This window comes from Pseudophryne corroboree, chromosome 8, assembly GCF_028390025.1.
Source record: "Pseudophryne corroboree isolate aPseCor3 chromosome 8, aPseCor3.hap2, whole genome shotgun sequence".
Lineage (NCBI taxonomy): Eukaryota > Metazoa > Chordata > Amphibia > Anura > Myobatrachidae > Pseudophryne > Pseudophryne corroboree.
Genome location: NC_086451.1, coordinates 142,088,644 through 142,160,732, shown reverse-complemented (window position 1 = coordinate 142,160,732; position 72,089 = coordinate 142,088,644).

Genomic DNA, 72,089 nt, shown 5'->3' with positions numbered 1-72,089 from the left:
TAACCCGAGGTTACAGTTGATGTAGCTGGTAGATCACTACCTTTCCTTGTAGATATAGGGGCGGCAAGGTCAGTGTTAAATTCAACGGTAGGTATGAAAACAACGGGTAAAACAATTTCAGCAATGGGGTAACAGGAGTAGTGCAACACTTCCCTTTATGTAAACCAGCGGAGATTACGATAGGGCCTTTGCAAACCAAGCATTCCTTTTTGCTAGCTGCATCGGCTCTGACTAATCTACTTGGCAGAGATTTATTGTGTAAGATGAGGTGTGTCATATATTGTACTCCTGAGGGTGTCTTCTTAGATATACCCGAGAATCACGTTCAGGAAGTGCAGGATATGTTAGACACCCCATAAAGGTTAATGTCACACTCTGCTGTTATAGACAGGTGTCCATCCAAGGTAGAGGAAATGATCTCCCAGATACCGGAATCCTTCTGGACCAAAGATGGACAAGACACTGGATTGATGGCAAATGTAGCTCCTGTAGTAGTGCAAGTAAAAAATAGTAGGATAGCTCCAAAAATCCCACAGTATCCTCTGAAGCCAGAGGTGGAATTAGGAGTGTACCCAGTCATAGAGCGCTTGCTACAACAGGGCATCCTAGTTAGGATGTCCAGCACTGCCAATAGTCCCATCTTCCCTGTGAAAAAGAGTGGGGGGAGGGGTTACAGGCTAGTGCAGGATCTAAGGGGGATAAACAAGATAGTTGAGAGCCAATTCCCCGTAGTGCCAAATCCAGCTGTCATCCTCATGCAAATTCCCCCTACTGCAAAGTTTTTCACTGTCATTGACCTCTGTTCTGCTTTCTTTTCGGTCCCTCTGCACCCTGGCAGCCAATATTTGTTTGCATTTACATACAGGGGAGTACAGTACACCTGGACTCGCTTACCCCAAGGTTTCATTGACAGCCCAAGTATTTTCTTCCAGGCTTTGCATGACTGTTTACAATCCTTTCAACCTGAGAGCGGATCAGTATTAATACAGTATGTAGATTACTTAATGCTGTGTTCTGATTCACTCGAATCGTCCTTGAAAGACACGAAACAGCTTCTGTTTCACCATTCTAATACGGGACACAAGGTTTCAAAGGATAAGTTACAGTTGTGCCAGACCAAGGTGAAATATTTGGGACATTGCTTAACACAAGGACTGAGACACCTCACCGCTGATAGAATACAAGCGATTCGCGACATGACTCTGCCACAAACCCAGCAACAGATCCGAACTTTCCTAGGAATGTGTGGGTACTGCCGAAACTGGATCCCAGGGTTCTCCATACTGGCTTTACCTTTGCAAGAGATAGTCTCTTCAAACAAACCAGATCGGATTTCACACACAGATGAGTCCGAACTGGCATTTGAGAGACTCAAACAGTGCCTATCACAGGCACCTGCATTAGGTATGCCAGATTATGGGAAACCCTTTGAATACAGAGAGTGCTGGGTGTGCGGCAGGTGTTTTAACACAGAGACATGGTGATGCCAGCAGGCCGGTAGTTTACTACAGCGCACAGCTAGACACCATAGCACGGTCTCTCCCCACATGCTTGCGAAGTGTTGCAGCGATAGCATTGCTAGTGAGTAAAAGTGAAGATGTAGTGTTGGGACACAACCTGACCATTTATACACCTCATGCAGTATCAGCCTTACTGAACTCTGCCCAAACCAGACATGTCTCATCAGCACGGTTTACAAGGTTGGAATTAGCACTAATGGCCCCTGTAAACATCACCATAAAGAGATGCAGCGCACTAAATCCTGCAATGTATCTCCCAGGAATGCCTGGACAGGCACAAAGGGTGGAGGATTAGAGTGATGGTGGAGGAGGATTTAGTACAGACACTGACACACATGATTGTATGGAATATCTGAACCAAACTTTCACTGCAAGACCTGACATTAGTGACAACCCACTGGAAGGCGTAGATTTTACTTTTTACACTGACGGTAGTTGCCACAGACAGACCGACTCGGGAGACTTGTGTACTGGATACGCAGTCGTAGATGACAGAGGTATCATAGAAGCTGAACCCCTGGGCCCACCACACTCAGCACAAGTGTGAATTGGCTAAGGGTAAGTCAGCCAATATTTATACAGATTCTAGGTATGCCTTTGGAGTAGTGCATGATTTGGGGGCCCTATGGCGCCTCAGAAATTTCATGACGGCAGCTGGCACACCTGTAGCGCATGCATCCCATATCAAAAGACTTCTAACAGCGATACAGGAACCTGACAGAGTGGCTGTTATCAAGTGCAAAGCCCACACTTACAGTCAAGACCCAGTGTCACTTGGTAACAGCCGGGCAGACGAAGCTGCTAAATCAGCAGCCAACACTCCCAGACAGACAGACATCACACAACTGATGGTATTCAATACCGTCAACACACAAAAATTAAGTGAAATGTAAAAGGCAGTCTGGAGGTCAAAAGGATATGGCCAGGAGTCCTCAGGACTCTGGACAGATAAACAGGGTAAGCCAGTAGCCCCCAGAGCATATCTTCCAAGCTTAGCTGAGGCGGCACACGGTCTGACTCATCTGGGCAAAGAGGGTATGTGTAAGCTGGTGAGAGCCTACTAATGTGCGCCAGGATTCTCTTCTCATGCGGGTAAGAGAGCAACGACATATCTTATCTGCTTGAGGAAGAATATTGGAAAGTCAATACCAACAGAACCATCCCATATCCCGCCAACAGACGTCCCTTTTCAGGTAATACAAATTGATTTCATACAGTTGCCACCCTGCAGAAATTTAAAGTATGTGTTAGTTTGTATTGACGTGTTTTCAAATTGGGTAGAAGCATTCCCCGCTGCCACAAATACTGCTACGTTTACTGCAAAGAAAATTGTGCAGGAATTTGTGTGCAGATATGGTATCCCTAGGATAATTGAAAGTGATAGGGGTACCCATTTCACAGGTGAAGTCTTTCAGGTAATGTGCAAACTGATGGGAATTAATAGTAAGCTGCATACTCCGTGCCGCCCACAGGCGAGTGCGAAAGTGGAAAGAGTAAACAGCACTATTAAGAACAAGCTGAGCAAAGTGATGGCTGAAACTGGATTGTTGTGGCCAGAAGCTTTGCCACTTGTATTGTACAGCATCAGAACCACTCCCAGGTCCCCCCTTAACCTATCACCCTTTGAGATTCTTTTTGGTCGACAACCTCATGTAATGATTGACCCCCAGGATGATTTGAAATGCAAAAATGAAGTAACTGTAAAATATTTGGTTAAGATGAGCAAGTAGTTGAGGAATCAAAACAGAAACTTAAAGCTGGTGATTCCTGACCTACCAGACAGTAATTGTCATGACATTGTACCTGGGGATTATGTAATGATTTGAAATTTTCTACGCTCAGGTTGCCTGATTGAACGGTGGGAAGGACCGTACCAAGTCTTACTGACCAGCACGACAGCATTAAAGGTTGCAGAGAGAGAGACTTGGGTCCACTCGTCCCACTGTAAGAAGGTCGCTGACCCAGAGAAAGCCCGTGACAAAGAGCAGAGTGTAGAGGAAATCGTATCACTGAAGTGCCTGTTCCGGGAAGGTTGAGAGGCAGGACTGTTGTCACGGCACCCGAGCACAGAGAACTACAAGACCAGAGGCGGTTGTCGCACAAAATTTCTTTTTCCCTTTTATTATTTTCTCCATCTCCCATTACCCTCCTTTCCACCAATTCCTTGCTCCTTTTCTCTCCCCTTAGCAAAATGGACTTACCCCAAGAGACTGCATTCCGGGTTTTCCTGTTGACCCTGTGGTTGACCAGAGCAATCTGTTTCGGTGAGAGTACCAGAGAGGTCGAGAAAGGATCTGGAATGGGTTAGGATGGCAAGGACGGATTTGTAGAATTCCAAGAGCAACACATCCACCGAGCAAAGGCGAGTATCAGAAAACGATCTAGTAGCCAAGAAACTAGGAGACACTGTGAAGGGTTATTGGCTGAGGAAAATTGTATCTGTAGAAATTGTGAAAACATAGTTGAGGACGGGTGCATCCAGAGATGTCAGTCCAGCCTTAATATCAACATGGACCGTCATCCATTGAGTGACTATCACTCATTAGTAGGTAAGGTTTTAAACCAAACAGAATGGTGGGTGTGCTCACAAGTACCTCAAGGTCAGAGCAAGTCAGGACTAGTACCGTATCCATTAACAATAGATGAGGTACTTGAACTAAGGGGTGGGAGACCGGTGGACAAGAAATTTAATATTTCTAGGCCCCCTAGTCTGAAGCTCCACCAATAGTATGTGGATAGATCCTTAGTATGTTTCAACATTTCCAATCCCCGAAAGCCGGGAAATTGGGAAGTGACATGGAATAACCAAACCATGGCATTTTCACACAGAGCCGACAGAATGCCCGTAGACTCAGAACTTATACGCCAAATAGCCAACAGTGGGAGGTATTTTCGGTATAGGTATACTCTAGGAAGTAGGACCATGCGGGTTGGAGAAGTATCATCAGGGTACTGTGCGCATATCATACAGCCTGATAAATGTACTGAACAGATGAGAGAGTTAAGGATAGGATTTTTCACTTGGAAGGTTTGCAATATGGTAATGTCATATTCTGTCCCATATGTTCTCCCCGATGATGCATATTTCATATGCGGGTGGAAGGCGTATAAGTGGCTTGCCCCAAACTCAGAGGGATTGTGTTACATTGGAAGAGTGTTGCCAGAAGTTATGACCATAACCCATAATAAGATGAAAGACGTTCACCGCAATGCTCAAGCTCCTTACACTCACACTCACTATGAACACATCGTTAAGAGACACCTTATAGATAGGACAGAGCACGCAGCCTCTGATTTGATCCACGAATCCACCAGGATTCAATTCCTACTCACGTTAGACATCACCCGTACCGCCAGAGGAATTATAAATTATAGGTATATTCATGCGCTAGCGAACCTGATAGATAATATCACCGAGATGTATGATGACACCTTCAGGTATACAGGGAGGGAATTGCAAGCTTACAAAACGGAACTGATCCAGCACAGGATGGTTCTCAATTATTTCACAGCGGTGACAGGAGGATACTGTGTGACCTTAGCAACTCAGTATGGTGTAAAGTGCTGCACGTACATTACAAACAGCACTGATGACCCAACCGAGGTCATAGATCAAAAGATGGACAATATCTTGCAGTTGATATGGGAGTTCCGAAGGAGACACAACCTTACCCTTACTGCTGTGAGTAATGAACTGACCGGCTGGGTCTCATGGTTGAACCCACGCAATTGGTTCTCAGGTTTAGGAGAATGGGCTCAAAGTGTTATCGTGAGTGTAGGAAAGTTTCTCCTTTGTATTCTGGGAGTGGTCATAATGATTGGTTTGATATTCAGGTGTGTTCGAATTTTAGTGCGGTGCAAGCGCGGTACCAAAGTAATGAGTTTGAGGAGCAGGGCATTGTTACAACAACTGATTTAATTTATGACCCATCAATAGAGACAATGTTGTGATAAAACGTGATTCCACGGTCCGTTTCTTTCACCCGTTTCTCCTTTGTTTTCCCTCAAGCAAAAATACATCCAATCGGAAGAAACTTTGATGAACTATACATCCATTCGGTAAAGACTTTGATGGACAAATGTTATGTGATTGTATTTGTGATACGTGTCTCATCTTCATCTCTACAACCTTTAGGTAGTGACACACATAGTCGACAGGTGATATATATATACACATATTAGCATTCACATGTATTCCCCCTTCATGTATCATCAACTAAATGTGCACCCCATTTGTTGGAACAAGAAGCCGAAAAGAGCTCGGTAGTGTTTGTTGGCCCACTTACAGACCCTTAATACGGGATAAGAAGGATTTAATGTATAGTTCGCAATACCTTGAAGCTTATCTAGAACATGTACGGCACGATGATACATGCCCCTCAGACATGGATTTCATACATACATGCTGTTACTATCCCACTATGTCATACATTTCTCGCCTACTCCTCTCCTCCTACCATCCAATTATTTTATAGATATTGTATTATATATTTTTCTGTTTAATGTTTAGATAGTGGCAGTTATTATTGACTGCCAAAGGGTGGACTGTCAAAGTCGAAAAATATTGTAATGCATATGCCTTGTACTAACCCCATGCACATGCCCGCTGCTCGTGCACTCAGTCCGCCGTGCGTGCACATATCCGCAATTTGCGTAGGATCGCTCCGGTGATCATGCGCGTGATATGGGTATTTATGGCAGAGTTTGTGAGCGCGTAGAGGGTTATTAGAACATTACATATTTAACCCAAATAGTGCATTTTGTATCCATAGTTCCCTTTCACCATGTCAGCGAGTATTAATAGTTTAAACAATTCCTGGACAGAGGGATTCGCCTTTGCATGATAGGAAGGGTCAAGTAAAGGTTGGAAGGTGATGTCTAGTATCCAGCTGTAGGGTATTTTGAGGGTAACATTCCGGTGTTAGTTAGAGAAAGTTTGCATGTTCCAGCGTATAGTTATGTGCAGAGGATACCACCCACAAGAGCAGTTGGGGAAAGACATCGCCCACCTATTCAAATCCACCTATGACCTCTTCTGTAATGTAGAGACACATCCCTGTGTCCAATGGACAATGAGATTACAGTGACCATTGTATTGTGTATGCATGTTGTGTATAAAAAGACCATTGTTGCCTGGCCGGTCAGAAGACTCTGAACGCTATCTGTATGACCAGCGGAGGACCGAGCCGGGTTGCGCTTGCGAACATTCTCACATATGTACATTCTCTGTAGCCATTATTCTGTTTAGATTTATCTTGTTAGCCTGTAGTGTATGATTTGTATTGTTTTACCTTTTGGAATTAATCCACTGAGGCCTTAGAACCCTGTGGTTGCAACTACAAATCAGTGTGGTGTCTTCACTTCCCTGCAAGGGGTTTAAAGTGTATTTATCTGTATAAGGTGTATAGGTATTGATAAGGTGTACGCACTGCAGGTACTTTATACCTTCAGCACTACTTAAGGTTTAAGGTATAACATTGTTGCAGTACTTTGTTGTTAATGGTTTAAAGTGTGATCATATTATTACATTGTATCATTAACAAGGTTTAAAGGTTATCAATTGTGTGTGTACTCCGTACACTCAGCGCGGCATGTGTACGCCAAGTGCGTACCAACGTGCAGGACTCTGTACGCAAATAGCGTACAAAGTGTGTAGCACGTGCATTCAGTCTAGCGCCCATAGTGGCTCAACGGTAAAAGTGTATTTAGAGGTATAGCTTTGCGGTCTACGATAATACCGACATTATCAGGCACTATATGTCAAAAGTACACTGATTGCATATCTGTACCCTTGGACAATTTTTGATCATTACAAATGGTGCTACAAGTATTAATTTTCAGTACTCTTTTACTGTCTGAATTCCTTGGGTATTTGTAATAATATTGGAGGACCTTAATATCAGTATATGAATCACCGTTTGTTCATTAATTATTTCTTCTGTGAATTGTCTGTTAATTTAATAGGATCGTGCTTATAGGCAGATACAACCCTTTTCATATATGCATACTTTTAATGTATTAATTAAAATTAAATTTTTAAACAAAAGACTGATCTAAAAATGAGTGTCCCCACACAGAGGTTTTCTTCTTTGTCCCCTACTCCTTGTTAGGGACAACCTTTTGCTCCAGGAATCTATGACCTGCAAACTCTCTTTGTTCTAGGGAATAGGATTGCCACCTAGCAACAACTCCCACCCTACCCACCCTGTACCTTGCTAGGTCTGTTGGTTGTAATCTCTAACAACAGTCATTAATTATGCCTGTTTTCTCTTTGGATTTCAGGTGCTCCAAAAGGTCCGAAGAAACAGCCGCACATGCAGCAACCTAAAGAACAAAAATAGCCTTACAAATATCTTTAATGGGCTCTGCAAGTTTGCAGTAGTTTTGTTTATATGCTAATTTCAAAGCAGCATAACAGTTCTTTCTTTGGCCATCGCCAGTTGTTTTTTCTTATCATCTGTATTACTGTTGAAAAGTTTCTAGTAAACACATTTCGTTTCTGCATCTACATCGTCTCCCGTGTCCTTCGTTACTAGGTTACAGGAGCTAAGGGGATCTTACCCTTAGAAAATGTACTCTCTTGTTCTAGTTGGGATTGCCATCTGTAAGTTTCCGTAAAATCTAAATTCTGGGGGCGGGGACTAGCACCTTATAGGGTGCACGTGAACGTGCCCAGCATGCATGCACATGCCCGGCGGTGTGCGCGCGCTCCCGTGATGCGTGCCATGCTCACAAACAGGTCCCTGCGCGACTGCTACCCACAGCTCTGTCCCTGCTCTCCCCAGGCTGTGGGAAGGTAAGTGAAAGTTTTCTTTCACTATACCTTCCCGGCGATTCATCATGGAGGCTTGCACCTAACCCACCAGCTGTTGCTAGGTGGCAATCCTATTCCCTAGAACAAAGAGAGTTTGCAGGTCATAGATTCCTGCAAACTAGTGTTTCTCTTTCCTTTCTTAATTCCTCTTTCTCCTTGTGTGTTCTCCCCCTTCCCAATACCTTATTACCACCACTTATCTCTTAGCCTCCTCCCTTAATCCCTATATTGAGTGCAACACCTTTCCTGAGACCAAGTGACCAGACTATTCTGGGCATTTGGGACACCAGCAGTACTGAATTGGATGAGAACTGGTTGACTCACTACTGGGGTCTGCCCAGGATGCTTCCAATAATTATAGGTTTTAGTACTCCAGGAAACCAATTTCTATGTTCTTCTGTTGGAAGCACAATATTTCTATTGCATAATTGATATATTGACATGCATGCTTTCATTTTCTTGTGCACCATTCTAGTATATTGTTAGCTTCACTACCTGCTGTGAGCTTAATTGATAATCTAGTAGGTTTATACCTTATTATCTAATCACTTTACTTTTCAGTTATTGGTTTTATCTTATCTCAATCCAGAATCTGTATTGTCATTGTACTAGCCCCGATATGAACTTATCTGATCTGTTGTAACTTTCCTACATTTAGAGCCCATTAAGGAGTATTATTAATTTTGAAGGCAAATATTTTACTATCTAATTACTTTACTGCTCAGTCATTGGTCTTATTTTACTGTGCTCCAGCAAGAGTCTATATTGTCATAACACTAGCCCTGCTGTGAGATTATTTGACCTGTTGTATATTATCTGTACGTAGAGATACAATATCTTACTAATAATAGAGGTCTATATTGTCTTAACCAAGAACTTTACAGCTCGGATATTATTATTTTTTTTAAATGTATTTTTATTTTTTTAAAGATCCGATTAGAGTCTGCATTGTCATTACACTAGCGCTGCTAGAAGCTTATTTGATCTGTTGTAACTTTTCTATACTTAGAGCTTCCTAAGAGGTACTACTACTCTTTCACAGTTATACCTTATTAGCCAATTACTTTTCTGCTCAGGTTTTGATTTAATTTTATGGGGCTCCATTGAGAATCGGTGTTGCCCTGACACTAGCTGAGCGTGAAAGTATAAATATTATTGTGCCAGAAACAATAGCAGTTTTCTTACCTATACATATCCAACTGAGGTCTCTATGGGGCAACAAGGCTACCACCTAGGGGGAATATTTCATATTCATTATCTGTGTTTGTGGGGGGTTTTAAATATAAATCCTACAGCAATTACCATAACCTTTATTCATTGGTAATCAGTAGTGTATTGTGGCTACTTAGTGGGCACACATACTGCCACAACTTCTCTACTATATTGGATTAGGTTATACAAGGTTGTCATTATTCACTGGCAACACTTCCCATATAACTTTATTTGTTTTGCCAATTTATTGTACACACTCCTCAGGTCTACCTGGTGAGTACAGCTAACATTCCGAAGTATCTGTTATTTTTTCTGTGAAATGCAGTGAGAGTTATTGAATTCCTCAAAATGAGGGAGTAACTTTTTTCGTATTTCTTAGTTTGTCGTTGTATAGTCATACTAGGGTGAAAACTCGCTACAACTTGAGTGCTCTCTCCTAATTGGTACTACTACAAGAACTGCCCATTAAACATAGTGGGCCCTTAGGGCATGGAGAAATTTTTAGACAAATCAGCTCAGCCTACACGTCCACCTTCCACCAATATGGTTAGGAATAAGGCTAATGCGAATAAGAACTCTTCAGCTTCTACCCCCAGTGGCTCAGATGATTCCATTGGCTTGTCTAATTCCCCCACATTGACAGTGATACCAGTAGAGGCATTGCCTTTGGTAGCAATGGCAAAACAAATTACCAACAGCATGAAGCCTCTAATAGATAAACGCTTGGATGATATGAATACAAAATTAGATGCCACTTTGGCTAAGATTGATGCACATTTTACATGTCTCACTACTCTAGAACAGTGCACTAGTGATGTGGAAGATAGACTGCAAGAAGTACAGCATCCCATGATGCTCTCATCCAAACAATGCAAGATAAAATCGACGACCTGGATAATTGCCATACACCGAGTGGTCTCCACTTCGTTGGTATTCCAGAGTCTATTACGGGTGCCCAACTACAAGATTTCCTGAGTGTTGACCTCCCTGCAGCTTTGGGTATCATGGGGGAGTTTGCCAATCCACAGATTGAGAGAGCACACAGACTAGGACCAGATAACCGTCTGGGAAAGAATAGGTCTAGGCCAGTAATTGCAAAGTTCTTAGACTTTAGGGCAAGGGAGAAAATCCTTTACAACTATCGTAGAGTACAGTCTTTTTCTGTAAGGGACCATAGAGTACTTATATTCCAGGATTTTTCAGCCGCAGTTTCACAAAAACGTAGGGCATTTTCAGAGATATGTCGTTATCTAAACAACAACAACCGTCATTTTGATCTTTTATACCCGGCCAAACTAAGGGTCTTTGAAAATGGGCAATCCATTGTATTTGATGACAAAGCACTGGCTAAGCAGCAACTAATGGGTGCTGGTTCACCGTTACAATCACCCCCGCAAAACTAACTTTACACTATGTGAATAATAGAACACCTTGCTCTTGGTGTCATGATACTTGACACTTGACCGTTAGAGTAATATAAGTGGTATCCCTGGGTCTCCATAGAGTATTGGCCTTGTGACTGTCTCTAACTGGGAACATTTTCACACTTCATTGCTTTCACTCTAGTGTGTAAATGGAATGGCAGGCCCTTGGGGTAATATCAAGGATTGAAAATATTTTAGGACTATTTACAGTGGGCAATGGTGTTTTAAACTTACTGTCAAATTAATTCTATATAATATACCCTCATAATTTTGAGGATTAGATTCCTTTGTAGGGTTTTTGTTAAATGGTGTGTATCCTTTTAATTAAAAACATGCCTTTAGTTGCTTGATGGGATGTAAAATTTGAAAATGGTGTTTGAAGCTTCATATGTTGTATTTTTATTGTATGTGTTCCTTCCTGGTCTCCTTTCTCCACACCCGGGGAGGGGGTGTTGACTTTTCTTTTTGGCAGTACTGTTTTTGCCTTCCCTCTGGTTGCTGGGACAGAGGGTGGTGAATACTACATCATTTTTTTCCTTGCTGTTTGTCTGGATAGAGCTGGCATAGGATAGACAGTGCTACTGACAATATGAGCTCCATTGATTCTACCCATCAAAGGTTTAAAATGGTTTCCTGGAACATGGGGGCCTCAATACTCCTATTAAGAGGAAACGGGTGCTTAATCATCTAAAGAGATTTCGACCGGATATTCTGATGCTACAAGAAACTCATTGGGAAGCTGGTGGGGACTCCTCCCTTAGGGCCCCATGGTTGGCTGACTCTATATCTTCCAAATTTCACAGGAAAGCAAGAGGGGTATCAATCCTCTTTCATAGAGATCTTAACTATTCTGTAATCAATGCTGTCATCGATCCCAATGGTCGCTATGTCATATTGGATGTTTCTATTTGTGGATCTGATTATAGATTAGTTAATCCTTATGCCCCTAATGCAGGGGTGGGGAACCTTTTTTCTACCAAGGGACATTTGGATATTGATAAAAACCTTCGGGGGCCATACAAAAATTATCAACTTAAAAATTACATGGCCCCCATTAGAAATTATCCCTAGTAGCACCGCTTACACACACATTAAAAGAAAAAACACAATACTCACCAGCCATGCTCCTGCTTCCAAATCCTTGCCCTCTGCCTGGCTACCCGCTCCTCAGAACTATGGGAGAGACGTCATGACATCTCTCCCATAGCACCGCACAGGCACACACGCACACTGCCAGAGCCAGAAGTCAGAGCTCAGGATTGAGCTGCTGAGGGGAAGAAGCCGGGCGCCCTCTAGTAACAAAATCTCAGCGGGCGCTTGGCATCTCCCTTAATTAGGTGAGCCTGGGAGGGCTGGATCAAGTGACTTTGTGGGCCTTATATGGCCCACGGGCCTGAGGTTCCCCACCCCTGCCCTAATGTCTCCACATCAGAGTTTGTTAATGAAATTACCCATCTTTTAGCCCAACGGGTTAATGCAAACTTAATAGTCGGGGGAGATTTTAATGCTGTTGGGGATCCTCACCTTGATAAATGTCCCTCTCCTCAATATACTCATTCCTCCTCTTGGAAAGCACTGCAGTCTCTTAAATCTAACCTCCAGCTAACGATTGTTTGGCGACTGTTAAACCCCACTGACAAATAATTTACCTTTTTTTCTGCAGTTCATTACTCCTGGTCCCGGATTGATAATATTTTAGTGGGAGAAAAAAACTGACATACAGATGTAGCCACCTTTATCTTGACCGATTCTCCGCCAAGACGGATGTTTAGTCATGCTAAGGCGATAGCTGAGTTTAATCACAGGCAGGCACGTTGAGGCGATTCTAGATACTCAGCATGCATTACACATCTCCACCACTGGGTGGCTAATGCTCCACTAATCCAGTACTTTCTATCGTACAGTATAGTGGCGGATTGATCTACAGCTCTGGCAATTGGTCAGTGACGACTGTAATGTTAATACTGGAGGCGTAACGGGAGGCTTTGGAAAAAGATGGTGACCTACACTGTGCTTTAAAAATACATGTACAGTACATGAGCGTCTGAGTTCCCTAAGGCATAATGGGAATGGTGGGCTAGCGAGAGGCGGTGGAAAATACTGTGCTTTACAAATGCGAGCGTCTGAGTCCCCTAAGGCATTAACCAACACCAATGGGGAGGGGGCCGGGCGCTGTTTGCTGTACTTTTACACATGAAATTGGGTATCTCTCATGAGGCATCGTGGGCTAGCGATGAAGGCTCCCACCTCCCACGCTGGGGGTCCAGGGTTCGAGACCTGATGTGCCTTTTTTTTTATTGTAATAATATACTGTATTATTTTATTTTCATTGTAAGACAGTCAATGGAAAGGTGCACACAAGTTACATATAAATCAGAGTACATCTGCTGGAGCGATTCTTTACGCTAAATGCAACTACACAGCGGCAATGAGTAGAAATGAGTGTATTCTGATGCAACAAATTGAGCAAAACAGTACAGTAGATCTTCTGCATTTGTGTATTGCACAGGACCTGAATTCCCTCCCTGTCTACTGCATGATCTGTGCAGGCTCCCAGGGGCGAAGGGCGATGGGGGTAGGGGGAGACGATGGAAAATACAGTGCCTTTGAAATGCAATTATATGAGCGTCCGAGTCCCCTACGGCATAAACCAACACCAATGGGAAGGAAGTGACAACCTTTTTTTTTTATGTGTTCCCGTGACATTCACTTTAATATTTTTTTTTCTCTCTAATACATCCAATTGAAGGATGCACACAAGTTTCACATAAATCAGAGTAGATCTGCAGGAGCTATTCTTTATGCTAAATGCATCTACACAGCGGTAATGAGTAGAAATGAGTGTATTCTGAGTGAGCAAAACAGTACTGTAGATCTTCAGCGTTTGTGTATTGCACAGGACCTGAATTCCCTCCCTGTCCACTGCATGATCTGTGCAAGCTCCCAGGGGGGAAGGGCGATGGGCTAGCAGGAGGCGGTGGAAAATACTGTGCTTTACAAATGCGAGCGTCTGAGTCCCCTAAGGCATAAACTAACACCAATGGGAAAGAAGTGCCAACTTTTTTTTTAATAAGTTCCCATGAACAAGCACAAACAGCTAATTAGTACCCTAATAGAACATACTGTACAGAGATACTAAGTACGGTGATTTGGCATCCAGGAACTTACTGAGGAGCTTTTATCTCTCTCCATTATACATAGAAAGATTAAACTTGCCGCTGTACGTTACAAGCTGTTCATGCTAATTAGTACCCTAATAGAACATACTGTACAGAGATACTAAGGATGGTAATTTGGCACCCCGGAATTTAGGGAGAAGCTTTTATCTCTCCATTATACTTAGAAAGATTACAATGGAGAGAGATTATAGCTCCTCCCTAAATTCGTGGATGACAAATCACTGTCCTTAGTATCTGTGTACAGTATGTTCTACTAGTGTACTAATTAGCATGAACAGCTTATAACGTACAGTAGCAAGTGTAATTTTCTTATATAATGGAGAGAGATAAAAACTTCTCCCTATGTTCCTGGATGTCAAATTACCATGCTTAGCATTTCTGTACAGTATTTCCTATCTAGCCAGAAACCCTGCATCCTGTGCAAGCTAGGCAGACAACTGGAGGGGACCCAAAACACGGTTGCTTCCTGTTTCCCTTTCCAGTGTCACATAAACTAGTGGTTGGTCTGCCCCGAAAGCCAAGAGTCTCCTCTTTTGTATTGTACCAGTCCTGAGTCTCTGGGACACCCAGAACCAAAGATATCAGTACACAAAGTGGACCCATTTTCTCATAGACTATAATGGGCCCGTTAAATCAGACCCACCATGGGTTCCGACGCTTGCCATAAGCCTTGTGGGGGTCACAGAAACTTGGGGTTGGTACCCTCCGGTAGCTAATTGTCTCCCCTTCGATACCAACCTAGCGATGAAGGCTCCCACCTCCCATGCTGAGAGTCCCAAAGTGCCAACCTTTTTTTAAGTGTTCCCGTGACATTCACTTTATAATTTTTTTTTCTTTGTTATACATTCAATGAAAGGGTGCACACAGGTTTCACATAAATCAAAGTAAATCTGCAGCAGCGATTCATTCTGCTATATACAAATACACAGGGGTAATAAGTATAAATTAGTATATTCCGACGCAAATAACTGAGCAACACAGTACTGTAGATCGTCGGCATTTGTGTATTGTACCTGACCTGAACTCCCTCCCTGTCCACTGCATGACCTGTGCAGGCTCCCAGGGGGGAAGCGCGATGGGGGTATGGAGAGGCGGTTGAAAATACTGTGCTCTTGAAATACTAGTATTAGCGTCCGAGTCCCCTAAGGCATAAACCAACACCAATGGGAAGGAAGTGCCAACCTTTTTTTTAATGTGCTACTGTAACATTCACTTTATTATTATTTTTTGCTTTGTTATACATTCAATGGAAGGGTGCACACAGGTTTCACATAAATCAGAGTGGGCGGGGGATTTTCCTACATACAGTAGTATACTTTTGCACATGTCTTGTAACCTGATCGGAACTCCCTCCCTGTCTACTGCATGCACTTTGCAGGCTTCCAGGGGGGAAGGGTGATGGGCTAGCGGGAGGCGGTGGAATATACTGTGCATTTGAAATGCAAGTACTGTATGAGTCCGAGTCCCCAGTATGTTCTTCTAGTGTACTAATTAGCATGAACAGCTTGTAAAGTACAGTGGCAAGTTTAATCTTTCTATGTATAATGGACAGATCAAAGCTCCTCAGTAAGTTCCTGGATGCCAAGTCACCGTCCTTAGTGTCTCTGTACAGTATGTTCTACTAGTGTACTAATTAGCACGAACAGCTTTTAACTGGATGCCAAATCACCGTACTTAGTATCTCTGTACAGTATGTTCTATTAGGGTACTAATTAGCAAGAACAGCTTGTAAAGTACAGTGGCAAGTTTAATCTTTCTATGTATAATGGAGAGAGATAAAAGCTCCTCAGTAAGTTCCTGGATGCCAACTCACCGTCCTTAGTATCTCTGTATAGTATTTTCTATTAGGGTACTAATTAGCACAAACAGCTAATTAGTACCCTAATAGAACATACTGTACAGACATACTAAGTACGGTGATTTGGCATCCAGGAACTTAGGGAGGAGCTATTATCTCTCTCCATTATACATAGAAAGAATAAACTTGCCGCTGTACGTTACAAGCTGTTCGTGCTAATTAGTAGCCTAATAGAACATACTGTACAGAGATACTAAGAACGGTGATTTGACATACGGTAAAAAAGCTGTTGATGCTAATTAGTACACTAGTAGAACATACTGTACAGAGATACTAAGGATAGTGATTTGGCATCTAGGAATTTACAGAGGAGCTTTTATCTCTCTCAATTATACATAGAAATATTAAACTTGCCACTGTACGTTACAAGCTGTTCGTGCTAATTAGTACACTAGTAAACTATAGAGTACAGAGATACTAAGGATGGTAATTTGGCATCCAGGAAGTTAGGGAGGAGCTTTTATATCTCTCCATTATACTTAGAAAGATTACAGTGGATAGAGATTAAAGCTCCTCCTTAACTTCGTGGATGCCAAATCACTGTCCTTAGTATCTCTGTACAGTATGTTATATTAGTGCACAAATTAGCATGAACAGGTTGTAACGTACAGTGGCAAGTTTAATCTTTCTATGTATAATGGAGAGATAAAAGCTCCTCTGTAAGTTACTAGATGCCAAATCACCATCCGTAGTATCTCTGTACAGTATGTTCTACTAGTGTACTAATTAGCACGAACAGCTTGTAACGTACAGTGTCAAGTTTAATCTTTCTTTGTATAATATAGAGAGATAAAAGCTCCTCCCTAAGTTCCTGGTTGCCAAATCACCGTCCTTAGTATCTCTGCATAGTATTTTCTATTAGGGTACTAATTAGCACAACCAGAAAAACAACAATGTTATCATATGCAATGTCATTTTTTAGCTTCTGTAGTCATATTTTGCAAGCTAAACACTACAATACTCTTGTACAGATGAAGCAAGGATAAAACATCAACTCTTGTGCTGAAATGGTTGCTGTAATAAGTTGCATTGCAGATGTGACTTGAACCCACAAGCCCTGATTTAGGAGGCCAGTGTCTTATCCATTAGTCCACTGGGGCATAATGATGTCCTGTTTTGAGACTGAAAGGTTTTTATTAGTCAATGATTTATTGTTGAGAAAAAATGAAGCAGTTTACTGTGTTCCTTGCATTACCAAGTCCAGCAAGAAATGTGCTGGTACTATCCAGAGCAGTCAGTATGGATTATCATGCAATATTGCAGAAAATCAAGTTGATGCAACTGCTTTACAAACAGTATGTTAATCTTTTCCATTGCTGTTTTTTGGATGACTGAAGGAACATTTGCAGTGCATTTGAACTAAAGCAGATGTGTGCCAACAAATTAAATTCACAGTCATGTTTGTGTTTTTTCTTATTTTCCTCCATCCTTTGTAATTTATTAAATGTTCAGGTAGCAGATTATAATCAATGACTGAGGACATAAGAAAAAGAAAAAAAAACAGTAAACAAAACTGATCCATGTGAAGCTTGAACTCACAACCCGAGCATTGCTCAACAAATACTGTTATTATAAGTACCACACACTGACCAATTGCACAACTGGAGTACTTACCAACATAAATTGGTTGTGGTAGATGTGTATTTTATTCAATACAATCCGTTCAGTCATAAGAATTGAAAAAGAAAACATTTCTGGTAATGAATGATGAGCAACAAAGGACCATGCATGCTAGATAACACTTGACTTAACTGTCCATGGTGATAGAAAAGGTTTAGAAAAACAAAACAACAATGTTATCATATTAAATGTCATTTTTTAGCTTCTTTAGTCATATTTTGCAAGCTAAACATTACAATACTCTTGTAAAGATGAAGCAAGGATAAAACATCACCTCTAGTGATGAAATGGTTGCTGTAATGATTTGCAATCCAGATGTGACTTGAACCCACAAGCCCTGGTTTAGGAGGCCAGTGTCTTATCCATTAGTCCACTGGGGCATAATGATGTCCTGTTTCGAGACTGAAAGGTTTTTATTAGTCAATGATTTATTATTGAGAAAAAAATGAAGCAGTTTACTGTGTTCCTTGCATTACCAAGTCCAGCAAGAAATGTGCTGGTACTATCCAGAGCAGTCAGTATGGATTATCATGCAATATTGCAGAAAATCAAGTTGATGCAACTGCTTTACCAACAGTATGTTAATCTTTTCCATTGCTGTTTTGTTGGCTGACTGAAGGAACATATGCAGTGCATTTGAACCAAAGCAGACATTTGCCGACGACTTAAATTCACAGTCATGTTTGTGTTTTTTCTATCTTTCTTCCATCCTATGTAACATCATATTAAATATTCAGGTAGCAGATTATAATCAATGACTGATGATATAAAAAAGAAAAAAACAATAAGCAAAGTTGCTGTAGGTGAGGCTTGAACTCACAATGCTTAACAGATACTGTTTAATAAGCACCATGTGCTGACCATTTGCGCCACTGTAGTACTTACCAACCCAAGTTGGTTGTGGTAGATGTGGATTTTATTTAATACAATCCTCTCAGTCATAAGAATTGAAAAAAATAAATCATTTCTGGTGATGAATGATGAGCAACAAAGGACCATGCATGCCAGATAGCACTTGAATAAACTGTCCATGGTGATAGAAAAGTTTTAGAAAAACAAAACAACAATGTTATCATGTTCAATGTCATTTTGTAGCTTCTGTAGTCATATTTTGCAAGTTAAACACTACAATAATCTTGTACAGATGAAGCAAGGATAAAACATCAACTCTTGTGCTGAAATGGTTGCTGTAATAACTTGCATTGCAGATGGGGCTTGAACCCACAATCCTTGATTAGGAGGGCAGTGTCTTATCCATTAGGCCACTGGGGCATAATGATATCCTGTTTTGAGACTGAAAGGTTTTTATTAGTCAATTATAAATTGTTGAGAAAAAATGAAGCAGTTTACTGTGTTCCTTGCATTACCAAGTCCAGCAAGAAATGTGCTGGTACTATCCAGAGCAGTCAGTATGGATTATCATGCAATATTGCAGAAAATCAAGTTGATGCAACTGCTTTACCAACAGTATGTTAATCTTTTCCATTGCTGTTTTTTGGATGACTGAAGGAACATATGCAGTGCATTTGAACTAAAGCAGATGTGTGCCAACAAATTAAATTCACGTTTGTGTTTTTTCTTATTTTCCTCCATCCTTTGTAATTTATTAAATGTTCAGGTAGCAGATTATAATCAATGACTGAGGACATAAGAAAAAGAAAAAAAACAGTAAACAAAACTGATCCATGTGAAGCTTGAACTCACAACCCGAGCATTGCTCAACCAATACTGTTTTATAAGTACCACACACTGACAAATTGCACAACTGGAGTACTTACCAACATAAATTGGTTGTGGTAGATGTGTATTTTATTCAATACAATCCGTTCAGTCATAAGAATTGAAAAAGAAAACATTTCTGGTAATGAATGATGAGCAACAAAGGAACATGCATGCCAGATGGCACTTGAATAAACTGTATAAAGTGTTAGAAAAGTTTTAGAAAAACAAAACAATGTTATCATATTAGATGTCATTTTTTAGCTTCTTTAGTCATATTTTGCAAGCTAAACACGACAATACTCTTGTAAAGATGAAGCAAGGATAAAACATCACCTCTAGTGATGAAATGGTTGCTGTAATGATTTGCAATCCAGATGTGACTTGAACCCACAAGCCCTGATTTAGGAGGCCAGTGTCTTATCCATTAATCTACTGGGGCATAATGATGTCTTGTTTTGAGACTGAAAGGTTTTTGTTAGTCAATGATTTATTGTTGAGAAAAAAATAAAGCAGTTTACTGTGTTCCTTGCATTACCAAGTCCAGCAAGAAATGTGCTGGTACTATCCAGAGCAGTCAGTATGGATTATCATGCAATATTGCAGAAAATCAAGTTGATGCAACTGCTTTACCAACAGTATGTTAATCTTTTCCATTGCTGTTTTTTGGATGACTGAAGGAACATATGCAGTGCATTTGAACTAAAGCAGATGTGTGCCAACAAATTAAATTCACGTTTGTGTTTTTTCTTATTTTCCTCCATCCTTTGTAATTTATTAAATGTTCAGGTAGCAGATTATAATCAATGACTGAGGACATAAGAAAAAGAAAAAAAACAGTAAACAAAACTGATCCATGTGAAGCTTGAACTCACAACCCCAGCATTGCTCAACCAATACTGTTTTATAAGTACCACACACTGACAAATTGCACAACTGGAGTACTTACCAACATAAATTGGTTGTGGTAGATGTGTATTTTATTCAATACAATCCGTTCAGTCATAAGAATTGAAAAAGAAAACATTTCTGGTAATGAATGATGAGCAACAAAGGAACATGCATGCCAGATGGCACTTGAATAAACTGTATACAGTGTTAGAAAAGTTTTAGAAAAACAAAACAATGTTATCATATTAGATGTCATTTTTTAGCTTCTTTAGTCATATTTTGCAAGCTAAACACGACAATACTCTTGTAAAGATGAAGCAAGGATAAAACATCACCTCTAGTGATGAAATGGTTGCTGTAATGATTTGCAATCCAGATGTGACTTGAACCCACAAGCCCTGATTTAGAAGGCCAGTGTCTTATCCATTAATCTACTGGGGCATAATGATGTCTTGTTTTGAGACTGAAAGGTTTTTGTTAGTCAATGATTTATTGTTGAGAAAAAAATAAAGCAGTTTACTGTGTTCCTTGCATTACCAAGTCCAGCAAGAAATGTGCTGGTACTATCCAGAGCAGTCAGTATGGATTATCATGCAATATTGCAGAAAATCAAGTTGATGCAACTGCTTTACCAACAGTATGTTAATCTTTTCCATTTCTGTTTTTTGGATGACTGAAGGAACATTTGCAGTGCATTTGAACTAAAGCAGATGTGTGCCAACAAATTAAATTCACAGTCATGTTTGTGTTTTTTCTTATTTTCCTCCATCCTTTGTAATTTATTAAATGTTCAGGTAGCAGATTATAATCAATGACTGAGGACATAAGAAAAATAAAAAAAACAGTAAACAAAACTGATCCATGTGAAGCTTGAACTCACAACCCGAGCATTGCTCAACAAATACTGTTATTATAAGTACCACACACTGACCAATTGCACAACTGGAGTACTTACCAACATAAATTGATTGTGGTAGATGTGGATTTTATTCAATACAATCCGTTCAGTCATAAGAATTGAAAAATAAAACATTTCTGGTAATGAATGATGAGCAACAAAGGACCATGCATGCTAGATAACACTTGACTTAACTGTCCATGGTGATAGAAAAGGTTTAGAAAAACAAAACAACAATGTTATCATATTAAATGTCATTTTTTAGCTTCTTTAGTCATATTTTGCAAGCTAAACATTACAATACTCTTGTAAAGATGAAGCAAGGATAAAACATCACCTCTAGTGATGAAATGGTTGCTGTAATGATTTGCAATCCAGATATGACTTGAACCCACAAGCCCTGGTTTAGGAGGCCAGTGTCTTATCCTTAAGTCCACTGGGGCATAATGATGTCCTGTTTTGAGACTGAAAGGTTTTTATTAGTCAATGATTTATTGTTGAGAAAAAAATGAAGCAGTTTACTGTGTTCCTTGCATTACCAAGTCCAGCAAGAAATGTGCTGGTACTATCCAGAGCAGTCAGTATGGATTACCATGCAATATTGCAGAAAATCAAGTTGATGCAACTGCTTTACCAACAGTATGTTAATCTTTTCCATTGCTGTTTTTTGGATGACTGAAGGAACATATGCAGTGCATTTGAACTAAAGCAGATGTGTGCCAACAAATTAAATTCACGTTTGTGTTTTTTCTTATTTTCCTCCATCCTTTGTAATTTATTAAATGTTCAGGTAGCAGATTATAATCAATGACTGAGGACATAAGAAAAAGAAAAAAAACAGTAAACAAAACTGATCCATGTGAAGCTTGAACTCACAACCCCAGCATTGCTCAACCAATACTGTTTTATAAGTACCACACACTGACAAATTGCACAACTGGAGTACTTACCAACATAAATTGGTTGTGGTAGATGTGTATTTTATTCAATACAATCCGTTCAGTCATAAGAATTGAAAAAGAAAACATTTCTGGTAATGAATGATGAGCAACAAAGGAACATGCATGCCAGATGGCACTTGAATAAACTGTATACAGTGTTAGAAAAGTTTTAGAAAAACAAAACAATGTTATCATATTAGATGTCATTTTTTAGCTTCTTTAGTCATATTTTGCAAGCTAAACACGACAATACTCTTGTAAAGATGAAGCAAGGATAAAACATCACCTCTAGTGATGAAATGGTTGCTGTAATGATTTGCAATCCAGATGTGACTTGAACCCACAAGCCCTGATTTAGGAGGCCAGTGTCTTATCCATTAATCTACTGGGGCATAATGATGTCTTGTTTTGAGACTGAAAGGTTTTTGTTAGTCAATGATTTATTGTTGAGAAAAAAATAAAGCAGTTTACTGTGTTCCTTGCATTACCAAGTCCAGCAAGAAATGTGCTGGTACTATCCAGAGCAGTCAGTATGGATTATCATGCAATATTGCAGAAAATCAAGTTGATGCAACTGCTTTACCAACAGTATGTTAATCTTTTCCATTGCTGTTTTTTGGATGACTGAAGGAACATATGCAGTGCATTTGAACTAAAGCAGATGTGTGCCAACAAATTAAATTCACGTTTGTGTTTTTTCTTTTTTCCTCCATCCTTTGTAATTTATTAAATGTTCAGGTAGCAGATTATAATCAATGACTGAGGACATAAGAAAAAGAAAAAAAACAGTAAACAAAACTGATCCATGTGAAGCTTGAACTCACAACCCCAGCATTGCTCAACAAATACTGTTTTATAAGTACCACACACTGACCAATTGCGCAACTGGAGTACTTACCAACATAAATTGGTTGTGGTAGATGTGGATTTTATTCAATACAATCCGTTCAGTCATAAGAATTGAAAAAGAAAACATTTCTGGTAATGAATGATGAGCAACAAAGGAACATGCATGCCAGATGGCACTTGAATAAACTGTATACGGTGTTAGAAAAGTTTTAGAAAAACAAAACAATGTTATCATATTAAATGTCATTTTTTAGCTTCTTTAGTCATATTTTGCAAGCTAAACACTACAATACTCTTGTAAAGATGAAGCAAGGATAAAACATCACCTCTAGTGATTAAATGGTTGCTGTAATGATTTGCAATCCAGATGTGACTTGAACCCACAAGCCGTGATTTAGGAGGCCAGTGTCTTATCCATTAATCCACTGGGGCATAATGATGTCTTGTTTTGACTGAAAGGTTTTTGTGAGTCAATGATTTATTGTTGAGAAAAAAATGAAGCAGTTTACTGTGTTCCTTGCATTACCAAGTCCAGCAAGAAATGTGCTGGTACTATCCGGAGCAGTCAGTATGGATTATCATGCAATATTGCAGAAAATCAAGTTGATGCAACTGCTGTACCAACAGTATGTTAATCTTTTCCATTGCTGTTTTGTTGGCTTACTGAAGGAACATATGCAGTGCATTTGAACCAAAGCAGACGTTTGCTGACAACTTTAATTCACAGTCATGTTTGTGTTTTTTCTTTCTTCCATCCTATGTAACATCATATTAAAATTTTCAGGTAGCAGATATAATCAATGACTGATGATATAAAAAAAGAAAAAACAATAAGCAAAGTTGCTGCAGGTGAGGCTTGAACTCACAATGCTTAACAGATACTGTTTAATAAGCACCATGTGCTAATCATTTGCGCCACTGTAGTACTTACCAACCCTAGTTGGTTGTGGTAGATGTGGATTTTATTTAATACAATCCGCTCAGTCATAAGAATTGAAAAAAATAAATAATTTCTGGTGATGAATGATGAGCAACAAAGAAACATGCATGCCAGATATTATTTGAATAAACTGTCCATGGTGATAGAAAAGTTTTAGAAAAACAAAACAACAATGTTATCATATGCAATGTCATTTTTTAGCTTCTGTAGTCATATTTTGCAAGCTAAACACTACAATACTCTTGTACAGATGAAGCAAGGATAAAACATCAACTCTTGTGCCGAAATGGTTGCTGTAAGAACTTGCATTGCAGATGGGACTTGAAGCCACAATTGTTGTTAAAATACATATGCATTACATTGTATAGAACCACAAACCACACTAGTAAAATAAAAACAAGCTTACATGGAATTCAAACCTAGATGGCAGTCTTAATTTGATAGTGCAAACCCAACACCTTACCAACTGTACCAACCAGTCTATACATACCAGAAATGCAATTTATCTGAGATTTAAGTAAATAAGCTACAGTGTCCAAGGTACTAAACATGATATATTCTATGGGGTGTCATAAGCAAGTCATTAGAACACTTTACTATTAAAGTTATAAGACATATGCATTCATTATTTGAGTAAACAAAGAGAAAATAAAGCTATCTATTGGGTTTCACTAACAAGTCCATTGGAAGACTTGACTATTGTTGTTAAAAGACATATGCATTCATATTATAGAGCCACAAACCACAATGTAGACTTGTAAAATAAATACATGCTTACATGGGATTTAAACCAATGACAGTTTTAATTTGATAGTGCAAACCCAACACCTTAACTACTGTGCTAACCAGTCTGCATACCAGTCTCACAATTTATCAGAGACTAAGTAATTAAGCTACAGTGTCCATGGTACTAAACATGATATATTCTATGGGGTGTCATAAGCAAGTCATTAAAATACTTTACTACTAAATTTATAAGACATATGCATTCAATATTTGAATAAACAAAGATAAAATAAAGCTATCTCTTGGGTTTCACTAAGAAAAACATTGGAAGACTTGACTATTGTTGTTAAAATACATATGCATTACATTGTATAGAGCCACAAACCACACTAGTAAAATAAAAACATGCTTACATGGGATTCAATCCAATGGCAGTCTTAATTTATTAGTGCAAACCCAACACCTTAACCACTGTGCTAACCAGTCTGCATAGCAATCTCACAATTTATTAGAGACTAAGTAAATAAGCTACAGTGTCCATGGTACTAAACATGATATATTCTATGGGGTGTCATAAGCAAGTCATTAAAATACTTTACTACTAAATTTATAAGACATATGCATTCAATATTTGAATAAACAAAGATAAAATAAAGCTATCTCTTGGGTTTCACTAACAAATACATTGGAAGACTTGACTATTGTTGTTAAAATACATATGCATTACATTGTTTAGAGCCACAAACCACACTAGTAAAATAAAAACAGACTTACATGGGATTCAATCCAATGGCAGTCTTAATTTGATAGTTCAAACCCAACACTTTGCCAACTGTGACAAACAGTCTGCATACAAGCTGCACAATTAATCAGAAATTTAAGTAAATCAGCTACAGTGTCCAAGTTACTAAACATGATATATTCTATGGGGTGTCATAAGCAAATCATTAGCATACTTTACTACTAAAGTTATAAGACATATGCATTCAATATTTCAGTAAACAAAGAGAAAATAAAGCTATCTATTGGGTTTCACTAAGACTCCATTGGAAGACTTGACTATTGTCGTTAAAAGACATATGCATTCATATTACAGAGCCACAAACCACAATGCAGACTAGTAAAATAGAAACATACTTACATGGGATTCAAACAACGACAGTCTTAATTTGATAGTGCAAACCCAACACCTTACCAACTGTGCCAAACTGTCCACATATAAGCCTCACAATTAATCAGAAATTTAAGTAAATCAGATCCAGTGTACAAGGTACTAAACATGATATATTCTATGGGGTGTCAAAAGCAAGTCATTAGAACACTTTACTATTAAAGTTATAAGACACATGCATTCAATATTTCAGTAAACAAAGAGAAAATAAAGCTATCTATTGGGTTTCACTAACAAGTCCATTGGAAGACTTGACTATTGTTGTTAAAAGACATATGCATTCATATTACAGAGCCACAACCCACAATGCAGACTTGTAAAATAAATACATGCTTACATGGGATTCAAACCAATGACAGTTTTAATTTGATAGTGCAAACCCAACACCTTAACTGCTGTGGTACGAAACATGATATATTCTATGGGGTGTCCTAAGCAAGTCATTAAATTACTTTACTACTAAAGTTATAAGACATATGCATTCAATATTTGAATAAACAAAGATAAAACAAAGCTATCTCTTGGGTTTCACTAACAAATACATTGGAAGACTTGACTATTGTTGTTAAAATACATATGCATTACATTATATAGAGCCACAAACCACACTAGTAAAATAAAAATATGATTACATGGGATTCAATCCAATGGCAGTCTTAATTTATTAGTGCAAACGCAACACCATAACTACTGTGCTAAACAGTCTGCATAGCACTCTCACAATTTATCAGAGACTAAGTAAATAAGCTACAGTGTCCATGTTACTAAACATGAAATATTCTATGGGGTGTCATAAGCAAGTCATTAAATTACTTTACTACTAAAGTTATAAGACATATGCATTCAATATTTGAATAAACAAAGATAAAATAAAGCTATCTATTGGGTTTCACTAACAAGTCCATTGGAAGACTTGACTATTGTTGTTAAAAGACATATGCATTCATATTATAGAGCCACAACCCACAATGCAGACTTGTAAAATAAATACATGCTTACATGAGATTCAAACCAATGACAGTTTTAATTTGATAGTGCAAACCCAACAGCTTAACTACTGTGCTAACCAGTCTGCATATCAGTTTCACAATTTATCAGAGACTAAGTAAATAAGCTACAGTGTACATGGTACTAAACATAATATATTCTATGGGGTGTCATAAGCAAGTCATTAAAATACTTTACTACTAAAGTTATAAGACATTTGCATTCAATATTTGAATAAACAAAGATAAAATAAAGCTATCTCTTGGGTTTCACTAACAAATACATTGGAAGACTTGACTATTGTTGTTAAAATACATATGCATTACATTGTATAGAGCCACAAACCACACTAGTAAAATAAAAACATGCTTACAAGGGATTCAATCAAATGGCGGTCTTAATTTGATTGCGTATACCCAACACCTTACCAACTGTGCCAAACAGTCTGCATACAAGCCTCACAATTAATCAGAAATGTAAGTAAATCCGCTACAGTGTACAAGGTACTAAACATGATATATTCTATGGGGTGTCATAAGCAAGTCAGTAGAACACTTTACTGTTAAAGTTATAAGACATATGCATTCAATATTTGAGTAAACAAAGCTATCTATTGGGTTTCACTAAGACTCCAATTGGAAGACTTGACTATTGTTGTTAAAAGACATATGCATTCATATTACAGAGCCACAAACCACAATGCAGACTAGTAAACTAGAAACATGCTTACATGGGATTCAAACAACGACAGTCTTAATTTTATAGTGCAAACCCAACACCTTACCAACTGTGCCAAACAGTCCACATACAAGCCTCACAATTAATCAGAAATTTAAGTAAATCAGCTACAGTGTACAAGGTACTAAACATGATATATTCTATGGGGTGTCAAAAGCAAGTCATTAGAACACTTTACTATTAAAGTTATAAGACACATGCATTCAATATTTCAGTAAACAAAGAGAAAAAAAAGCTATCTTTTGGGTTTCACTAACAAGTCCATTGGAAGACTTGACTATTGTTGTTAAAAGACATATGCATTCATATTATAGAGCCACAACCCACAATGCAGACTTGTAAAATAAATACATGCTTACATGAAATTCAAACCAATGACAGTTTTAATTTGATAGTGCAAACCCAACACCTTAACTACTGTGCTAACCAGTCTGCATACCAGTTTCACAATTTATCAGAGACTAAGTAAATAAGCTACAGTGTACATGGTAGTAAACATAATATATTCTATGGGGTGTCATAAGCAAGTCATTAAAATACTTTACTACTAAAGTTATAAGACATTTGCATTCAATATTTGAATAAACAAAGATAAAATAAAGCTATCTCTTGGGTTTCACTAACAAATACATTGGAAGACTTGACTTTTGTTGTTAAAATACATATGCATTACATTGTATAGAGCCACAAACCACACTAGTAAAATAAAAACATGCTTACATGGGATTCAATCCAATGGCAGTCTTAATTTATTAGTGCAAACCCAACACCTTAACCACTGTGCTAACCAGTCTGCATAGCAGTCTCCCAATTTATTAGAGACTAAGTAAATAAGCTACAGTGTCCATGGTACTAAACATGATATATTCTATGGGGGGTCATAAGCAAGTCATTAAATTACTTTACTACTAAAGTTATAAGACATATGCATTCAATATTTGAATAAACAAAGATAAAATAAAGCTATCTCTTGGGTTTCACTAACAAATACATTGGAAGACTTGACTATTGTTGTTAAAATACATATGCATTACATTGTATAGAGCCACAAACCACACTAGTAAAATAAAAACATACTTACAAGGGATTCAATCAAATGGCGGTCTTAATTTGATTGCGTATACCCAACACCTTACCAACTGTGCCAAACAGTCTGCATACAAGCCTCACAATTAATCAGAAATGTAAGTAAATCCGCTACAGTGTACAAGGTACTAAACATGATATATTCTATGGGGTGTCATAAGCAAGTCAGTAGAACACTTTACTGTTAAAGTTATAAGACATATGCATTCAATATTTGAGTAAACAAAGCTATCTATTGGGTTTCACTAAGACTCCAATTGGAAGACTTGACTATTGTTGTTAAAAGACATATGCATTCATATTACAGAGCCACAAACCACAATGCAGACTAGTAAACTAGAAACATGCTTACATGGGATTCAAACAACGACAGTCTTAATTTTATAGTGCAAACCCAACACCTTACCAACTGTGCCAAACAGTCCACATACAAGCCTCACAATTAATCAGAAATTTAAGTAAATCAGCTACAGTGTCCAAGGTACTAAACATGATATATTCTATGGGGTGTCAAAAGCAAGTCATTAGAACACTTTACTATTAAAGTTATAAGACACATGCATTCAATATTTCAGTAAACAAAGAGAAAATAAAGCTATCTTTTGGGTTTCACTAACAAGTCCATTGGAAGACTTGACTATTGTTGTTAAAAGACATATGCATTCATATTACAGAGCCACAACCCACAATGCAGACTTGTAAAATAAATACATGATTACATGGGATTCAAACCAATGACAGTTTTAATTTGATAGTGCAAACCCAACACCTTAACTGCTGTGGTACTAAACATGATATATTCTATGGGGTGTCCAAAGCAAGTCATTAAATTACTTTACTACTAAAGTTATAAGACATATGCATTCAATATTTGAATAAACAAAGATAAAATAAAGCTATCTCTTGGGTTTCACTAACAAATACATTGGAAGACTTGACTATTGTTGTTAAAATACATATGCATTACATTATATAGAGCCACAAACCACACTAGTAAAATAAAAACAAGCTTACATGGAATTCAAACCTAGATGGCAGTCATAATTTGATAGTGCAAACCCAACACCTTACCAACTGTACCAACCAGTCTATACATACCAGAAATGCAATTTATCTGAGATTTAAGTAAATAAGCTACAGTGTCCAAGGTACTAAACATGATATATTCTATGGGGTGTCATAAGCAAGTCATTAGAACACTTTACTATTAAAGTTATAAGACATATGCATTCATTATTTGAGTGAACAAAGAGAAAATAAAGCTATCTATTGGGTTTCACTAACAAGTCCATTGGAAGACTTGACTATTGTTGTTAAAAGACATATGCATTCATATTATAGAGCCACAAACCACAATGCAGACTTGTAAAATAAATACATGCTTACATGGGATTTAAACCAATGACAGTTTTAATTTGATAGTGCAAACCCAACACCTTAACTACTGTGCTAACCAGTCTGCATACCAGTCTCACAATTTATCAGAGACTAAGTAAATAAGCTACAGTGTCCATGGTACTAAACATGATATATTCTATGGGGTGTCATAAGCAAGTCATTAAAATACTTTACTACTAAATTTATAAGACATATGCATTCAATATTTGAATAAACAAAGATAAAATAAAGCTATCTCTTGGGTTTCACTAAGAAAAACATTGGAAGACTTGACTATTGTTGTTAAAATACATATGCATTACATTGTATAGAGCCACAAACCACACTAGTAAAATAAAAACATGCTTACATGGGATTCAATCCAATGGCAGTCTTAATTTATTAGTGCAAACCCAACACCTTAACCACTGTGCTAACCAGTCTGCATAGCAATCTCACAATTTATTAGAGACTAAGTAAATAAGCTACAGTGTCCATGGTACTAAACATGATATATTCTATGGGGTGTCATAAGCAAGTCATTAAAATACTTTACTACTAAATTTATAAGACATATGCATTCAATATTTGAATAAACAAAGATAAAATAAAGCTATCTCTTGGGTTTCACTAACAAATACATTGGAAGACTTGACTATTGTTGTTAAAATACATATGCATTACATTGTTTAGAGCCACAAACCACACTAGTAAAATAAAAACAGACTTACATGGGATTCAATCCAATGGCAGTCTTAATTTGATAGTTCAAACCCAACACTTTGCCAACTGTGACAAACAGTCTGCATACAAGCTGCACAATTAATCAGAAATTTAAGTAAATCAGCTACAGTGTCCAAGTTACTAAACATGATATATTCTATGGGGTGTCATAAGCAAATCATTAGCATACTTTACTACTAAAGTTATAAGACATATGCATTCAATATTTCAGTAAACAAAGAGAAAATAAAGTTATCTATTGGGTTTCACTAAGACTCCATTGGAAGACTTGACTATTGTTGTTAAAAGACATATGCATTCATATTACAGAGCCACAAACCACAATGCAGACTAGTAAAATAGAAACATACTTACATGGGATTCAAACAACGACAGTCTTAATTTGATAGTGCAAACCCAACACCTTACCAACTGTGCCAAACTGTCCACATATAAGCCTCACAATTAATCAGAAATTTAAGTAAATCAGATCCAGTGTACAAGGTACTAAACATGATATATTCTATGGGGTGTCAAAAGCAAGTCATTAGAACACTTTACTATTAAAGTTATAAGACACATGCATTCAATATTTCAGTAAACAAAGAGAAAATAAAGCTATCTATTGGGTTTCACTAACAAGTCCATTGGAAGACTTGACTATTGTTGTTAAAAGACATATGCATTCATATTACAGAGCCACAACCCACAATGCAGACTTGTAAAATAAATACATGCTTACATGGGATTCAAACCAATGACAGTTTTAATTTGATAGTGCAAACCCAACACCTTAACTGCTGTGGTACGAAACATGATATATTCTATGGGGTGTCCTAAGCAAGTCATTAAATTACTTTACTACTAAAGTTATAAGACATATGCATTCAATATTTGAATAAACAAAGATAAAACAAAGCTATCTCTTGGGTTTCACTAACAAATACATTGGAAGACTTGACTATTGTTGTTAAAATACATATGCATTACATTATATAGAGCCACAAACCACACTAGTAAAATAAAAACAAGATTACATGGGATTCAATCCAATGGCAGTCTTAATTTATTAGTGCAAACGCAACACCATAACTACTGTGCTAAACAGTCTGCATAGCACTCTCACAATTTATCAGAGACTAAGTAAATAAGCTACAGTGTCCATGTTACTAAACATGAAATATTCTATGGGGTGTCATAAGCAAGTCATTAAATTACTTTACTACTAAAGTTATAAGACATATGCATTCAATATTTGAATAAACAAAGATAAAATAAAGCTATCTATTGGGTTTCACTAACAAGTCCATTGGAAGACTTGACTATTGTTGTTAAAAGACATATGCATTCATATTATAGAGCCACAACCCACAATGCAGACTTGTAAAATAAATACATGCTTACATGAGATTCAAACCAATGACAGTTTTAATTTGATAGTGCAAACCCAACAGCTTAACTACTGTGCTAACCAGTCTGCATATCAGTTTCACAATTTATCAGAGACTAAGTAAATAAGCTACAGTGTACATGGTACTAAACATAATATATTCTATGGGGTGTCATAAGCAAGTCATTAAAATACTTTACTACTAAAGTTATAAGACATTTGCATTCAATATTTGAATAAACAAAGATAAAATAAAGCTATCTCTTGGGTTTCACTAACAAATACATTGGAAGACTTGACTATTGTTGTTAAAATACATATGCATTACATTGTATAGAGCCACAAACCACACTAGTAAAATAAAAACATGCTTACATGGGATTCAATCCAATGGCAGTCTTAATTTATTAGTGCAAACCCAACACCTTAACCACTGTGCTAACCAGTCTGCATAGCAATCTCACCATTTATTAGAGACTAAGTAAATAAGCTACAGTGTCCATGGTACTAAACATGATATATTCTATGGGGGGTCATAAGCAAGTCATTAAATTACTTTACTACTAAAGTTATAAGACATATGCATTCAATATTTGAATAAACAAAGATAAAATAAAGCTATCTCTTGGGTTTCACTAACAAATACATTGGAAGACTTGACTATTGTTGTTAAAATACATATGCATTACATTGTATAGAGCCACAAACCACACTAGTAAAATAAAAACATACTTACAAGGGATTCAATCAAATGGCGGTCTTAATTTGATTGCGTATACCCAACACCTTACCAACTGTGCCAAACAGTCTGCATACAAGCCTCACAATTAATCAGAAATGTAAGTAAATCCGCTACAGTGTACAAGGTACTAAACATGATATATTCTATGGGGTGTCATAAGCAAGTCAGTAGAACACTTTACTGTTAAAGTTATAAGACATATGCATTCAATATTTGAGTAAACAAAGCTATCTATTGGGTTTCACTAAGACTCCAATTGGAAGACTTGACTATTGTTGTTAAAAGACATATGCATTCATATTACAGAGCCACAAACCACAATGCAGACTAGTAAACTAGAAACATGCTTACATGGGATTCAAACAACGACAGTCTTAATTTTATAGTGCAAACCCAACACCTTACCAACTGTGCCAAACAGTCCACATACAAGCCTCACAATTAATCAGAAATTTAAGTAAATCAGCTACAGTGTACAAGGTACTAAACATGATATATTCTATGGGGTGTCAAAAGCAAGTCATTAGAACACTTTACTATTAAAGTTATAAGACACATGCATTCAATATTTCAGTAAACAAAGAGAAAAAAAAGCTATCTTTTGGGTTTCACTAACAAGTCCATTGGAAGACTTGACTATTGTTGTTAAAAGACATATGCATTCATATTATAGAGCCACAACCCACAATGCAGACTTGTAAAATAAATACATGCTTACATGAAATTCAAACCAATGACAGTTTTAATTTGATAGTGCAAACACAACACCTTAACTACTGTGCTAACCAGTCTGCATACCAGTTTCACAATTTATCAGAGACTAAGTAAATAAGCTACAGTGTACATGGTAGTAAACATAATATATTCTATGGGGTGTCATAAGCAAGTCATTAAAATACTTTACTACTAAAGTTATAAGACATTTGCATTCAATATTTGAATAAACAAAGATAAAATAAAGCTATCTCTTGGGTTTCACTAACAAATACATTGGAAGACTTGACTATTGTTGTTAAAATACATATGCATTACATTGTATAGAGCCACAAACCACACTAGTAAAATAAAAACATGCTTACATGGGATTCAATCCAATGGCAGTCTTAATTTATTAGTGCAAACCCAACACCTTAACCACTGTGCTAACCAGTCTGCATAGCAGTTTCACAATTTATTAGAGACTAAGTAAATAAGCTACAGTGTCCATGGTACTAAACATGATATATTCTATGGGGGGTCATAAGCAAGTCATTAAATTACTTTACTACTAAAGTTATAAGACATATGCATTCAATATTTGAATAAACAAAGATAAAATAAAGCTATCTCTTGGGTTTCACTAACAAATACATTGGAAGACTTGACTATTGTTGTTAAAATACATATGCATTACATTGTATAGAGCCACAAACCACACTAGTAAAATAAAAACATACTTACAAGGGATTCAATCAAATGGCGGTCTTAATTTGATTGCGTATACCCAACACCTTACCAACTGTGCCAAACAGTCTGCATACAAGCCTCACAATTAATCAGAAATGTAAGTAAATCCGCTACAGTGTACAAGGTACTAAACATGATATATTCTATGGGGTGTCATAAGCAAGTCAGTAGAACACTTTACTGTTAAAGTTATAAGACATATGCATTCAATATTTGAGTAAACAAAGCTATCTATTGGGTTTCACTAAGACTCCAATTGGAAGACTTGACTATTGTTGTTAAAAGACATATGCATTCATATTACAGAGCCACAAACCACAATGCAGACTAGTAAACTAGAAACATGCTTACATGGGATTCAAACAACGACAGTCTTAATTTTATAGTGCAAACCCAACACCTTACCAACTGTGCCAAACAGTCCACATACAAGCCTCACAATTAATCAGAAATTTAAGTAAATCAGCTACAGTGTCCAAGGTACTAAACATGATATATTCTATGGGGTGTCAAAAGCAAGTCATTAGAACACTTTACTATTAAAGTTATAAGACACATGCATTCAATATTTCAGTAAACAAAGAGAAAATAAAGCTATCTTTTGGGTTTCACTAACAAGTCCATTGGAAGACTTGACTATTGTTGTTAAAAGACATATGCATTCATATTACAGAGCCACAAACCACAATGTAGACTTGTAAAATAAATACATGCTTACATGGGATTCAAACCAATGACAGTTTTAATTTGATAGTGCAAACCCAACACCTTAACTGCTGTGGTACGAAACATGATATATTCTATGGGGTGTCCTAAGCAAGTCATTAAATTACTTTACTACTAAAGTTATAAGACATATGCATTCAATATTTGAATAAACAAAGATAAAACAAAGCTATCTCTTGGGTTTCACTAACAAATACATTGGAAGACTTGACTATTGTTGTTAAAATACATATGCATTACATTATATAGAGCCACAAACCACACTAGTAAAATAAAAACAAGATTACATGGGATTCAATCCAATGGCAGTCTTAATTTATTAGTGCAAACGCAACACCATAACTACTGTGCTAAACAGTCTGCATAGCACTCTCACAATTTATCAGAGACTAAGTAAATAAGCTACAGTGTCCATGTTACTAAACATGAAATATTCTATGGGGTGTCATAAGCAAGTCATTAAATTACTTTACTACTAAAGTTATAAGACATATGCATTCAATATTTGAATAAACAAAGATAAAATAAAGCTATCTATTGGGTTTCACTAACAAGTCCATTGGAAGACTTGACTATTGTTGTTAAAAGACATATGCATTCATATTATAGAGCCACAACCCACAATGCAGACTTGTAAAATAAATACATGCTTACATGAGATTCAAACCAATGACAGTTTTAATTTGATAGTGCAAACCCAACAGCTTAACTACTGTGCTAACCAGTCTGCATATCAGTTTCACAATTTATCAGAGACTAAGTAAATAAGCTACAGTGTACATGGTACTAAACATAATATATTCTATGGGGTGTCATAAGCAAGTCATTAAAATACTTTACTACTAAAGTTATAAGACATTTGCATTCAATATTTGAATAAACAAAGATAAAATAAAGCTATCTCTTGGGTTTCACTAACAAATACATTGGAAGACTTGACTATTGTTGTTAAAATACATATGCATTACATTGTATAGAGCCACAAACCACACTAGTAAAATAAAAACATGCTTACATGGGATTCAATCCAATGGCAGTCTTAATTTATTAGTGCAAACCCAACACCTTAACCACTGTGCTAACCAGTCTGCATAGCAATCTCACAATTTATTAGAGACTAAGTAAATAAGCTACAGTGTCCATGGTACTAAACATGATATATTCTATGGGGGGTCATAAGCAAGTCATTAAATTACTTTACTACTAAAGTTATAAGACATATGCATTCAATATTTGAATAAACAAAGATAAAATAAAGCTATCTCTTGGGTTTCACTAACAAATACATTGGAAGACTTGACTATTGTTGTTAAAATACATATGCATTACATTGTATAGAGCCACAAACCACACTAGTAAAATAAAAACATACTTACAAGGGATTCAATCAAATGGCGGTCTTAATTTGATTGCGTATACCCAACACCTTACCAACTGTGCCAAACAGTCTGCATACAAGCCTCACAATTAATCAGAAATGTAAGTAAATCCGCTACAGTGTACAAGGTACTAAACATGATATATTCTATGGGGTGTCATAAGCAAGTCAGTAGAACACTTTACTGTTAAAGTTATAAGACATATGCATTCAATATTTGAGTAAACAAAGCTATCTATTGGGTTTCACTAAGACTCCAATTGGAAGACTTGACTATTGTTGTTAAAAGACATATGCATTCATATTACAGAGCCACAAACCACAATGCAGACTAGTAAACTAGAAACATGCTTACATGGGATTCAAACAACGACAGTCTTAATTTTATAGTGCAAACCCAACACCTTACCAACTGTGCCAAACAGTCCACATACAAGCCTCACAATTAATCAGAAATTTAAGTAAATCAGCTACAGTGTACAAGGTACTAAACATGATATATTCTATGGGGTGTCAAAAGCAAGTCATTAGAACACTTTACTATTAAAGTTATAAGACACATGCATTCAATATTTCAGTAAACAAAGAGAAAATAAAGCTATCTTTTGGGTTTCACTAACAAGTCCATTGGAAGACTTGACTATTGTTGTTAAAAGACATATGCATTCATATTATAGAGCCACAACCCACAATGCAGACTTGTAAAATAAATACATGCTTACATGAAATTCAAACCAATGACAGTTTTAATTTGATAGTGCAAACACAACACCTTAACTACTGTGCTAACCAGTCTGCATACCAGTTTCACAATTTATCAGAGACTAAGTAAATAAGCTACAGTGTACATGGTAGTAAACATAATATATTCTATGGGGTGTCATAAGCAAGTCATTAAAATACTTTACTACTAAAGTTATAAGACATTTGCATTCAATATTTGAATAAACAAAGATAAAATAAAGCTATCTCTTGGGTTTCACTAACAAATACATTGGAAGACTTGACTATTGTTGTTAAAATACATATGCATTACATTGTATAGAGCCACAAACCACACTAGTAAAATAAAAACATGCTTACATGGGATTCAATCCAATGGCAGTCTTAATTTATTAGTGCAAACCCAACACCTTAACCACTGTGCTAACCAGTCTGCATAGCAGTCTCACAATTTATTAGAGACTAAGTAAATAAGCTACAGTGTCCATGGTACTAAACATGATATATTCTATGGGGGGTCATAAGCAAGTCATTAAATTACTTTACTACTAAAGTTATAAGACATATGCATTCAATATTTGAATAAACAAAGATAAAATAAAGCTATCTCTTGGGTTTCACTAACAAATACATTGGAAGACTTGACTATTGTTGTTAAAATACATATGCATTACATTGTATAGAGCCACAAACCACACTAGTAAAATAAAAACATACTTACAAGGGATTCAATCAAATGGCGGTCTTAATTTGATTGCGTATACCCAACACCTTACCAACTGTGCCAAACAGTCTGCATACAAGCCTCACAATTAATCAGAAATGTAAGTAAATCCGCTACAGTGTACAAGGTACTAAACATGATATATTCTATGGGGTGTCATAAGCAAGTCAGTAGAACACTTTACTGTTAAAGTTATAAGACATATGCATTCAATATTTGAGTAAACAAAGCTATCTATTGGGTTTCACTAAGACTCCAATTGGAAGACTTGACTATTGTTGTTAAAAGACATATGCATTCATATTACAGAGCCACAAACCACAATGCAGACTAGTAAACTAGAAACATGCTTACATGGGATTCAAACAACGACAGTCTTAATTTTATAGTGCAAACCCAACACCTTACCAACTGTGCCAAACAGTCCACATACAAGCCTCACAATTAATCAGAAATTTAAGTAAATCAGCTACAGTGTCCAAGGTACTAAACATGATATATTCTATGGGGTGTCAAAAGCAAGTCATTAGAACACTTTACTATTAAAGTTATAAGACACATGCATTCAATATTTCAGGAAACAAAGAGAAAATAAAGCTATCTTTTGGGTTTCACTAACAAGTCCATTGGAAGACTTGACTATTGTTGTTAAAAGACATATGCATTCATATTACAGAGCCACAACCCACAATGCAGACTTGTAAAATAAATACATGATTACATGGGATTCAAACCAATGACAGTTTTAATTTGATAGTGCAAACCCAACACCTTAACTGCTGTGGTACTAAACATGATATATTCTATGGGGTGTCCAAAGCAAGTCATTAAATTACTTTACTACTAAAGTTATAAGACATATGCATTCAATATTTGAATAAACAAAGATAAAATAAAGCTATCTCTTGGTTTTCACTAACAAATACATTGGAAGACTTGACTATTGTTGTTAAAATACATATGCATTACATTATATAGAGCCACAAACCACACTAGTAAAATAAAAACAAGCTTACATGGAATTCAAACCTAGATGGCAGTCATAATTTGATAGTGCAAACCCAACACCTTACCAACTGTACCAACCAGTCTATACATACCAGAAATGCAATTTATCTGAGATTTAAGTAAATAAGCTACAGTGTCCAAGGTACTAAACATGATATATTCTATGGGGTGTCATAAGCAAGTCATTAGAACACTTTACTATTAAAGTTATAAGACATATGCATTCATTATTTGAGTAAACAAAGATAAAATAAAGCTATCTATTGGGTTTCACTAACAAGTCCATTGGAAGACTTGACTATTGTTGTTAAAAGACATATGCATTCATATTATAGAGCCACAAACCACAATGCAGACTTGTAAAATAAATACATGCTTACATGGGATTTAAACCAATGACAGTTTTAATTTGATAGTGCAAACCCAACACCTTAACTACTGTGCTAACCAGTCTGCATACCAGTCTCACAATTTATCAGAGACTAAGTAAATAAGCTACAGTGTCCATGGTACTAAACATGATATATTCTATGGGGTGTCATAAGCAAGTCATTAAAATACTTTACTACTAAATTTATAAGACATATGCATTCAATATTTGAATAAACAAAGATAAAATAAAGCTATCACTTGGGTTTCACTAAGAAAAACATTGGAAGACTTGACTATTGTTGTTAAAATACATATGCATTACATTGTATAGAGCCACAAACCACACTAGTAAAATAAAAACATGCTTACATGGGATTCAATCCAATGGCAGTCTTAATTTATTAGTGCAAACCCAACACCTTAACCACTGTGCTAACCAGTCTGCATAGCAATCTCACAATTTATTAGAGACTAAGTAAATAAGCTACAGTGTCCATGGTACTAAACATGATATATTCTATGGGGTGTCATAAGCAAGTCATTAAAATACTTTACTACTAAATTTATAAGACATATGCATTCAATATTTGAATAAACAAAGATAAAATAAAGCTATCTCTTGGGTTTCACTAACAAATACATTGGAAGACTTGACTATTGTTGTTAAAATACATATGCATTACATTGTTTAGAGCCACAAACCACACTAGTAAAATAAAAACAGACTTACATGGGATTCAATCCAATGGCAGTCTTAATTTGATAGTTCAAACCCAACACTTTGCCAACTGTGACAAACAGTCTGCATACAAGCTGCACAATTAATCAGAAATTTAAGTAAATCTGCTACAGTGTCCAAGTTACTAAACATGATATATTCTATGGGGTGTCATAAGCAAATCATTAGCATACTTTACTACTAAAGTTATAAGACATATGCATTCAATATTTCAGTAAACAAAGAGAAAATAAAGCTATCTATTGGGTTTCACTAAGACTCCATTGGAAGACTTGACTATTGTTGTTAAAAGACATATGCATTCATATTACAGAGCCACAAACCACAATGCAGACTAGTAAAATAGAAACATACTTACATGGGATTCAAACAACGACAGTCTTAATTTGATAGTGCAAACCCAACACCTTACCAACTGTGCCAAACTGTCCACATACAAGCCTCACAATTAATCAGAAATTTAAGTAAATCAGATCCAGTGTACAAGGTACTAAACATGATATATTCTATGGGGTGTCAAAAGCAAGTCATTAGAACACTTTACTATTAAAGTTATAAGACACATGCATTCAATATTTCAGTAAACAAAGAGAAAATAAAGCTATCTATTGGGTTTCACTAACAAGTCCATTGGAAGACTTGACTATTGTTGTTAAAAGACATATGCATTCATATTACAGAGCCACAACCCACAATGCAGACTTGTAAAATAAATACATGCTTACATGGGCTTCAAACCAATGACAGTTTTAATTTGATAGTGCAAACCCAACACCTTAACTGCTGTGGTACGAAACATGATATATTCTATGGGGTGTCCAAAGCAAGTCATTAAATTACTTTACTACTAAAGTTATAAGACATATGCATTCAATATTTGAATAAACAAAGATAAAATAAAGCTATCTCTTGGGTTTCACTAACAAATACATTGGAAGACTTGACTATTGTTGTTAAAATACATATGCATTACATTATATAGAGCCACAAACCACACTAGTAAAATAAAAACATGATTACATGGGATTCAATCCAATGGCAGTCTTAATTTATTAGTGCAAACGCAACACCATAACTACTGTGCTAAACAGTCTGCATAGCACTCTCACAATTTATCAGAGACTAAGTAAATAAGCTACAGTGTCCATGTTACTAAACATGAAATATTCTATGGGGTGTCATAAGCAAGTCATTAAATTACTTTACTACTAAAGTTATAAGACATATGCATTCAATATTTGAATAAACAAAGATAAAATAAAGCTATCTATTGGGTTTCACTAACAAGTCCATTGGAAGACTTGACTATTGTTGTTAAAAGACATATGCATTCATATTATAGAGCCACAACCCACAATGCAGACTTGTAAAATAAATACATGCTTACATGAGATTCAAACCAATGACAGTTTTAATTTGATAGTGCAAACCCAACACCTTAACTACTGTGCTAACCAGTCTGCATACCAGTTTCACAATTTATCAGAGACTAAGTAAATAAGCTACAGTGTACATGGTACTAAACATAATATATTCTATGGGGTGTCATAAGCAAGTCATTAAAATACTTTACTACTAAAGTTATAAGACATTTGCATTCAATATTTGAATAAACAAAGATAAAATAAAGCTATCTCTTGGGTTTCACTAACAAATACATTGGAAGACTTGACTATTGTTGTTAAAATACATATGCATTACATTGTATAGAGCCACAAACCACACTAGTAAAATAAAAACATGCTTACATGGGATTCAATCCAATGGCAGTCTTAATTTATTAGTGCAAACCCAACACCTTAACCACTGTGCTAACCAGTCTGCATAGCAATCTCACAATTTATTAGAGACTAAGTAAATAAGCTACAGTGTCCATGGTACTAAACATGATATATTCTATGGGGGGTCATAAGCAAGTCATTAAATTACTTTACTACTAAAGTTATAAGACATATGCATTCAATATTTGAATAAACAAAGATAAAATAAAGCTATCTCTTGGGTTTCACTAACAAATACATTGGAAGACTTGACTATTGTTGTTAAAATACATATGCATTACATTGTATAGAGCCACAAACCACACTAGTAAAATAAAAACATACTTACAAGGGATTCAATCAAATGGCGGTCTTAATTTGATTGTGTATACCCAACACCTTACCAACTGTGCCAAACAGTCTGCATACAAGCCTCACAATTAATCAGAAATGTAAGTAAATCCGCTACAGTGTACAAGGTACTAAACATGATATATTCTATGGGGTGTCATAAGCAAGTCAGTAGAACACTTTACTGTTAAAGTTATAAGACATATGCATTCAATATTTGAGTAAACAAAGCTATCTATTGGATTTCACTAAGACTCCAATTGGAAGACTTGACTATTGTTGTTAAAAGACATATGCATTCATATTACAGAGCCACAAACCACAATGCAGACTAGTAAACTAGAAACATGCTTACATGGGATTCAAACAACGACAGTCTTAATTTTATAGTGCAAACCCAACACCTTACCAACTGTGCCAAACAGTCCACATACAAGCCTCACAATTAATCAGAAATTTAAGTAAATCAGCTACAGTGTACAAGGTACTAAACATGATATATTCTATGGGGTGTCAAAAGCAAGTCATTAGAACACTTTACTATTAAAGTTATAAGACACATGCATTCAATATTTCAGTAAACAAAGAGAAAATAAAGCTATCTTTTTGGTTTCACTAACAAGTCCATTGGAAGACTTGACTATTGTTGTTAAAAGACATATGCATTCATATTACAGAGCCACAACCCACAATGCAGACTTGTAAAATAAATACATGATTACATGGGATTCAAACCAACGACAGTTTTAATTTGATAGTGCAAACCCAACACCTTAACTGCTGTGGTACTAAACATGATATACTCTATGGGGTGACCTAAGCAAGTCATTAAATTACTTTACTACTAAAGTTATAAGACATATGCATTCAATATTTGAATAAACAAAGATAAAATAAAGCTATCTCTTGGGTTTCACTAACAAATACATTGGAAGACTTGACTATTGTTGTTAAAATACATATGCATTACATTGTTTAGAGCCACAAACCACACTAGTAAAATAAAAACAGACTTACATGGGATTCAATCCAATGGCAGTCTTAATTTGATAGTTCAAACCCAACACTTTGCCAACTGTGACAAACAGTCTGCATACAAGCTGCACAATTAATCAGAAATTTAAGTAAATCTGCTACAGTGTCCAAGTTACTAAACATGATATATTCTATGGGGTGTCATAAGCAAATCATTAGCATACTTTACTACTAAAGTTATAAGACATATGCATTCAATATTTCAGTAAACAAAGAGAAAATAAAGCTATCTATTGGGTTTCACTAAGACTCCATTGGAAGACTTGACTATTGTTGTTAAAAGACATATGCATTCATATTACAGAGCCACAAACCACAATGCAGACTAGTAAAATAGAAACATACTTACATGGGATTCAAACAACGACAGTCTTAATTTGATAGTGCAAACCCAACACCTTACCAACTGTGCCAAACTGTCCACATACAAGCCTCACAATTAATCAGAAATTTAAGTAAATCAGATCCAGTGTACAAGGTACTAAACATGATATATTCTATGGGGTGTCAAAAGCAAGTCATTAGAACACTTTACTATTAAAGTTATAAGACACATGCATTCAATATTTCAGTAAACAAAGAGAAAATAAAGCTATCTATTGGGTTTCACTAACAAGTCCATTGGAAGACTTGACTATTGTTGTTAAAAGACATATGCATTCATATTACAGAGCCACAACCCACAATGCAGACTTGTAAAATAAATACATGCTTACATGGGATTCAAACCAATGACAGTTTTAATTTGATAGCGCAAACCTAACACCTTAACTGCTGTGGTACGAAACATGATATATTCTATGGGGTGTCCTAAGCAAGTCATTAAATTACTTTACTACTAAAGTTATAAGACATATGCATTCAATATTTGAATAAACAAAGATAAAATAAAGCTATCTCTTGGGTTTCACTAACAGATACATTGGAAGACTTGACTATTGTTGTTAAAATACATATGCATTACATTATATAGAGCCACAAACCACACTAGTAAAATAAAAACATGATTACATGGGATTCAATCCAATGGCAGTCTTAATTTATTAGTGCAAACGCAACACCATAACTACTGTGCTAAACAGTCTGCATAGCGGTCTCACAATTTATCAGAGACTAAGTAAATAAGCTACAGTGTCTATGTTACTAAACATGAAATATTCTATGGGGTGTCATAAGCAAGTCATTAAATTACTTTACTACTAAAGTTATAAGACATATGCATTCAATATTTGAATAAACAAAGATAAAATAAAGCTATCTATTGGGTTTCACTAACAAGTCCATTGGAAGACTTGACTATTGTTGTTAAAAGACATATGCATTCATATTATAGAGCCACAACCCACAATGCAGACTTGTAAAATAAATACATGCTTACATGAGATTCAAACCAATGACAGTTTTAATTTGATAGTGCAAACCCAACACCTTAACTACTGTGCTAACGAGTCTGCATACCAGTTTCACAATTTATCAGAGACTAAGTAAATAAGCTACAGTGTACATGGTACTAAACATAATATATTCTATGGGGTGTCATAAGCAAGTCATTAAAATACTTTACTACTAAAGTTATAAGACATTAGCATTCAATATTTGAATAAACAAAGATAAAATAAAGCTATCTCTTGGGTTTCACTAACAAATACATTGGAAGACTTGACTATTGTTGTTAAAATACATATGCATTACATTGTATAGAGCCACAAACCACACTAGTAAAATAAAAACGTGCTTACATGGGATTCAATCCAATGGCAGTCTTAATTTATTAGTGCAAACCCAACACCTTAACCACTGTGCTAACCAGTCTGCATAGCAATCTCACAATTTATTAGAGACTAAGTAAATAAGCTACAGTGTCCATGGTACTAAACATGATATATTCTATGGGGGGTCATAAGCAAGTCATTAAATTACTTTACTACTAAAGTTATAAGACATGGGATTCAAACAACGACAGTCTTAATTTTATAGTGCAAACCCAACACCTTACCAACTGTGCCAAACAGTCCACATACAAGCCTCACAATTAATCAGAAATTTAAGTAAATCAGCTACAGTGTACAAGGTACTAAACATGATATATTCTATGGGGTGTCAAAAGCAAGTCATTAGAACACTTTACTATTAAAGTTATAAGACACATGCATTCAATATTTCAGTAAACAAAGAGAAAATAAAGCTATCTTTTGGGTTTCACTAACAAGTCCATTGGAAGACTTGACTATTGTTGTTAAAAGACATATGCATTCATATTACAGAGCCACAACCCACAATGCAGACTTGTAAAATAAATACATGATTACATGGGATTCAACCCAATGACAGTTTTAATTTGATAGTGCAAACCCAACACCTTAACTGCTGTGGTACTAAACATGATATATTCTATGGGGTGTCCTAAGCAAGTCATTAAATTACTTTACTACTAAAGTTATAAGACATATGCATTCAATATTTGAATAAACAAAGATAAAATAAAGCTATCTCTTGGGTTTCACTAACAAATACATTGGAAGACTTGACTATTGTTGTTAAAATACATATGCATTACATTATATAGAGCCACAAACCACACTAGTAAAATAAAAACAAGCTTACATGGAATTCAAACCTAGATGGCAGTCATAATTTGATAGTGCAAACCCAACACCTTACCAACTGTACCAACCAGTCTATACATACCAGAAACGCAATTTATCTGAGATTTAAGTAAATAAGCTACAGTGTCCAAGGTACTAAAATTGATATATTCTATGGGGTGTCATAAGCAAGTCATTAGAACACTTTACTAATAAAGTTATAAGACATATGCATTCATTATTTGAGTAAACAAAGAGAAAATAAAGCTATCTATTGGGTTTCACTAACAAGTCCATTGGAAGACTTGACTATTGTTGTTAAAAGACATATGCATTCATATTATAGAGCCACAAACCACAATGCAGACTTGTAAAATAAATACATGCTTACATGGGATTTAAACCAACGACAGTTTTAATTTGATAGTGCAAACCCAACACCTTAACTACTGTGCTAACCAGTCTGCATACCAGTCTCACAATTTATCAGAGACTAAGTAAATAAGCTACAGTGTCCATGGTACTAAACATGATATATTCTATGGGGTGTCATAAGCAAGTCATTAAAATACTTTACTACTAAATTTATAAGACATATGCATTCAATATTTGAATAAACAAAGATAAAATAAAGCTATCTCTTGGGTTTCACTAAGAAAAACATTGGAAGACTTGACTATTGTTGTTAAAATACATATGCATTACATTGTATAGAGCCACAAATCACACTAGTAAAATAAAAACATGCTTACATGGGATTCAATCCAATGGCAGTCTTAATTTATTAGTGCAAACCCAACACCTTAACCACTGTGCTAACCAGTCTGCATAGCAATCTCACAATTTATTAGAGACTAAGTAAATAAGCTACAGTGTCCATGGTACTAAACATGATATATTCTATGGGGTGTCATAAGCAAGTCATTAAAATACTTTACTACTAAATTTATAAGACATATGCATTCAATATTTGAATAAACAAAGATAAAATAAAGCTATCTCTTGGGTTTCACTAACAAATACATTGGAAGACTTGACTATTGTTGTTAAAATACATATGCATTACATTGTTTAGAGCCACAAACCACACTAGTAAAATAAAAACAGACTTACATGGGATTCAATCCAATGGCAGTCTTAATTTGATAGTTCAAACCCAACACTTTGCCAACTGTGACAAACAGTCTGCATACAAGCTGCACAATTAATCAGAAATTTAAGTAAATCAGCTACAGTGTCCAAGTTACTAAACATGATATATTCTATGGGGTGTCATAAGCAAATCATTAGCATACTTTACTACTAAAGTTATAAGACATATATGCATTCAATATTTCAGTAAACAAAGAGAAAATAAAGCTATCTATTGGGTTTCACTAAGACTCCATTGGAAGACTTGACTATTGTTGTTAAAAGACATATGCATTCATATTACAGAGCCACAAACCACAATGCAGACTAGTAAAATAGAAACATACTTACATGGGATTCAAACAACGACAGTCTTAATTTGATAGTGCAAACCCAACACCTTACCAACTGTGCCAAACTGTCCACATACAAGCCTCACAATTAATCAGAAATTTAAGTAAATCAGATCCAGTGTACAAGGTACTAAACATGATATATTCTATGGGGTGTCAAAAGCAAGTCATTAGAACACTTTACTATTAAAGTTATAAGACACATGCATTCAATATTTCAGTAAACAAAGAGAAAATAAAGCTATCTATTGGGTTTCACTAACAAGTCCATTGGAAGACTTGACTATTGTTGTTAAAAGACATATGCATTCATATTACAGAGCCACAACCCACAATGCAGACTTGTAAAATAAATACATGCTTACATGGGATTCAAACCAATGACAGTTTAAATTTGATAGTGCAAATCCAACACCTTAACTGCTGTGGTACGAAACATGATATATTCTATGGGGTGTCCTAAGCAAGTCATTAAATTACTTTACTACTAAAGTTATAAGACATATGCATTCAATATTTGAATAAACAAAGATAAAATAAAGCTATCTCTTGGGTTTCACTAACAAATACATTGGAAGACTTGACTATTGTTGTTAAAATACATATGCATTACATTATATAGAGCCACAAACCACACTAGTAAAATAAAAACATGATTACATGGGATTCAATCCAATGGCAGTCTTAATTTATTAGTGCAAACGCAACACCATAACTACTGTGCTACACAGTCTGCATAGCACTCTCACAATTTATCAGAGACTAAGTAAATAAGCTACAGTGTCCATGTTACTAAACATGAAATATTCTATGGGGTGTCATAAGCAAGTCATTAAATTACTTTACTACTAAAGTTATAAGACATATGCATTCAATATTTGAATAAACAAAGATAAAATAAAGCTATCTATTGGGTTTCACTAACAAGTCCATTGGAAGACTTGACTATTGTTGTTAAAAGACATATGCATTCATATTACAGAGCCACAACCCACAATGCAGACTTGTAAAATAAATACATGCTTACATGGGATTCAAACCAATGACAGTTTTAATTTGATAGCGCAAACCTAACACCTTAACTGCTGTGGTACGAAACATGATATATTCTATGGGGTGTCCTAAGCAAGTCATTAAATTACTTTACTACTAAAGTTATAAGACATATGCATTCAATATTTGAATAAACAAAGATAAAATAAAGCTATCTCTTGGGTTTCACTAACAGATACATTGGAAGACTTGACTATTGTTGTTAAAATACATATGCATTACATTATATAGAGCCACAAACCACACTAGTAAAATAAAAACATGATTACATGGGATTCAATTCAATGGCAGTCTTAATTTATTAGTGCAAACGCAACACCATAACTACTGTGCTAAACAGTCTGCATAGCGCTCTCACAATTTATCAGAGACTAAGTAAATAAGCTACAGTGTCTATGTTACTAAACATGAAATATTCTATGGGGTGTCATAAGCAAGTCATTAAATTACTTTACTACTAAAGTTATAAGACATATGCATTCAATATTTGAATAAACAAAGATAAAATAAAGCTATCTATTGGGTTTCACTAACAAGTCCATTGGAAGACTTGACTATTGTTGTTAAAAGACATATGCATTCATATTATAGAGCCACAACCCACAATGCAGACTTGTAAAATAAATACATGCTTACATGAGATTCAAACCAATGACAGTTTTAATTTGATAGTGCAAACCCAACACCTTAACTACTGTGCTAACGAGTCTGCATACCAGTTTCACAATTTATCAGAGACTAAGTAAATAAGCTACAGTGTACATGGTACTAAACATAATATATTCTATGGGGTGTCATAAGCAAGTCATTAAAATACTTTACTACTAAAGTTATAAGACATTAGCATTCAATATTTGAATAAACAAAGATAAAATAAAGCTATCTCTTGGGTTTCACTAACAAATACATTGGAAGACTTGACTATTGTTGTTAAAATACATATGCATTACATTGTATAGAGCCACAAACCACACTAGTAAAATAAAAACATGCTTACATGGGATTCAATCCAATGGCAGTCTTAATTTATTAGTGCAAACCCAACACCTTAACCACTGTGCTAACCAGTCTGCATAGCAATCTCACAATTTATTAGAGACTAAGTAAATAAGCTACAGTGTCCATGGTACTAAACATGATATATTCTATGGGGGGTCATAAGCAAGTCATTAAATTACTTTACTACTAAAGTTATAAGACATGGGATTCAAACAACGACAGTCTTAATTTTATAGTGCAAACCCAACACCTTACCAACTGTGCCAAACAGTCCACATACAAGCCTCACAATTAATCAGAAATTTAAGTAAATCAGCTACAGTGTACAAGGTACTAAACATGATATATTCTATGGGGTGTCAAAAGCAAGTCATTAGAACACTTTACTATTAAAGTTATAAGACACATGCATTCAATATTTCAGTAAACAAAGAGAAAATAAAGCTATCTTTTGGGTTTCACTAACAAGTCCATTGGAAGACTTGACTATTGTTGTTAAAAGACATATGCATTCATATTACAGAGCCACAACCCACAATGCAGACTTGTAAAATAAATACATGATTACATGGGATTCAACCCAATGACAGTTTTAATTTGATAGTGCAAACCCAACACCTTAACTGCTGTGGTACTAAACATGATATATTCTATGGGGTGTCCTAAGCAAGTCATTAAATTACTTTACTACTAAAGTTATAAGACATATGCATTCAATATTTGAATAAACAAAGATAAAATAAAGCTATCTCTTGGGTTTCACTAACAAATACATTGGAAGACTTGACTATTGTTGTTAAAATACATATGCATTACATTATATAGAGCCACAAACCACACTAGTAAAATAAAAACAAGCTTACATGGAATTCAAACCTAGATGGCAGTCATAATTTGATAGTGCAAACCCAACACCTTACCAACTGTACCAACCAGTCTATACATACCAGAAACGCAATTTATCTGAGATTTAAGTAAATAAGCTACAGTGTCCAAGGTACTAAAATTGATATATTCTATGGGGTGTCATAAGCAAGTCATTAGAACACTTTACTAATAAAGTTATAAGACATATGCATTCATTATTTGAGTAAACAAAGAGAAAATAAAGCTATCTATTGGGTTTCACTAACAAGTCCATTGGAAGACTTGACTATTGTTGTTAAAAGACATATGCATTCATATTATAGAGCCACAAACCACAATGCAGACTTGTAAAATAAATACATGCTTACATGGGATTTAAACCAACGACAGTTTTAATTTGATAGTGCAAACCCAACACCTTAACTACTGTGCTAACCAGTCTGCATACCAGTCTCACAATTTATCAGAGACTAAGTAAATAAGCTACAGTGTCCATGGTACTAAACATGATATATTCTATGGGGTGTCATAAGCAAGTCATTAAAATACTTTACTACTAAATTTATAAGACATATGCATTCAATATTTGAATAAACAAAGATAAAATAAAGCTATCTCTTGGGTTTCACTAAGAAAAACATTGGAAGACTTGACTATTGTTGTTAAAATACATATGCATTACATTGTATAGAGCCACAAATCACACTAGTAAAATAAAAACATGCTTACATGGGATTCAATCCAATGGCAGTCTTAATTTATTAGTGCAAACCCAACACCTTAACCACTGTGCTAACCAGTCTGCATAGCAATCTCACAATTTATTAGAGACTAAGTAAATAAGCTACAGTGTCCATGGTACTAAACATGATATATTCTATGGGGTGTCATAAGCAAGTCATTAAAATACTTTACTACTAAATTTATAAGACATATGCATTCAATATTTGAATAAACAAAGATAAAATAAAGCTATCTCTTGGGTTTCACTAACAAATACATTGGAAGACTTGACTATTGTTGTTAAAATACATATGCATTACATTGTTTAGAGCCACAAACCACACTAGTAAAATAAAAACAGACTTACATGGGATTCAATCCAATGGCAGTCTTAATTTGATAGTTCAAACCCAACACTTTGCCAACTGTGACAAACAGTCTGCATACAAGCTGCACAATTAATCAGAAATTTAAGTAAATCAGCTACAGTGTCCAAGTTACTAAACATGATATATTCTATGGGGTGTCATAAGCAAATCATTAGCATACTTTACTACTAAAGTTATAAGACATATATGCATTCAATATTTCAGTAAACAAAGAGAAAATAAAGCTATCTATTGGGTTTCACTAAGACTCCATTGGAAGACTTGACTATTGTTGTTAAAAGACATATGCATTCATATTACAGAGCCACAAACCACAATGCAGACTAGTAAAATAGAAACATACTTACATGGGATTCAAACAACGACAGTCTTAATTTGATAGTGCAAACCCAACACCTTACCAACTGTGCCAAACTGTCCACATACAAGCCTCACAATTAATCAGAAATTTAAGTAAATCAGATCCAGTGTACAAGGTACTAAACATGATATATTCTATGGGGTGTCAAAAGCAAGTCATTAGAACACTTTACTATTAAAGTTATAAGACACATGCATTCAATATTTCAGTAAACAAAGAGAAAATAAAGCTATCTATTGGGTTTCACTAACAAGTCCATTGGAAGACTTGACTATTGTTGTTAAAAGACATATGCATTCATATTACAGAGCCACAACCCACAATGCAGACTTGTAAAATAAATACATGCTTACATGGGATTCAAACCAATGACAGTTTAAATTTGATAGTGCAAATGCAACACCTTAACTGCTGTGGTACGAAACATGATATATTCTATGGGGTGTCCTAAGCAAGTCATTAAATTACTTTACTACTAAAGTTATAAGACATATGCATTCAATATTTGAATAAACAAAGATAAAATAAAGCTATCTCTTGGGTTTCACTAACAAATACATTGGAAGACTTGACTATTGTTGTTAAAATACATATGCATTACATTATATAGAGCCACAAACCACACTAGTAAAATAAAAACATGATTACATGGGATTCAATCCAATGGCAGTCTTAATTTATTAGTGCAAACGCAACACCATAACTACTGTGCTACACAGTCTGCATAGCACTCTCACAATTTATCAGAGACTAAGTAAATAAGCTACAGTGTCCATGTTACTAAACATGAAATATTCTATGGGGTGTCATAAGCAAGTCATTAAATTACTTTACTACTAAAGTTATAAGACATATGCATTCAATATTTGAATAAACAAAGATAAAATAAAGCTATCTATTGGGTTTCACTAACAAGTCCATTGGAAGACTTGACTATTGTTGTTAAAAGACATATGCATTCATATTATAGAGCCACAACCCACAATGCAGACTTGTAAAATAAATACATGCTTACATGAGATTCAAACCAATGACAGTTTTAATTTGATAGTGCAAACCCAACACCTTAACTACTGTGCTAACGAGTCTGCATACCAGTTTCACAATTTATCAGAGACTAAGTAAATAAGCTACAGTGTACATGGTACTAAACATAATATATTCTATGGGGTGTCATAAGCAAGTCATTAAAATACTTTACTACTAAAGTTATAAGACATTTGCATTCAATATTTGAATAAACAAAGATAAAATAAAGCTATCTCTTGGGTTTCACTAACAAATACATTGGAAGACTTGACTATTGTTGTTAAAATACATATGCATTACATTGTATAGAGCCACAAACCACACTAGTAAAATAAAAACATGCTTACATGGGATTCAATCCAATGGCAGTCTTAATTTATTAGTGCAAACCCAACACCTTAACCACTGTGCTAACCAGTCTGCATAGCAATCCTACAATTTTTTAGAGACTAAGTAAATAAGCTACAGTGTCCATGGTACCAAACATGATATATTCTATGGGGTGTCATAAGCAAGTCATTAAATTACTTTACTACTAAAGTTATAAGACATATGCATTCAATATTTGAATAAACAAAGATAAAATAAAGCTATCTCTTGGGTTTCACTAACAAATACATTGGAAGACTTGACTATTGTTGTTAAAATACATATGCATTACATTGTATAGAGCCACAAACCACACTAGTAAAATAAAAACATACTTACAAGGGATTCAATCAAATGGCGGTCTTAATTTGATTGTGTATACCCAACACCTTACCAACTGTGCCAAACAGTCTGCATACAAGCCTCACAATTAATCAGAAATGTAAGTAAATCCGCTACAGTGTACAAGGTACTAAACATGATATATTCTATGGGGTGTCATAAGCAAGTCAGTAGAACACTTTACTGTTAAAGTTATAAGACATATGCATTCAATATTTGAGTAAACAAAGCTATCTATTGGGTTTCACTAAGACTCCAATTGGAAGACTTGACTATTGTTGTTAAAAGACATATGCATTCATATTACAGAGCCACAAACCACAATGCAGACTAGTAAACTAGAAACATGCTTACATGGGATTCAAACAACGACAGTCTTAATTTTATAGTGCAAACCCAATACCTTACCAACTGTGCCAAACCGTCCACATACAAGCCTCACAATTAATCAGAAATTTAAGTAAATCAGCTACAGTGTACAAGGTACTAAACATGATATATTCTATGGGGTGTCAAAAGCAAGTCATTAGAACACTTTACTATTAAAGTTATAAGACACATGCATTCAATATTTCAGTAAACAAAGAGAAAATAAAGCTATCTTTTGGGTTTCACTAACAAGTCCATTGGAAGACTTGACTATTGTTGTTAAAAGACATATGCATTCATATTACAGAGCCACAACCCACAATGCAGACTTGTAAAATAAATACATGATTACATGGGATTCAAACCAATGACAGTTTTAATTTGATAGTGCAAACCCAACACCTTAACTGCTGTGGTACTAAACATGACATATTCTATGTGGTGTCCTAAGCAAGTCATTAAATTACTTTACTACTAAAGTTATAAGACATATGCATTCAATATTTGAATAAACAAAGATAAAATAAAGCTATCTCTTGGGTTTCACTAACAAATACATTGGAAGACTTGACTATTGTTGTTAAAATACATATGCATTACATTATATAGAGCCACAAACCACACTAGTAAAATAAAAACATGATTACATTGGATTCAATCCAATGGCAGTCTTAATTTATTAGTGCAAACGCAACACCATAACTACTGTGCTAAACAGTCTGCATAGCACTCTCACAATTTATCAGAGACTAAGTAAATAAGCTACAGTGTCCATGTTACTAAACATGAAATATTCTATAGGGTGTCATAAGCAAGTCATTAAATTACTTTACTACTAAAGTTATAAGACATATGCATTCAATATTTGAATAAACAAAGATAAAATAAGCTATCTCTTGGGTTTCACTAACAAATACATTGGAAGACTTGACTATTGTTGTTAAAATACATATGCATTACATTGTATAGAGCCACAAACCACACTAGTAAAATAAAAACATACTTACAAGGGATTCAATCAAATGGCGGTCTTAATTTGATTGTGTATACCCAACACCTTACCAACTGTGCCAAACAGTCTGCATACAAGCCTCACAATTAATCAGAAATGTAAGTAAATCCGCTACAGTGTCCAAGGTACTAAACATGATATATTCTATGGGGTGTCATAAGCAAGTCAGTAGAACACTTTACTGTTAAAGTTATAAGACATATGCATTCAATATTTGAGTAAACAATGCTATCTATTGGGTTTCACTAAGACTCCAATTGGAAGACTTGACTATTGTTGTTAAAAGACATATGCATTCATATTACAGAGCCACAAACCACAATGCAGACTAGTAAACTAGAAACATGCTTACATGGGATTCAAACAACGACAGTCTTAATTTTATAGTGCAAACCCAACACCTTACCAACTGTGCCAAACAGTCCACATACAAGCCTCACAATTAATCAGAAATTTAAGTAAATCAGCTACAGTGTACAAGGTACTAAACATGATATATTCTATGGGGTGTCAAAAGCAAGTCATTAGAACACTTTACTATTAAAGTTATAAGACACATGCATTCAATATTTCAGTAAACAAAGAGAAAATAAAGCTATCTTTTGGGTTTCACTAACAAGTCCATTGGAAGACTTGACTATTGTTGTTAAAAGACATATGCATTCATATTACAGAGCCACAACCCACAATGCAGACTTGTAAAATAAATACATGATTACATGGGATTCAAACCAATGACAGTTTTAATTTGATAGTGCAAACCCAACACCTTAACTGCTGTGGTACTAAACATGATATATTCTATGGTGTGTCCTAAGCAAGTCATTAAATTACTTTACTACTAAAGTTATAAAACATATGCATTCAATATTTGAATAAACAAAGATAAAATAAAGCTATCTCTTGGGTTTCACTAACAAATACATTGGAAGACTTGACTATTGTTGTTAAAATACATATGCATTACATTATATAGAGCCACAAACCACACTAGTAAAATAAAAACATGATTACATTGGATTCAATCCAATGGCAGTCTTAATTTATTAGTGCAAACGCAACACCATAACTACTGTGCTAAACAGTCTGCATAGCACTCTCATAATTTATCAGAGACTAAGTAAATAAGCTACAGTGTCCATGTTACTAAACATGAAATATTCTATAGGGTGTCATAAGCAAGTCATTAAATTACTTTACTACTAAAGTTATGACATATGCATTCAATATTTGAATAAACAAAGATAAAATAAGCTATCTCTTGGGTTTCACTAACAAATACATTGGAAGACTTGACTATTGTTGTTAAAATACATATGCATTACATTGTTTAGAGCCACAAACGACACTAATAAAATAAAAACAGACTTACATGGGATTCAATCCAATGGCAGTCTTAATTTGATAGTTCAAACCCAACACTTTGCCAACTGTGACAAACAGTCTGCATACAAGCTGCACAATTAATCAGAAATTTAAGTAAATCATCTACAGTGTCCAAGTTACTAAACATGATATATTCTATGGGGTGTCATAAGCAAATCATTAGCATACTTTACTACTAAAGTTATAAGACATATGCATTCAATATTTCTGTAAACAAAGAGAAAATAAAGCTATCTATTGGGTTTCACTAAGACTTGACTATTGTTGTTAAAAGACATATGCATTCATATTACAGAGCCACAAACCACAATGCAGACTAGTAAAATAGAAACAAGCTTACATGGGATTCAAACCAATGACAGTTTTAATTTGATAGTGCAAACCAAACACCTTACCAACTGTACTGACCAGTCTATACATACCAGAGACTCAATTTATCAGAGATTTAAGTACATAAGCTACAGTGTCCATGGTACTAAACATGATACATTCTATGTGGTGTCATAAGCAAGTCATTAGAACACTTTACTATTAAAGTTATAAGACCTATGCATTCAGTATTTGAGTAAACAAAGAGAAAATAAAGCTATCTATTGGGTTTCACTAAGACTCCATTGGAAGACTTGACTATTGTTGTTAAAAGACATATGCATTCATATTATAGAGCAACAAACCACAATGCAGACTAGTAAACTAGAAACATGCTTACATGGGATTCAAACAATGACAGTCTTAATTTGATAGTGCAAACCCAACACCTTACCAACTGTGCCAAACAGTCTGCATACAAGCCTCACAATTAATCAGAAATTTAAGTAAATCAGCTACAGTGTACAAGGTACTAAACATGATATATTCTATGGGGTGTCAAAAGCAAGTCATTAGAACACTTTACTATTAAAGTTATAAGACATATGCATTCAATATTTGACTAAACAAAGAGAAAATAAAGCTATCTATTGGGTTTCACTAACAAGTCCATTGGAAGACTTGACTATTGTTGTTAAAAGACATATGCATTCATATTATAGAGCCACAATCCACAATGCAGACTTGTAAAAAAAAATACATGTTTACATGGGATTCAAACCAATGACAGTTTTAATTTGATAGTGCAAACCCAAAACTTTAACTGCTGTGCTAACCAGTCTGCATACCAGTCTCACAATTTATGAGAGACTAAGTAAATAAGCTACAGTGTCCATGGTACTAAACATGATATATTCTATGGGGAGTCATAATCAAGTCATTAAATTACTTTACTACTAAAGTTATGACATATGCATTCAATATTTGAATAAACAAAGATAAAATAAAGCTATCTCTTGGGTTTCTCTAACAAATACATTGGAAGACTTGACAATTGTTATTAAAATACATATGCAATACATTGTATAGAGCCACAAACCACACTAGTAAAATAAAAACATACTTACATGGGATTCAGTCTAATGGCGGTCTTAATTTGACAGTGTAAACCCAACACCTTACCAACTGTGCCAAACAGTCTGCATACAAGCCTCACAATTAATCAGAAATTTAAGTAAATCAGCTACAATGTACAAGGTACTAAACATGATATATTCTATGGGGTGTCATAAGCAAGTCAGTAGAACACTTTACTGTTAAAGTTATAAGACATATGCATTCAATATTTGAGTAAACAAAGAGAAAATAAAGCTATCTATTGGGTTTCACTAACAAGTCCATTGGAAGACTTGACTATTGTTGTTAAAAGACATAGGCATTCATATTATAGAGCCACAACCCACAATGCAGACTTGTAAAATAAATACATGCTTACATGAGATTCAAACCAATGACAGTTTTAATTTGATAGTGCAAACCCAACACCTTAACTACTGTGCTAACCAGTCTGCATACCAGTTTCACAATTTATCAGAGACTAAGTAAATAAGCTACAGTGTCCATGGTACTAAACATAATATATTCTATTGGGTGTCATAAGCAAGTCATTAAAATACTTTACTACTAAAGTTATAAGACATTTGCATTCAATATTTGAATAAACAAAGATAAAATAAAGCTATCTATTGGGTTTCACTAACAAATACATTGGAAGACTTGACTATTGTTGTTAAAATACATATGCATTACATTTTATAGAGCCACAAACCACACTAGTAAAATAAAAACATACTTACATGGGATTCAATCCAATTGCGATCTTAATTTGATAGTGAAAACCCAACACTTTACCAACTGTGCCAAATAGTCTGCATACAAACTGCACAATTAATCAGAAATTTAAGTAAATCAGCTACAGTGTCCATGGTACTAAACATGATATATTCTATGGGGTGTCATAAGCAAATAATTAGAATACTTTACTACTAAAGTTATAAGACATATGCATTCAATATTTCTTTAAACAAAGAGAAAATAAAGCTATCTATTGGGTTTCACTAAGACTCCATTGGAAGACTTGACTATTGTTGTTGAAAGACATATGCATTCATATTACAGAGCCACAAACACAATGCAGACTAGTAAAATATAAACAAGCTTACATGGGATTCAAACCAATGACAGTCTTAAATTGATAGTGCAAACCCAACACCTTACCAACTGTGCCTAAGAGTATGCATACAAGCTTCACAATTAATCAGAAATTTAAGTAAATCAGCTAATAGGGTAGTAGGTACTAAATATGATATATTCTATGGGGTGTCATAAGCAAGTCATTAGAATACTTTACGACTAAAGTTATGAGACATATGCATTCAATATTTCAGTAAACAAGGAGAAAATAAAGCTATCTATTGGGTTTCACTAAGACTCCAATTGGAAGACTTGACTATTGTTGTTAAAAGATATATGCATTCATACTACAGAGCCACAAACCACAATGCAGGCTAGTAAACTAGAAACATGCTTACATGGGATTCAAACAATGACATTCTTAATTTGATAGTGCAAACCCAATACCTTACCAACTGTGCCAAACAGTCCACATAGAAGCCTCACAATTAATCAGAAATTTAAGTAAATCAGCTACAATGTACAAGGTACTAAACATGACATATTCTATGGGGTGTGATAAGCAAGTCATTAGAACACTTTACTATTAAAGTTATAAGACATATGCATTCAATATTTGAGTAAACAAAGAGAAAATAAAGCTATCTATTGGGTTTCACTAACAACTCCATTGGAAGACTTGACTATTGTTGTTAAAAGACATATGCATTCATATTATAGAGCCACAACCCACAATGCAGACTTGTAAAATAAATACATATACACATGGGATTCAAACCAATGCCAGTTTTAATTTGATAGTGCAAACCCAACACCTTAACTACTGTGCTAACCAGTCTGCATACCAGTTTCACAATTTATCAGAGACTTAGTAAATAAGCTACAGTGTCCATGGTACTAAACATGATATATTCTATTGGGTGTCATAAGCAAATCATTAGAATACTTTACTACTAAAGTTATAAGACATATGCATTCAATATTTCTTTAAACAAAGAGAAAATAAAGCTATCTATTGGGTTTCACTAAGACTCCATTGGAAGACTTGACTATTGTTGTTAAAAGACATATGCATTCATATTACAGAGCCACAAACACAATGCAGACTAGTAAAATATAAACAAGCTTACATGGGATTCAAACCAATGACAGTCTTAAATTGATAGTGCAAACCCAACACCTTATCAACTGTGACAAAGAGTCTGCATACAAGCTTCACAATTAATCAGAAATTTAAGTAAATCAGCTAATAGGGTAGTAGGTACTAAATATGATATATTCTATGGGGTGTCATAAGCAAGTCATTAGAATACTTTACTACTAAAGTTATAAGACATATGCATTCAATATTTCAGTAAACAAAGAGAAAATAAAGCTATCTATTGGGTTTCACTAAGACTCCATTGGAAGACTTGACTATTGTTGTTAAAATACATATGCATTCATATTATAGAGCCACAAACCACAATGCAGACTTGTTAAATAATTAAATACATGCTTACATGGGATTCAAACCAATGACAGTCTTAATTTGATAGTACAAACCCAGCACCTTAACTACTGTGTTAACTAGTCTGCATTCCAGTCTCACAATTTATCAGAGATTAAGTAAATAAGCTACAGTGTCCATGGTAATAAACATGATATATTCTATGGGGTGTCATAAGCAAGTCATTAGAATACTTTACTACTAAAGTTATGAGACATATGCATTCAATATTTCAGTAAACAAGGAGAAAATAAAGCTATCTATTGGGTTTCACTAAGACTCCAATTGGAAGACTTGACTATTGTTGTTAAAAGATATATGCATTCATACTACAGAGCCACAAACCACAATGCAGGCTAGTAAACTAGAAACATGCTTACATGGGATTCAAACAATGACATTCTTAATTTGATAGTGCGAAACCAACACCTTACCAACTGTGCCAAACAGTCCACATACAAGCCTCACAATTAATCAGAAATTTAAGTAAATCAGCTACAGTGTACAAGGTACTAAACATGATATATTCTATGGGGTGTCATAAGCAAGTCATTAGAACACTTTACTATTAAAGTTATAAGACATATGCTTTCAATATTTGAGTAAACAAAGAGAAAATAAAGCTATCTATTGGGTTTCACTAACAAGTCCATTGGAAGACTTGACTATTGTTGTTAAAAGACATATGCATTCATATTATAGAGCCACAACCCACAATGCAGACTTGTAAAATAAATACATATTCACATGGGATTCAAACCAATGCCAGTTTTAATTTGATAGTGCAAACCCAACACCTTAACTACTGTGCTAACCAGTCTGCATACCAGTTTCACAATTTATCAGAGACTTAGTAAATAAGCTACAGTATCCATGGTACTAAACATGATATATTCTATGGGGTGTCATAAGCAAGTCATTAAAATACTTTACTACTAAAGTTATAAGACATATGCATTCAATATTTGAATAAACAAAGATAAAATAAAGCTATATCTTTGGTTTCACTAACAAATACATTGGAAGACTTGACTATTGTTGTTAAAATACATATGCATTACATTGTATAGAGCCACAAACCACACTAGTAAAATAAAAACATGCTTACATGGGATTCAATCCAATGGCAGTCTTAATTTATTAGTGCAAACCCAACACCTATACTACTGTGCTAACCAGTCTGCATAGCAGTCTCATAATTTATCAGAGACTAAGTAAATAAGCTACAGTGTCCATGATACTAAACATGATATATTCTATGGGGTGTCATAAGCAAGTCATTAAATTACTTTACTACTAAAGTTATAAGACATATGCATTCAATATTTGAATAAACAAAGATAAAATAATAGCTATCTCTTGGGTTTCACTAACAAATACATTGGAAGACTTGACTATTGTTAAAATACATATGCATTACATTGTATAGAGCCACAAACCACACTAGTAAAATAAAAACAGACTTACATGGGATTCAATCCAATGGCAGTTTTAATTTGATAGTGCAAACCCAACACTTTACCAACTGTTCCAAACAGTCTGCATACAAGCTGCACAATTAATCAGAAATGTAAGTAAATCAGCTACAGTGTCCAAGTTACTAAACATGATATATTCTATGGAGTGCTAGAAAAAAAGGGGGGTTGTTAACCGCACAGACTGGAGAACAATAAAATAAAGGTATCCAGGACAGAGGACAGTCTCTAAAAGAGTGACACTCTTACCCCAGTTTCCAAGTATCTCGCACTTCTGTGCTTAATTAAGGGCAATGGGGGGTGCTCCCTGAGAGTTAGAATCAGTTTTTACAACAAAATTTTACCGAAAAGGGTAAACAAGAACTCTCCTATGTTGGGGCACTCAGTTGGTGTCTTGAATATATACAGTACCCTTGGATCAATATTAGGGAAAGAAAAATTAGAAGAGAGATAGAAATAGAAGAAAAGACTCTATTTAAACTTAACTTTTATTATAGAATATTTAAAATGTTATAGAGTAAACACTCACTTAATCTAAAAAGGCGAAATATAGACACACTACATATAACACAACATTAAACAAATTAAAAGGTACAGTTGATATGTAAACTCCAATGGGCCTTAATGTGCAAAAAATTGGAATTACTAAGTAATTACCTTTGGCGCTCGTAGTGAGTTGTTTTTTCCTATAGCAGCTAGTTAAACGGGGTTAGTGAGACCCCCACAACAAATTACCAATAAACAAGAAATAGCGCTGGGAAACTGGATAGAGTAGACTAACAATTTAATACAAAATTAAAATTTCATATATACTGTTTGCAACAGATAATAAAAATAACCTTATATACGGTTGAAATTTAGGGCATAATATAGCACTGCATAAAATTTAAAAAGTCCCATATATTTAGTATGGATGAAATACTGTTGGCCGGTACTCAAATGAGCCAATTAGTCCCCAAAATTCATGCCACAGTCCAGGAACAATTTTAAGCGAATAGTGATATTACCAACTGCTGTTAGAAATGACCTGGTTAGCTTGGTTCAAGTTGCTGCTTGGTCCATTTGGTCGCTCAGGTCCCAATTTAAGCAGGAAATCAATTCGCTGATGGCAGGGTTCCTATATCCGACTTCTAGGCGTTAATGGGGGTATGAGGAATGAGAGTCCAGCCAATCCACCGACGCGTTTCGCTGTTAGACACAGCTTTCTCACCTTGAGAAAGCTGTGTCTAACAGCGAAACGCGTCGGTGGATTGGCTGGACTCTCATTCCTCATACCCCCATTAACGCCTAGAAGTCGGATATAGGAACCCTGCCATCAGCGAATTGATTTCCTGCTTAAATTGGGACCTGAGCGACCAAATGGACCAAGCAGCAACTTGAACCAAGCTAACCAGGTCATTTCTAACAGCAGTTGGTAATATCACTATTCGCTTAAAATTGTTCCTGGACTGTGGCATGAATTTTGGGGACTAATTGGCTCATTTGAGTACCGGCCAACAGTATTTCATCCATACTAAATATATGGGACTTTTTAAATTTTATGCAGTGCTATATTATGCCCTAAATTTCAACCGTATATAAGGTTATTTTTATTATCTGTTGCAAACAGTATATATGAAATTTTAATTTTGTATTAAATTGTTAGTCTACTCTATCCAGTTTCCCAGCGCTATTTCTTGTTTATTGGTAATCCAATGGGCCTTAGCCCTTTCTGTTGATAGAGAGTGTTATTACGAATGACACCTAAAGTCAAGACCTTATGGCGGTTTTCATGGTTCTGCTGCCTCGTATGTGCTTTTGCATTATATACGTAGGTGAGAGACCTTTACTTATGCCAGTCTCTAGAGTCACAGACAGTGCCAGAGCATTGACGGAGAGTGTTTCATTCGCTTCTACTTTTGGTTGATGACCTTTGGTCAGTGCAGCCAATGAGAGAGCTACTTACACTTCACCTGCTCCGGTGTTGAAAAGAGTACAGAGTGTGTTAAGGCAAGACTATATTGCAAACTTCGTGGTTCTGCTGCCACGCATGTGCCTAAGCATTATATGCGTGGTGAGAGACCATTACTGATGCTAGTCAATGGAAATGTAGAGCGGACCAGTCAATTATGCACTGTGTCTCATTCGCCTCAGATCTTGGCTGATAATACTATGATCAGTGCAGCCAATTCAGGGGTTACTGACACTTTGCTATTGTGGTCTTAGAAGTACAGAAAATGTTGTAAATATCCTATATGATCGTTTATTGCATATTAACTCTAATGAGGATCATCATATGCTGTATGTCACAGAAAAAACAACGTTCTCTTAACTCTTTTCATAGGTTTCATCCAAATCCATATTTATATACATGAAAACCAATTGAGTTATTATGTAACTTTTTTTAGACCACTATAATTTGATGGAGATATTACTGGTTCTCGTATCCAATTAACCTTTATGTCTTATACTCATCTATCGTGACAATAATTGTTAGTTCTCCAAAAATGATAGTATTAGATTATATAGTATACATCCTGACTAAAGAGCGCAGTGTTGAGAATATAGGTATATACATAGACCAGGTGGTTTGTTGTCCTTGACAACAGTGCTCAATAATTAGTAGTTATATCATGACTTTGAGTATAAAGGTTGCCCAGAGTTATTACAGAGAGTATATCTAAAAGATAGAGGGTATCCGTAAGAAATTATAGCACTCCTATAGTACTTCAGGATTCATGCTATTTTAACTTAAGGGTCATTCATAAAACTTATACAAATATGGTGGAGTTTATCATAATAGATCTGTGAAGCGCATATGCATATATGTATGGTCTGTAGTTGTATATCACTCAAAAATTACATTTGTCATACAGTAATAATGCAACTATTGGCATATTGATGCATTGTAATATCAGACCAACATGATGCCTTTAATGAGAGGCTTCACAGTAATATACTTCGTTTCATACGACCTGTACCAGGGGGGCAGCCCGCCGTGCGCACTGGCAAGGCGCCCACACGCTCCTTCCTTTAACGTACGTTTCGCCCGTGGCTTGTTCACAAAGGTGGGAACAGCTTCTGAATGATATCAGCCCAGCTTCCTTATAAACCATTAGCCACTCCCTCCGGAGGCGGACACTAGAAGTAACGTCCTCTACTCACGGGGGAATCATTTTCTCAGATATCTTTGAAAATTACCCTATGAATCAAGCTCATCAAATTGATAATTTAAATATTAATAGTTGTGATATCCGTATTTGACAGATACCTTTATATACCTTAATTAGAATTGTCTGATATCAGATAGTTAGTAGACACACAGAGACTAAAATACAAGTCTGTGCGAATCAGGTGTCTAATTATCCCGGTATTGAATCTGTGTTGTCTGCAGCCTTTCAAAGAATATAAAGGAGAGAGGCAGTCCGTGTGTTCAATGTATTTTGCTCATTTCGATTAGAACAAATCTGATTAATTGGCCGTTCATGATGCTAAAAATAATAGTGGCCATATAGTATCTGCGATGATGTGTATTTTACCTGGGATTAGTAGTTGTATCAGGGCATCGTGAAAGCTTCAGGACTCTTGATTATACAGATCAGGTGTCTCGTAGCTGCACTGTTAAGTCCGCGTTACCTGCTATTATCATGAAGATAAACGGACCCCATATACAGCTGGTTCTAGTCAGATGATAGCGTGTCGCCATTCATTAAGAGAGAATAAATTGATTGAAGAGAATGGTTATATTTTATATTCACCTCCTTAAAATCAAACAAGGCTAGCGAGCCGTTAATAGTGTTATTAGATATGATAGCTGTGTCGTGGTTACGCTGATATTTGCTTGAGTATTAGTGTATCATGATTATATAAAAGCTCCTGATTATACAAATCAGGTGTCTAATCACTGCAGTAATAGATCTATATTGACTGCAGTTTTCATAAAGGCAGTCCCAATGCGCAACCATCTCTGTTCACATAATAGCATATCGCTGCTCATAAAAGTTAAAGGAGATAGTAATCATATACGACACGAGATTATTTAACATAGATATCACCCAGAAAAATTAGAGTATAATGCTCATAATATCAAGAGTTTATCAAACACTACAGCGGGTAAAGAGCAGGGACGAGTTATCCTAGATTGCAGATATTTACACTAGGTAATGCAGATAGTATGTAAGTATACTGGTGTAGATATCAATGCAGCACATCAAGAGGAAAAGAGACATCTCAAAAAACAGGAAGATATAATGATTTAATATCTAACACATATGTGTTAGTGCGGTTTCTGACAGAGAGCATTTAGGTTACAGCAGTTGCTTGCAGGCGGTTCTATGATTTTCTATTATATACATACATATTCATAATTCTGCATCTAATATACATTATACTTATAATCTATGAGGCAGAAACGAAGTATGTTTCTCTACCACTTTAATCATTTACTTATTTTGTTAGATTTATATTTTTATTTAGTGTGATATGGATAAATAATTTACAATAATGAAGTTGACCGCATGGTCCGTGTCCTACTATTATTATAAATATGATAGAGTGTATATAGGAGAACCATCTACTGGGTCTCTAGTGAAAATATTTTTTGTTATTGTGACCTTGAAGAGTGACAAGTTAACAAGATGGCGCCGCAGATGGCTGCCTCGGAGCTACGCAGCTCAGACAAAATACCTGTTTCCCCTTGTTTTCCCTTGCCCTTGTCTACCCCACCGGTGACCAAATACAGCAGGGAAGCCCTCCCTAGTTGGAGCGCTCCCGAAGTGCTTACCACACGTTCGGGCCCGTCGGCGGGCAGATCAGCGGCCCTTGCAGCCCTCGCTGCCCTTGCTGCCCTGTGTGGCAAGGATGCAGACGTTGTGGACACCGAAGTAGATGACCGAGCGGCCGCGCCCCCCCGCAGCCCAGGTGGCGACTGGTGGATGGATCACCGGCCCCGGAAAGAGAATGACGGAGGCCCTCATGTTGGCCCTAGTAGAAGGACCTGGACTCAGAGGAGAGGCTTTCGCGCAGGCGCCCTAGTGAGGTGGCGGCGGCGAGCGCACCGGTCTGCACTACCCGCGATCCTGCTTTCGAATGTGCGCTCACTGGCAAACAAGTTCGACGAATTGTCCCTCCTTCTGGGCAGCGCAGGGTCAGGCATTACAGGGTCATCTATCCTCTGCTTTACGGAGACGTGGCTGGACGACCATATTGCGGACAACCCGATGTCTCTGCCGGGCTTCAGTTTCTTCAGGGCCGACCGCTCCAAGGTTCTCTCAGGAAAAATGAAGGGTGGTGGCATCTGCTTCTACATCAACGACGGATGGTGCACCAATGTCACGATCATAGGCAAATCATGCAGCCCTCACCTGGAGATGCTGAGTATCAACTGCAAACCCTTGTATTCCCCCCGGGAATTTGCCTCAATTGTCCTTGTGGGAGTGTACATCCCCCCCCTCGCCTGCGCGAACGAAGCCCTGCACCACCTGGCCATATGTATATCCGACATAGAACAAAAACACCCAGACTCTCTGCTTATAGTACTGGGTGACTTCAACAGAACTAACCTGAGCAAGGAGCTACCTAAGTACAAACAACAAGTCACGTGTCCCACTTGGGAAGGGCGCACTCTTGATCACTGCTACACTACCCTCAAGTCTGCCTTCCGGTCTATCCCGCGTGCTGCACTCGGCCTATCTGACCACTGCCTCGTCCACCTACTCCCTACCTATACACAGAAGCTGAGAGCAGTTAAGCCTGTCGTTAAGACTGTCAAGAAATGGACCAATGAGGCCAAGATGAAGCTCCAGGCCTGCTTTGACTGCACGGAATGGGGGGTCTTTGAAGCCTCGGCAACCGACCTGAATGACTTGACAGACACTGTCACATCCTACATCAGCTACTGTGAGGACATGTGTGTACCTACCAAGACTTACCGCATTTACAACAACAACAAGCCCTGGTTCAATGCCCAGCTCAGGCAACTTCGTCGAGCCAAAGAGGAGGCCTATAGCAGCGGTGACAGAGCACTATACAACCGTACTAGGAACTCTCTGACTAAAGGAATTAGGCTAGCAAAAAAGCGGTTCTCGGACAAGCTGACAAACGATCTCTCCACCAATAACCCTGTATATGTATGGAAAGGAATGCAATCCATAACCAACTATAGGAAAACATCAAAGTCCACCGCCATGCACCAAGACCTTGCAGATGAACTGAACCACTTTTATTGCAGGTTCGCAAAAGAAGTCCCCTGCAACCCAAACAATCACCTCTACGATGCCCCGAACACCGACGGCCAACCCCAGGCACTGCAAGTCACCCAAGAAGAGGTGGAGGCATTGTTCAAAAGGACCAAAACCAGGAAAGCTCCGGGTCCTGACGGAGTGTCACCATCTGCCCTAAGAGCATGTGCGGGTCAGCTCGCCCCCATATTCACCAAGATCTTCAATAAATCGCTGGAGCTACAGAAAGTCCCTTCCTGCCTCAAAAGGTCTACTATAGTCCCGGTCCCCAAGAAACCCACTATCACGAACCTGAATGACTACAGGCCGATAGCACTGACGTCTGTGGTCATGAAAACGTTCGAGCGTCTGGTTTTGAATCACCTGAAAACTGTGACTGGCCCCCAACTGGACCCCCTGCAGTTCGCCTATCGCTCGAATCGGTGTGTCGAGGATGCAGTCAACCTGGGCCTGCACTACATTCTACAGCACCTAGACATTCCCGGTACCTACGCGAGGGTCCTGTTTGTCGATTTCAGCTCGGCCTTCAATACAATCGTCCCCAGCATCCTCCACCCCAAATTACTTCGCCTAGGGGTCCCAGAAGCTACCTGTTCCTGGATAATAGACTTCCTGACAGATAGGACACAGGTGGTGAAAGCGGGGGAATTCACCTCTCAAGCGCGGTCCATCAGTACAGGGGCCCCTCAGGGCTGTGTCCTCTCACCCCTGCTCTTCTCCCTGTACACAAATGACTGTACCTCAGAGGCGCAATCAGTAAGGATCATCAAATTCGCCGATGACACCACCGTCATCGGCCTCATCAAGGATGGGGACGAATCGGCCTATAGACGGGAAGTAGACCGGCTGGCCCAGTGGTGCATCCACAACAACCTTGACCTCAACCCCCTCAAAACTGTCGAGATGATAGTGGACTTCAGGAAGAAGTCATCTAGTGCACCTCCGCTAACGATTGCTGACAGTGTGGTATCGCTAGTGGACTCCTTCAAGTTTCTAGGGACCACAATCTCCAGGGACCTTAAATGGGGGTCCAACACTGACGCCACTGTTGGGAAAGCGCAGCAGATGTTGTTCTTCCTCAGGCAACTAAGGAAGTTCAACATCCCACAGAAGCTCCTGCTCCTCTTCTACTCCGCGATTGTGGAGTCGGTACTGTGCTCCTCGATACTCGTATGGTACAGCTCCGCCAGTGCGAGGGACATATGCAGGCTCCAAAAGGTGGTCAGAACCGCAGAGAAGATCATCGGGGCTGACCTTCCCTCAGTCCAGGACCTGTACTTGTCCAGAGCTAAAAAGCGGGCAATGAAGATAGTAAAAGACCAGCTACACCCTGGCCACAGCATGTTTAACTTGTTTCCTTCAGGCAGACGTTACAGGGCTGTCCCCGCCAGATCCACCAGAAGCCTCAAAAGTTTCTTTCCCCAAGCTGTCCGCCTGCTGAACTCCTGAACATTGACTGACTAGACGTACATGTGACTCACTTGTGTCCCTACGGTATACCTATCTGTGTAACTTTACTTGCCCCCACACACACACCTGCTTACCTGTTACCTACTTGGCTGTTGTATAGCAAACCGAAGACAAATTCCTAGTATACGTAAGTATACCTGGCCAATAAAGCTGATTCTGATTCTGATTCTGATTCTGAACTGTGAGGGTACTATGAGAGTGACATATTCTTGATGTTTATGTAATTAAATTATATATCAATCTCCATAATATAATCTCTAACTAGTGCTTGAATGTCCTAAATAATAATGACGGTGATAGTAATGATTGAAGGTGAATAAAAATGATAATAAATGTGAAAAAATATATGAAAGTGAAAATAGGGGAAAGAGTAAAAGAAAGATGGAAATTTAAGATTTAAAATTAATCATGCTGTTTCCAATACCGCTATCTCCGTAAATAAATTAGAAATAACGGTAATAATGGTGATATGTGTATATGTGTGTGTATACTTGTATAAATAAACGCATTGTATAAATACCTTCTTGTGACCATAACAATAATGGAATCTTCTATAATCGATGAAAGGATCGTATTGATTATTGATATCTGATTAATGAATTTATTTAAGATAAATAGAATTAATTATGTATTTTGTGCAGATCGATATTTGCTAATAAGTGAAATGTAGCCTTTTATATTCTTTACAAGAATGAAGCATAGCTGTTAAATTCATTTAGGCCTCTTGGTGTGACTGTATTGAGGAGAAAGATCCACTCCGTTTCTTTGCTCAGTAAAATGTTGTTCAGGTCTCCCTTTCTAATATTCAATTTTACATGTTCTAAGCCGAAGGCTTTGAGGCAGCGAGGATCTCCATTGTGATTTAGCAAAAAGTGTTTCGCTACTGATGTTATTTTCCTCAGCTTATTCATTTCACTCTTAGCATTCCGAATGTTAGTGGCATGTTCTAGGATTCGTACTCTCATAGTCCTTGAGGTCATGCCTACATATCTGAGGCCACACGGGCACTGAAGACAGTAGATCACCCCTACTGATTTACAATTGATGTAGTCCTGTATCTTGATCTCCTTTTCAAACCTAGTAGTTATTTTGATAGTTTTAATTATATATTGGCAAGCTGTAGAGTTGCCACAAGGATAAGTGCCTTTGATTATTGGTTGTTTATCCTGCACTCTTTGAAAGTGGCTGTTGACCAATGTGTCTTTGAGATTGATGCTCCTTCGCCAACTCATGGAGACCTCTGTACCAAGACATTTATTTAGATCTTGATCCACTTTTAAGACCGGTAAGTGTTTGTTTAGGATAGTCTTGACCTGTCTCCATTCCTGACAGTATTTCCCTATAAAACGGATATCTTCCGATTTATTGATCTCTTTCTGTGCTGGAAAGATCAAATTGTCTCTCTCGGTCTAGAGGGCATGATGTTTAGCCCTTTTGATGAGTCGTCCACTGTATCCTCTGTTTTTTAACCATACAGTAAGATCCTCACTTTGTTGTAAAAAGATCTTTCTGTCTGAGCAGTTCCTCCTTAGGCGTAAAAATTCGCCCTTTGGGATATTAGAGACTGTAGGTGGAAAGTGGCAACTGGACTCAAGCAGCAAGCTGTTAGTGGCTGTCTTTTTGCGGTAAAGATCCATGGTAAGTTCTCCATCTTTGCCTCTGTAGATCAACAGATCTAAGAATGCAATCTTGTCAGGGCTGTATTCACATGTCAGTTTCAAGTTTAAGACATTGGTGTTAAGGAGGCTGATGAAATTCTGAAGTTGGTGTTCATTACCGTCCCATATTATCAATATATCATCGATATAGCGTAACCATTGTATTACATGTTGGGTATGTTCTTCCATTTGTTCAGAAAAGACGGTTAAGGCCACCCACCAGCCTAAAAATAAATTAGCATACGTGGGGGCAAAAGCTGCCCCCATCGCCGTGCCCCTGATCTGCAAAAAATATTTGTCGTTAAATACAAAGTAGTTCCTACATAGTACAAACTCTAAAAGTTCCAAACTCAAAGAGTCTGCATACAAGCTGCACAATTAATCAGAAATTTAAGGAAATCAGCTACAGTGTACAAGGTACTAAACATGATATATTCTATGGGGTGTCATAAGCAAATCATTAGCATACTTTACTACTAAAGTTATAAGACATATGCATTCAATATTTCAGTAAACAAAGAGAAAATAAAGCTATCTATTGGGTTTCACTAAGACTCCATTGGAAGACTTGACTATTGTTGTTAAAAGACATATGCATTCATATTACAGAGCCACAAACCACAATGCAGACTAGTAAAATAGAAACAAGCTTACATGGTATTCAGACCAATGACAGTTTTAATTTGATAGTGCAAACCCAACACCTTACCAACTGTACTAACCAGTCTATACATACCAGAGATGCAATTTATCAGAGATTTAAGTAAATAAGCTAGTGTCCAAGGTACTAAACATGATATATTCTATGTGGTGTCATAAGCAAGTCCTTAGAACACTTTACTACTAAAGTTATAAGACATATGCATTCAATATTTGAGTAAACAAAGATAAAATAAAGCTATCTATTGGGTTTCACTAAGACTCCAATTGGAAGACTTGACTATTGTTGTTAAAAGACATATGCATTCATATTATAGAGCCACAACCCACAAAGCAGACTTGTAAAATAAATACATACTTACATGGGATTCATTCTAATGGCGGTCTTAATTTGACAGTGTAAACCCTACATCTTACCAACTGTGCCAAACAGTCTGCATACAAGCCTCACAATTAATCAGAAATTTAAGTAAATCAGCTACAGTGTACAGAGTACTAAACATGATATATTCTATGTGGTGTCATAAGCAAGTCAGTAGAACACTATACTGTTAAAGTTATAAGACATATGCATTCAATATT